General features: G+C 36.7%; 7 protein-coding genes across 7 annotated transcripts; 2 read left to right on the top strand and 5 right to left on the bottom strand.

Annotated features, from left to right (window-relative positions):
- Nucleotides 1-2,231: 2,231 nt before the first annotated feature.
- On the bottom strand, nt 2,232-23,263 carry LOC140861721 (rust resistance kinase Lr10-like). Its single transcript, XM_073264738.1, has 5 exons — nt 23,236-23,263; nt 23,049-23,078; nt 22,754-22,966; nt 7,639-8,508; nt 2,232-2,347 (listed from the first exon to the last, which is right to left on the bottom strand). Exons 1-5 carry the CDS (start codon nt 23,261-23,263, stop codon nt 2,232-2,234), a joined length of 1,257 nt encoding a protein of 418 aa, XP_073120839.1.
- A 23,729-nt stretch (nt 23,264-46,992) lies between these two features.
- LOC140867240 (rust resistance kinase Lr10-like) lies at nt 46,993-48,097 on the top strand. The gene has a single exon (XM_073272313.1). The coding sequence runs from the start codon at nt 47,041-47,043 to the stop codon at nt 47,896-47,898; it is 858 nt and encodes a 285-aa protein (XP_073128414.1). The 5' UTR covers nt 46,993-47,040; the 3' UTR covers nt 47,899-48,097.
- A 398-nt stretch (nt 48,098-48,495) lies between these two features.
- Nucleotides 48,496-51,008, bottom strand: LOC140864286 (heat shock cognate 70 kDa protein-like). Its single transcript, XM_073268371.1, has 2 exons — nt 50,607-51,008; nt 48,496-50,310 (listed from the first exon to the last, which is right to left on the bottom strand). Exons 1-2 carry the CDS (start codon nt 50,821-50,823, stop codon nt 48,626-48,628), a joined length of 1,902 nt encoding a protein of 633 aa, XP_073124472.1. The 5' UTR covers nt 50,824-51,008; the 3' UTR covers nt 48,496-48,625.
- A 974-nt stretch (nt 51,009-51,982) lies between these two features.
- On the bottom strand, nt 51,983-56,252 carry LOC140864913 (RGS1-HXK1-interacting protein 1). Its single transcript, XM_073269325.1, has 8 exons — nt 55,924-56,252; nt 54,739-54,805; nt 54,551-54,628; nt 54,355-54,407; nt 54,011-54,094; nt 53,627-53,744; nt 53,413-53,471; nt 51,983-52,395 (listed from the first exon to the last, which is right to left on the bottom strand). Exons 1-8 carry the CDS (start codon nt 56,161-56,163, stop codon nt 52,306-52,308), a joined length of 789 nt encoding a protein of 262 aa, XP_073125426.1. The 5' UTR covers nt 56,164-56,252; the 3' UTR covers nt 51,983-52,305.
- A 403-nt stretch (nt 56,253-56,655) lies between these two features.
- LOC140864835 (rust resistance kinase Lr10-like) lies at nt 56,656-59,392 on the bottom strand. Its single transcript, XM_073269218.1, has 4 exons — nt 59,292-59,392; nt 58,202-58,932; nt 58,087-58,113; nt 56,656-57,998 (listed from the first exon to the last, which is right to left on the bottom strand). The coding sequence occupies exons 2-4, from the start codon at nt 58,896-58,898 to the stop codon at nt 56,890-56,892; spliced, it is 1,833 nt and encodes a 610-aa protein (XP_073125319.1). The 5' UTR covers nt 58,899-58,932; nt 59,292-59,392; the 3' UTR covers nt 56,656-56,889.
- LOC140864834 (LEAF RUST 10 DISEASE-RESISTANCE LOCUS RECEPTOR-LIKE PROTEIN KINASE-like 2.3) lies at nt 58,926-62,295 on the top strand. The gene is made up of 5 exons (XM_073269217.1): nt 58,926-60,136; nt 60,234-60,308; nt 60,720-60,752; nt 60,878-60,907; nt 60,996-62,295. Exons 1-5 carry the CDS (start codon nt 59,332-59,334, stop codon nt 62,123-62,125), a joined length of 2,073 nt encoding a protein of 690 aa, XP_073125318.1. The 5' UTR covers nt 58,926-59,331; the 3' UTR covers nt 62,126-62,295.
- A 203-nt stretch (nt 62,296-62,498) lies between these two features.
- On the bottom strand, nt 62,499-63,086 carry LOC140861720 (uncharacterized). Its single transcript, XM_073264737.1, has one exon. It carries the CDS (start codon nt 63,084-63,086, stop codon nt 62,499-62,501), a length of 588 nt encoding a protein of 195 aa, XP_073120838.1.
- Nucleotides 63,087-71,904: the final 8,818 nt, after the last annotated feature.

The raw sequence follows: 71,904 nt of genomic DNA, 5'->3' as shown, positions 1-71,904 counted from the left end.
CAGAATTTGAACCAATCTCCTAGACAGCAGGCGAGAGTTTATGCTCTGAATGAGGATCAGGCTCAGGCTGCACCTGATGATGTGATTGCATGTAATTGTTCGATATTTGATTATCCTGCTAATATTTTGATAGATACAGGTGCTTCTCACTCTTTCATATCTGAGAAATTTGTGTTGATGCATGCCTTGCCTTTTGAGTCATTACCTACTGTAGTTTCTATTACTTCGCCTTTGGGTGGAGGAATTGTTGCGAGGAATTTTGTTAGAAATTGGGGATTGAGTTTTGAAGGAAATTTGATCGAGATCGACTGTATTGTACTTGGTTTGTCTGACTTTGACTGCATAGTTGGCATAGATGTTTTGACTAAGTACAGAGCTACAATAGATTATTTTCAGAAGATAGTCCGTTTCAGACCAGAGATGTCAGACGAGTGGAGATTCTTTGGTAAGGGTTCTCGTTCTAGAATTTCTTTGATTTCTGTATTGTCTATGACTAGATTGTTGCAGAAAGGAGCCGAGGGATTTTTGATTTATGCGGTCGATATTTTGAAGTCTAGCCCTGAGTTGAATGACATACCAGTGGTTAGAGAGTTTCCTGATGTGTTCTCGGATGAGATTCCGGGATTACCGCCTATTCGTGAGATTGAATTTAGCATCGAATTGACGTTAGGTACTCAGCCGATGTCTAAAGCTCCGTATAGAATGGCTCCGATTGAATTGAAGGAATTGAAGGAGCAGTTGGAAGAATTAATTGCCAAGGGATACATTCGACCTAGTGTATCACCTTGGGGTGCTCCTGTTTTGTTTGTTAGAAAGAAAGATGGCTCTATGTGTCTCTGCATTGACTACCGCCAACTGAACCAGGCGACGGTTAAGAATAGGTATCCTTTACCTCATATAGATGATCTTTTTGATCAATTGCAGGGTTCGTGTATTTATTCGAAGATAGATTTGAGGTCTGGGTATCATCAACTGAGATTTCGTGAAGAGGATGTTCCTAAGACTGCGTTTCGAACGAGGTATGACCACTTTGAATTTCTTTTCATGCCGTTCAGTTTTACTAAAGCCCCAGCAGTCTTTATGGGGTTGATGAACCGAATCTTTCAGCGTTTTCTAGATGGGTTTGTTATTATTTTCATTGACGATATCCTGATCTATTCGAAGAACCGTGCTGATCATGCAGAGCATATGAGGATTGTTTTGCAGATTTTGAGAACCGAACAGTTGTTTGCCAAACTGTCGAAGTGCGAGTTTTGGTTAGACCGAGTCGTTTTTCTTGGTCACATTATCTCGGGAGATGGGATTTCTGTCGACCCCAGCAAGATCGAGGCAGTTATGAACTGGCGTAGGCCGACTTCTGTGCCTGAGATTCGAAGTTTTATGGGTTTAGCTGGTTACTATCACAGATTTATCCAGGGTTTTCTCTTCTATTGCGAAGCCGATTACCCAGCTGACTCAGAAAAATGCGCATTTTGTTTGGACTGAAGAGTGTGAGACCAGTTTCATTGAGTTGAAGAAGAGATTGACTAGTGCTCCGATACTTTCTATTCCATCAGGTTCTGGAGGTTTTACGGTGTATTGCTATGCTTCTCATTTTGGTCTGGGATGTATTCTTATGCAGAGGAAGCACGTGATAGCATATGCGTCGAGGCAGTTGAAACCGCACGAGACTCGCTATCCAGTTCATGATCTTGAACTCGCTGCTATTGTTTTTGGCCTGAAGATCTGGCGTCACTATTTGTACGGCGAGTCTTTTGAGATCTTTTCGGATCATAAGAGTCTTAATTACTTATTTTCATAGTCTGAGTTGAATATGAGATAGAGAAGATGGCTAGATTTATTGAAGGACTTCGACTGTGAGATTAAGTATTACCCGAGGAAGTCGAATGCAGCTGCCGATGCTTTGAGTCGCAAGCTTTGTTCTTTATCTCTTTCGACCATCGGTGTGTCTCGTTTAATTAACTACTCTTGCAATTCTGGATTGTAGTTTGAATAAAAAAAGAGTCCTATCAGAGTTTGTGCTATCCAGGCCGAGCCAGAGTTGTTTGTGTCTATCAGAGAAGCACAGAAATCCGATGAGAGTATTCAGAATTCGATAGACAAAGTGAGATCTGGACACCAGTCTGAGTTTCAGTTCAGGGATGATGTTTTATTTGTGAATAATTGTATTGTCATGCCTGATATTTTTGAGATAAGACAGAGTATTCTGCGAGAGGTACATTGCAGTCGGTTCAGTGTTCATCCAGGAGGCCGGAAGATGTACAACGACCTGAAGAGTCAGTTTTGGTGGAAGAAGATGAAAAGTGATGTTGCGAGGTTTGTGAAACGTTGTTTGAACTGCCAGCAGGTGAAAGCCGAGAGAAAGAGGCCGGGAGGTCTTCTGCATAGTTTATCTATTCCAGAATGGAAGTGGGATCATATCTCGATGGATTTCGTCACGAAACTACCCCGATCTGTTCGAGGAGGTGATGCTATTTGGGTAGTGATTGATAGGTTGACGAAGTCTGCTTGTTTCATTCCGTATCGGATGACATACCATCACGATCAGATGGCAGAGTTGTATGTCAGAGAGATTGTCAGATTGCACGGTGTGCCGAGATCCATTGTTTCTGACCGAGATCCTCGATTTACTTCTCACTTCTGGCACAGCCTACAAGAGGCTCTTGGTACTAGGTTGCATCTGAGTACAGCTTATCATCCTCAGACGGACGGGCAGTCTGAGAGGACGATTCAGACTCTGGAGGATATGCTACGAGAAGTAGTGCTTGATTTTGGCACTAGTTGACAGGATTCGTTGCCTCTTGTGGAGTTTTTGTACAACAATAGCTTTCAGACGAGTATAGGGATGGCACCATTCGAAGCATTGTACGGAAGGAAGTGCAGATCTCCTCTGTACTGGGATGAGATGTCTGAGTCCCCAGACTTGGGACCAGATATGATTCGTGATATGGCTGAGTAGGTAAAGATTATTAGATTGAGAATGAAGACTGCTCTTTTTATTGAGTATTCGTTAAGTCAGGAACCTCTTTTATTGCTTGGATCAGGGAGACCGTGTATTCTTGAAGATTTTTCCGTTTAGAGGTACTGTTAGATTTGGGAAGAGAGGGAAGTTGTCACCGAGATTCATCGGTCCGTATGAAATTTTATAGAAGATAGGAGATCTAGCCTACAAATTAGCACTTCCTCCTTCTTTATCTGGAATTCACGACGTATTTCACGTCTCGATGTTGAGGAAATATCACCCCGATCCTTCACATTTTCTTCAGCCTGACGAAGCTGAACTTGATGAAACTCTGAGTTATTTCGAGAGACCGATTCAGATCCTTGACAGAAAGGAGAAACAACTCAGAACCAAATCGATTCCTTTGGTGAAAGTTCGGTGGAGTTGTCACAGGGTCGAGGAAGCGACTTGGGAGACAGAATCCGACATGAGACAGAGATTCCCTGATTTATTCATCTGATGTGAGTTCTTAATTCTGTTCTGAATTCTTAATTATCTTCTTATGAGTTGATATTGATGATTTCGAGGACGAAATCTTATTTAAGAGGGGGAGAATTGTAACGCCCCGTTTTTATCTTAATTGAACTTATTTGAGATATTCAGTGATTTCAAAATTAGAGAGCCGAACTTTTACTTATCAGAGACTATTTTGCAATTTTTGGATTTTTAGGGACTAAATTGTAAATTATGAGATTGTTATATTGTGTGAGTTGACTAAGTCTTCTCATTATCCTTCTCATCCCCTCCAAGACGCCATGCTCCATTGAAGGCGGTTCCAAAGCTTCCCAAGCTTTCAGATTTCAGACTGAGCTCAATCTGTCCGATAGAATCGATTTGTGACTTGATATCTACGATCACAGCTTCGAGTGCTCCGTTTGGATGTAAGTTTATCTTAATTCTGAGAGGTTTGAATTTTTGGATGTTGTTAGAATTAATTTATATTCGGAGAGGATGATTATTAGATAGCTGTGACAGTATATCTAAGACGGTTCGAAGATCTAAGGACGATCAGATTTGATATGAATTTTCTTATTATTTTCGAAAATCTGAATTTTGAGATGTGTTGGTTTTGTTTTGGATATGATGTTTGAGGATTGGAATGAGTATATTGAATTGATATCCCGCTGTCTGCATTTTCGGTTTGATCAGTTTATAGCCGTTATGCCGTCAGTTTGAAGTTTGAACGTCGTTTTGATGCTTTGAGTTTTACCGAGTTTGATATGAGTTTTGATGTCGATTTTGATCTCTGTGACTTCTTCAGATAGATTGAGTTGAAGTCCTTGAAGATTGTGAACCCGACAGTCTTGATCAGTGTAGAAGATTTGAGCCGATTGAAGTTTTTGGAACGACAAAGAAGAGGTATAAGACGACTTTGGAATGAAATAGGACGATTAACTCGAATCCGGAGTTGATTCGAGTGTCCTAGAAGAAATCACATATTGCATGTTTATATGCTTATTTGAATTATATGATTGAATTTATATTGAATGCATGAGATGACATATGCATTCATATTGAGCCGAAGATTATTTATTTTGAATTAGACGATCTAGGGATTGTAGTCGAGTGTCTTGGTAGGCGATTTACTACCTCGTCGATTAACTCACTATGATGCTCTAGAGTCTAGAGGATTAAAACATGCCACGTCCATCTCGAGAGAGGAGTCGGTGTGATCGTTGGATGTTTTAATCTCAGGATCCTAAACCGAAGAGAGAAAGAATAGAGGAATTCCATTTGATTATCTGAGTCTGATAATATAGAAGTTTTAAAGACATGCATATCATTTTAATTCAGTACTTGATTGTATTAATTGATTATATGGTGAATAGAATCATATCGTGACTTGATATGTTTATTTGATTGCATGTCAATCTCTTTTACTGGGAATATCAACTCTCACCGGATTATCCGGCTGTTGTCTTTATTTGTATGTGTACTTGGCAACAGGTGGGGCAGGATCAAGCCAGAGACATCATGGATAGGTGGATGAGAGAGTAGAAGTGAGGCCCTTGGTTTTAGGAGTTGAATTGAATTCAAACTCAATATGTATTTTGGTATTGTAAACCTAGAACTGAAGCATGTTCTATTAGTTTGGATGAATGTATAACTCTAGAACTACTTTGTATGGATTATGCATGTTGAATAAGTTTATGAATATTGTTGGTTTGTGTTTTGATTGAGTTGGGATTTAAAATTTTGAAAGAAAACCAGAATTATTTTTCTGGTATAGAGCATCTCGCTCGATCGGTTGAATTTTACCAATCGAGCGAGCACCCCTGTACCGAGGCAGAGAGTTGGGCATTTCTTGTCCGCTCGATCGGTAAGATTTTACCGATCGAGCGGAGGCCTTTTATTTTTTCGGCAGAGTCTTGGAAATTTTTGGCCGCTCGATCGGTAAGATTTTATCGATCAAGCGAGCACCCCTTTTTAATATTTTTTTTATTTCTTAATCCTTATTGTTTAATTGAGTTGATTAATTGGATTACGATTAATTAGATGATTAGAATCGAGGCCTCACAATATTCACTTTATTTGTACTTGGACTATAGACTCTTTTACTCCTAGATCAGTTGTGAGATGTACGCAAGTACTGACTAAGTTATCCAACTGAGTAAGCATATTTATATGTTACATTCATCTTCCATGATACATATATTTTATTTTTATTGATCATATGCTGCATGTGCATACATCACGTTGAGTCTCTATCTATTTTGATATAGTCATTTTAGTAAGGTCACCCAGCCCTATAGTTTCGGTATATGATCAGACACCGGGAGATACTGTGATGGCGAGGACTGATACTACATTGTCCAAGATACTTGTTATCCATGATCTTGACGAGTGTGTGAGCTACCCAAAGGATATGACCTCAAATGGTACTACTCACTCATGACGTCTAGTTTGAAAATGACGTTCCTTGTTAACTAGATATCCAGTACACGTCAAATGCATGTACATATAGGTTTGCATACTCATACATTACGTATTTAGCGAGTGTCGCTCACGTTCTTGTTGTTATCTCAAACACCCATTCGATGAGTCAGTTTGCATGGTACTTAGGATTTGGATCAGTGATCAGTCGGTGAACATGATTTGCATTATTTCACTATATTTATTTTCCAGTTGTATTTTTGTTTTAATATTTATTAGTTTTTCTTTGTTTAAACTAATTTGCTTTATTAAATTAATTGTATGCTTAAATTCTTATTAGTAAGTGATCCGAAACGGGTCGCTAAATACCATGGATCATGCTTGACGATAAAATTACACATTTATTTTGAGTTCGAATATCCAAAGATTTCCAAATTTCAGATATGTGATACGTGAACCGAGCAAACTTCGAATTATGACAGGAAGATTTAATTGGATTGAGTTTTTACACATAATGTGGCTCATACCAATTTATTTTAATATGTTTGAAAATGTAGATGAGTGAGATGACTTTGTTGGGTTCTTTATTAGATAGTACGTCCATGTAGAATTTAATTAACGGTTAATTATAATTCAGTCCCCAAACCTAAACAAAAATTAATAATCAGCCCCTGTCAGAAAAAAACTTTGTTTAAACTCCCTGGGCCCACATGTTTTGTTTCGGATAAAATTCGGTACTAAACATGAAAAATATGGTACAAATACATGATATTTGAGTATCAAATGTGTTAGATCTAGTATAAATATATGATTTTCTAGAACTAAAAAATATTGATATTAATAACACATTTATCTTATTTAGAGGAAAATCGGTACAAAACATTGAAAATATGGTACCCATATGTGATTTTTGAGTACCCAATGTGTTAGATCTGGTACAAATATATGATTTTTGAGTACTCAAACACATGTTGCAAGTTCACATTAATAAAGATGTTTAGATTTTATACTCAAAATTGTATTTTTGTACTCGATCTTGAACAATTAGTGCTCAAATATCTTGTATTTGTACCATATTTTCAATATTTTGTACTTAATTTTATCCGAGTAAAATAATGTGGGCCCAGGGAGTGCAAATAAATTTTTTCTGACAAGGGACTGATTCTTAATTTGCTTTTGGATTTAGGGACTAAACACCAATTCACCCTTTAATTAACTATGTGATCCCAACAAAATATTTCCAACACGATATCCTAACTTATTTACATCAGATGATTACTTTTTTTTACAGTATATATATATATGCACTGTAAAATATGATATATAACATAGTTAATTATTAAATCAATCCTATAACTCTTGAGAATATATATACATATGAACATGTAATAATAACTTAAATACATTGTATTTATGGCCAATTAACTTAGAAAAAAAAAAGGTCAAAAAGTGGGAATTTCCCACAACGTACTTTACCACATTTGTTTACCAGTCATAATATATTTATTTAAGAACGGATTTACTCTAATTTTGATATAGGTCCCGTTTGCATTTGATAGACATTTTTTAAAAAAAGCACTTTTTTAAGCTATAATTTTTGGCTTTTGAAAAAGCTCTAATTTTGAGCACTTTTTTAGTCAACCAAACACTTTATTAAATGAAAAGCACTTAAAAAAGTGTTTTTTTGGCCTAGCTTTTGAAACCAAACGGACCCATAATCTCCAACTGTGCCCGATTATGTCTTGCAGGTATTCTTGCAACATTCGAAGCTGCTGAAAAAGGATTGGGTGGCATGGCGAGACTCTGTCCATCTCCTTCCAACATTTGCACCAATGTTTTCATAGATGGACGATCTGTTGGATACCACTGAATACACCAGAGCCCGATCATTGTAAGCTTTCTTGCTATCTTACATTCGCCATCTTCGTCGTCCTGATGATCATCGATTTGAACCCCCCATGTCTCTTCTTCATTTAATCGATTATAAATCCATTCAGGAAAGTACACTTGACTCTTGTTCGCCGCCGATTGATCGACGTTCTTCCTCCCCCCAACCATTTCCAGCAACAGCATTCCAAAGCTATAAACATCCGACTTGAAAGACACTCTACCGAATGTCCTCGACAGCATCTCAGGCGCTATGTAGCCCATCGTCCCCCTAGCAACAGTCATAGAAACGGCACTCTGTTCCTTGGAACAGAGTTTAGCCAGACCAAAATCGCATATCTTGGGGTTGAATTTGTGGTCTAGCAAGATGTTGTTGGGCTTGATATCGAAATGAAGGATTTGGTGGTCACAACCTTGGTGAAGATATTCGATCCCTTTGGCTACTCCCAGAGCAATATCTTGGATCTTTTCCCGACTAAGCGAGCTTCTCTTAGGCCCATCGAAGAAGATGAACTTTTCGAGCGAATCATTGGAGAGGAATTCGTAAACAAGTGCTCTTCTGAATCCATCAGCACAGTAACCAAGTAGACGTACCACATTGACATGGTGGATTCTACCGATTGTGCTAACTTCATTCACAAACTCCTCGCCGTTCCCTTGGGAATTGTCGAGGACCTTTACTGCAACATGAATCTCACTAGACAGTTTTCCTTTGTAAACGGTCCTGTTAGGTATTTGCCAACCACCTCTTATGATCCGCCATCTTCATCGATCAATCTGTTCCTACAAAAACAACAAAGGAAAAGAGCAGAGAACAGAAACACAAAGAAACCAAGAAAACCCAGAAGCAATAACGTGAGCAATATCAAGATTCCGGGGCTCAGACGCTACTATCTCCTTTCACCAAGAACCACGACGAAGACCGCAAAAGCTTCCCCATTCCCAACCTCACGCCCACACCTCACGCTCAGCTCCTACATACAGTAGGAATCCCAACCAAGGCCGAACGAGAAAGAAGGAGCAGATAAGCACCAAGCAATAGGGAAAGATGAAGACACGAAGAATGAAGCACACAAGCTTCTATCACTATCTTCCCCACAATCTCACGGTATCTTCTCTCTTCGGCAGCCTCACATAGAGGCAGAAAGATGGGATGGAACGTTGTATAGAAAGGAGGCGCTCAGTTTCTTTAGGGCTGAGGAATAAAATATATAAGGGACAAGCAAATGGGCTATAGGGAAAATAAGAATATTAGTTGGGCCAAAGCCCAACAATCTCCACCTTTTGGCCCAACGTCGGTTCACTAGTTCGGAGAGTCACCTATAGCATCATCATCGCCCCACAACAAACCACAAAGTTAGTCCTTAAACCAAAACATGTAACAAATACAAAGTAAGCTACAAGCTACGACACAAAGTTCACAAATTTTCAGACAAAATCTGAAATTATCATAAGAACACACAATTCTCATGCAAGAATGGAATTTTCCAAAATAAATCATAATTTTTGCAACAACGTCAAGAAGGTACTGAAATCTAACATCAAAATATTTCATCTCCCAATCAAACTGAAGCAAAAACGCATGCATAATACTCATAATAGTAAACATTATGATGGGAGAAAATATTTCAGCTTGTTGTGGTTGCCTAACATTCCTTCTATCTCTATCTCTCGCTAATTGACAATCATTCAAATCACAAAGATCATTTTTGGCACATTTTCAGCAATGTCCTCATGCACATCAGCATTAACTTGATCATCAATAGCATTTTTAGACAGATTAGCATGCAATTCATCAACAACAGGCACATTCTGCATATTTTCAGAATTAAAACTTAAACCAGGTAAGTGCTCCACCTTGTTTGGAGCAGTGGCAGGTTTGAAAATAGGGGAATTAGGAGACTTAACTCTAGATTGCCTACCATGAACACGAAAAACAAATTCAGCATGGCAAACATATAAGTTTCTCCTTTTGGAGGCTTTGAAAATCACTAAACAACATTTCAAAATTTTCATCACTCCACTACCCCATTTACCCTGCAAACCCTCTTCTTCTAAAGAAGAACAAGACATCAAATTATGACATAAATCTAGCACATGTCTCACATTTTTCAAAGTCAATACATAACCAGAATCAAATTTCAGTTTTACATCTCCAACACCAACAATTTGACACAATTTCTGGTTAGCCATAGAAACAGACTCATGCACTACTTCTTTATAACTAGAAAACATGTTTTTAAATGGGGACATATGGAAAGTGCTAGCAGAATCTACAAGCCATTCATTTTCACACAAAGCACTTGAATGCACAGAATTCACAGAATTCACAGAAGGCACATCACATGTTTCAGTCACCATAAAAACATCACCAATGTTTTCACTAGAAGAAGCCATGTTAGCATGCTCATCATGCTGATTTTTCAAATCATGGTTATGGGTTTGCTTAGGCCAAGTACAATCTCGAATGAAATGACCTATTTCACCACAATTATAACATTTTCTATTATTAGACCTGGACTGGTATCTTGACTTACTCTTACCTCGATTTTCAACAAAAAAGTTGTTTGAAGATCTTTGAAAGCGATTTCTGAATCTTCCTCTCACATGCATAACCTCGCCAGAATTATTGTTACCCTTATTAGTGTTTAAATCTATCTCTTTACTTTTCAAACCATTCACAACAGTTTCTAATGAAATCTTATCTCTACCATACTTAATGGCAGATTTCACATCACTGTAAGAATCGGGAATAGCATTTAAAAGCACAATAGGGGGTGTAATCATCAATATGCTCATCTCCAGTTAGCTTAATATCTTGAACAAGTTTGGTAAACACATCCAGATTTTCATCTATATCTTTATTCAAATCAAGTTTGAACCGGAAAATTTTTTCAAGCAGAAACAATTTACTAGGCAGTGAAGTCTCGGTATAAAGTTCTTCTAATTTTTTCCAAAGTTCCTTAGCAGATTTTAGTTTACCAACTTTTCTTAACACAAAGTCTGACACGTTCAAGATAATAGAAGAATAAGCAAACTCATCTATTTCAGCTTTTTTCTCAGGAGTATCAGTGGCAGAATATGAAAGATTTATCGCTTTGAAAAACTTTTTGTTGAATCAAAATCCCTTTCATTTTCTGCTGCCATATTGAAAAATCTGTTTTACCATTAAAAGGTACGAGGTTATATCCAGTCAAAGACATTTTTTTTTCACACAAAAAAAATAAGGGCAAAACCACCAAATTTTCACACAGAAAAATAGTAAACCACACAAATCAGATTTTCACAAAGAAATCTGATACAGCAAGATCAGCAGGCAGTAAACACAACCAGCAGGCACAACGGAAGCAACTTAAACACAACAGAGAAAACACAACCAATGCAAGTAAGCATGCAAGTCCTAGGATTCTACCAGCACATAAACCCAGTACCTAAACCGCGGCCAGCGGCTACTAATGCGATAAGAAAAAGTTCAAGGTCAAGCCAATATACCAGCGTGAAACTCCCTTACTTAGAGTTTCAATTCCACGAACCAGAGCGACTGTGGAAAGTAGGCTGTCGTGGTGGTGCGGCTGCTGCTGAACCTGCAGAAAACCAAAAAACAAAGAAACACAAAGAAAGGCAGCTGGTGCGAGTCGGACAACAAACAGCGTCACGGCGAGCAGCAAGCGTGATGGTCAAACTCTGCACGACTGATGTCCTAGAGGCGGCAGCGGCTCGTCAAACTAGTGGCACGTCGAACAGCAAGCGACGAGCAGCGAGCAGGGGCAACGACGAGCAGAGGCGGGCGGCATCCAATGGCTCTGATACCACTGTTAGGTATTTTCCAACCACCTCTTATGATCCGCCATCTTCATCGATCAATCTGTTCCTACAAAAACAGCAAAGGAAAATATTAGAGAACAGAAACACAAAGAAACCAAGAAAAGACAGAAGCAATAACGTGAGCAATATCAAGATTTCGGGGCTCAGACGCTACTATCTCCTTTCACCAAGAACCACGATGAAGACCGCAAAAGCTTCCCCATTCTGATATGAATCTAGAAGGCGCTCAAAGATTCATATTGTTCCACGACTTGCTTCAAGATTTACATTCAAGAGTTGAAGGGTTTGGAATTCATGGCAATCAAGTTGGAGTACTTGAAGATCAATTTGGAGGATGTTACAATACTATTTAAGTCCAAAGTAGTTCAGAAAGTGGAGGAAATATCAAAGAAAACACAAAAATAAGTGTTATGGTCAGAGACATATGCGCGCCCGCGCCTCCCTAACGGGCGCCCGTGCCTCCCTGACGTGCGCCCGTGCCTGACGGACAGAACTTCATGCGCGCCCGCGCCTCCCTGACGTGCGCCCGCGCCTGACTGACAGAACTTCATGCGCGCCCGCGTTGGCTCACGCGCGCCCGCACCTTCGAATTTTACACAATGTTCGGCGTGTTGTGTGTGCGAGATTTTTTTGATATTTTGGCATTATTTTCTATATTTTGAGTCTTTTAATTATACTAGGAAACTTTCTAGATGATATCTTTGATATCTTTAGGCTATATTTTGCGTTATCTTTTATTTTTGATTGTAAACTATAAATACTTTTGTTTTATTTCATTAATAAGAATTCAGATTCAGTATATACAAAAATTATTGAAAATTCTCTCAAGAATTTTATTCAAAGCTTTGCTTTGTTCTTCAAATCAAACTTTCTCAGTTAATTACTTGGAAACGTTTGTCGATTGTTTCTCACTGAAGATTGTCAGATACAAGTTTATCTGAAGGTTTTCTTTGGTTTCAATTGTTGTGGTTTCTGTTGTTAATCGTACCGTCGATTAAAGGTGGAAATCCAAAATCCTATCAATTATACTTGTTTCAAAGATTGGGCAAAACTTTGAGTCTATTGTTTATTGGTTAGAGGGTGCGATTCAAATTGTAATCGTGTTTGCTAATCTTACACAACAAGATTCATATCATTTGGTATCAAAGCCACGGTTTTGAATCAAGTAAGTACCTATCTTTATCTATCTCTGTTCTTCGTGTTCTTCGTGTTCTTCGTTCTTCATCTAAGTCTCTCATCTCAAATTTCTATATCATTCTTTCAAAATTGTTATCCAAGTCCCGTGTCTTGTGCTACAAGTTATAAATTCAAAAAAAAAAGTGAAAAATCAAAAAAAAAAGTTAAAAAAAAAGAGATTTGAAATCGGTCAAAAAAAAAATAGAGACCGAAAAAGCTTAAAAAAAAAGGGAGAAGCAAAATAACTTGTGGCAAAGTCTTGTGTCTTGTGAGTATTTGGGTAAAAAAAAAATTTATTTCAATCTTCATAAGTCTCTTGACTTGTTTTTGTGCAATCTACGTGAGTCGATTGGCAAGTGTTTACAAGTTTTGAACTTTAGAGTTTGATATTTAAAATCACAAAGCATAAGCTATTCTTTATTTGAGTGAAAAAAAGAGTGTTTGAGCGATTTCTTTGGAGTGACTTGTGAGATTTTGGGTGAGGAATATTGTAATTACTAACCTTCTTCTTGCAGGTACGATGTCTTATAGAAATTATTTTGTTGGAGGAGATGATGAGTACATGGAGAGTAAAAGGAGATTTTATGGGTGTGGTAGTAATGGAAGTAATAAAAGTAAAATTCCATCGTTTCATGGAGATGAGGATCCGGAATTATATCTGAAGTGGGAGAAAAGGGTAGAGAGTGTATTAGATGATCGTGATATTTCTGAATCTAGGAAGGTAAAACTTGTCATAAAAGTGTTTACCGACTATGCTTGCACTTGGTGGGATAGGTTAGATGAGAATCGGGAGAGGCGTGGAATGAGTCCTATATCTACGTGGGATGAGTTGAAAAGGGTGTTGAGGAAACGCTTTGCTCCTAATCACTATGAGAGGAGAAGTGTATTTTCCAAACGTGAGCATCAAGGTACATCTAAAATTACAAATTATAGTACCTTTGATATTGCATGCTTATGGTGTCATAGAAAAGATAAGCATGATGTGAGCCAATGTTTTAATGAGGCTATAATGAAATTGGAGGATTCTCGTGTAGAGATTGAATCTAATGGTGTCGTAGAGGTTGAATCAAAAGTTGAAGTTGAGTCGATAATTGAGGATGAAACTTTATTGATTGATGATGTGAGTGTCAAAATTTGTGCGGTGGAAGGAGAGTGGGTTGATGAAAAACCTTCTATTGTACATGGTGTGGTTGATAGTGTTGGCAAATGTGAAGTAGTAGGTGAGTTTGTAGTTGTTGAAGATTCATCTTATATTTTTGTGGTAGATGAGAGTCCTATGGATGTTCATAGTGGGACTAGTAATTTGTTGTTGGATGAGTCTTGTAATCTTGCTATTCTATTGAGTCCAAAATAATTTCTTGAGGATCAATTGGAATTCGAAAATTTGAGTGATATGGCTAAAAAAATGAGTGATGAAAAAAGTAAGAGAGCCATTGAAAAGGAAAAAGAAAAAGAAGAGGCCGAAAAAATGAGTGTTCAAAAAAGTAAGATGGCCTTTGAGAGAAAAAAAAGAGAGGAAAAAAAAGAGAGGAAAGAGACCAATAAACAAAGAAAATATTATGGTCCGAAATTGTGAGGATGAAAATTTTGTGCAATTGAATAATATCCTTAAAGTACTTATGTATAAAGAGGTTTTATCTCATTGTGATAATATAGCCGGTTCAATCCCAAGCATCGTTTGTTCTTCTTTGCAGGATTTTGGAGATGTGTTGTTGAAGAAGCAAAGAAGATACAAAACTAAAAGGCTTAACATGTTGGATCCATGTCAAGGTGAGATTGAATGTTTGAAAGTTGTTCCCTTTGAGAGGTACGATATAAATGCAATTCGAAGGCACAATTTCAATTCAAACTTCCAAATGTATGAACTTAATTCTATGTTGCATGAATTTAATTACTTTGTTGAAGGATTTGAGAAAATGTTAGCTATGAATTATGCTTTGATTTCAAATCTTGATATTAATTCTCTTAAGTTTGTGCATACTAAAAGATTTGATGAGTTAGTTTGTGTCGATGTGAGTCAATTGTGCATGAGTAGCATATGTGGTAAGTCCTATTTTCTTGATTGGTTAGTGATGACTTTTGGGCTAAATAATGTGCGTAGTACTTTCATGAGATTGATGGCATATATTTTGCATGCATCTAGAGGTAAATTTATTTTGTTATACTTTGATTATATCTTAGTATATATCAAAATTTTGAATGGGCGTGTCGAATATTTTATACTTGTGGTGTCGACACAAAGAGATGAGAGTTTGTGTGAAAGTTTGAATGATAATGTGTTGTGTACAAGAAAATTTGCTTTACTTGTGGATGGTGAGAATTTTCAAGAACTCAGGGTTGTTGGTAAAGAGTTGATTAAGTACCAACGAGGTAAGGAAAATGTGGTAGTTACTACACTATCACAAAGGTACGAGTTCTTATCTCTTTTGGTTACATGGTTCTTATGGTTTGAAAAATACTTGTGCAATGTTCATGATAAATTTTATGTGAGAAAGAAAGTATTTGTTTAAAGAAAATAAGTTTTTTTTTTTTTTTTTATATATTCTTCATTGCATGCTTTGTTTGACGAAAGGATATGTGCTTTCAGTTTGAAGTGTAATTTTGAGAAATCCAAATTAAAGAGTATGTTGGATGAATATTTGTTATGGTTACACATGAAAAGATATTTTGAGTGGAGTTGTAAGCGGCATATTGCATGTGCATTAATTCTTATTCCTAGAGCACAATGGTTGTATTTATCTATAAATTTTGTGTTGGGGTTAACTAGGTCTAAGAAGGAGAGGAATTTGCTCTATGTTTTGCTTAATGGCATTTTAATCATGTTTATACGTGCTAGTGGTTATAAGGTGTTTAGTTTGAGTATGAGAAATTTCGTGTGTCTTGATATAGTTTTGAGTGTGCAAAGTACATTGTTGCTTGTGAAAAATATTTTTAAATTTTCTAATCTTTGCTTGGTTTTTGTAGATAAAGGGCCAGATTTGAGGACAAATATTTTTGAAGAAGGGGAGTCTGATATGAATCTAGAAGGTGCTAAAAGATTCATATTGTTCCAAGACTTGTTTCAAGATTTACATTCGAGAGTTGAAGGGTTTGGAATTCATGGCAATCAAGTTGGAGTACTTGAAGATCAATTTGGAGGATGTTACAATACTATTGAAGTCGAAAGTAGTTCAAAAAGTGGAGGAAATATAAAAGAAAACACAAAAATAAGTGTTATGGTCAGAGACGTATGCGCGCCTGCGCCTCCCTGACGTGCGCCCGCGCCTGACGGACAGAACTTCATGCGCGCCCACGCCTCCCTGACGTGCGCCCGCGCCTGACGGACAGAACTTCATGCGCGCCCGCGCCTTCAAATTTTACACATAGTTTGGCGTGTTGTGTGTGTGCGAGATTTTTTTGATATTTTGGCATTATTTTCTATATTTTGATTCTTTTAATTATACTAGAAAACTTTCTAGATGATATCTTTGATATCTTTAGGCTATATTTTGCGTTATCTTTTATTTTTGATTGTAAACTATAAATACTTTTGTTTTATTTCATTAATAAGAATTCAGATTCAGTATATACAAAAATTATTGAAAATTCTCTCAAAAATTTTATTCAAAGCTTTGCTTTGTTCTTCAAATCAAACTTTCTCAGTTAATTACTTGGAAACATTTGTCGATTGTTTCTCACTGAAGATTGTCAGATACAAGTTTATCTAAAGGTTTTCTTTGGTTTTAATTGTTGTGGTTTCTGTTGTTAATCGTACCGTCGATTAAAGGTGGAAATCCAAAACCCTATCAATTTTACTTGTTTCAAAGATTGGGCAAAACTTTGAGTCTTTTGTTTATTGGTTAGAGGGTGCGATTCAAATTATAATCGTGTTTGATAATCTTACACAACAAGATTCATATCATTTGGTATCAAAGCTAAGGTTTTGAATCAAGTAAGTACCTATCTTTATCTATCTCTGTTCTTCGTGTTCTTCGTTCTTCATCTAAGTCTCTCATCTTAAATTTCTGTGTCATTCTTTTAAACTTGTTATCTAAGTCTCGTGTCTTGTGCTATAAGTTATAAATTCAAAAAAAAAAAGTGAAAAATCGAAAAAAAAAGTTCAAAAAAAAAAGAGATTTGAAATCGGTCAAAAAAAAAAGGGTAGAGACCGAAAAAGCTTTTAAAAAAAGGGAGAAGCAAAATAACTTGTGGCAAAGTCTTGTGTCTTATGAGTATTTGGGTAAAAAAAAAATTATTTCAATCTTCATAAGTCTCTTGACTTGTTTTTGTGCAATCTACGTGAGTCGATTGGCAAGTGTTTACAAGTTTTGAACTTTAGAGTTTGATATTTAAAACCACAAAGCATAAGCTATTCTTTATTTGAGTGAAAAAAAAGAGTGTTTGAGCGATTTCTTTGGAATGACTTGTGAGATTTTGGGTGAGGAATATTGTAATTACTAACCTTCTTCTTGCAGGTACGATGTCCTATAGAAATTATTTTGTTGGAGGAGATGATGAGTACATGGAGAGTAAAAGGAGATTTTATGGGTGTGGTAGTAATGGAAGTAATAAAAGTAAAATTCCATCGTTCCATGGAGATGAGGATCCGAAATTGTATCTGAAGTAGGAGAAAAGGGTAGAGAGTGTATTAGATGATCGTGATATTTCTGAATCTAGGAAGGTAAAACTTGTCATAAAAGTGTTTACCGACTATGCTTGCACTTGGTGGGATAGGTTAGATGAGAATCGGGAGAGGCGTGGAATGAGTCCTATATCTACGTGGGATGAGTTGAAAAGGGTGTTGAGGAAACGCTTTGCTCCTAATCACTATGAGAGGAGAAGTGTTGTTTCCAAACGTGAGCATCAAGGTACATCTAAAATTACAAATTCTAGTACCTTTGATATTGCATGCTTATGGTGTCATAGAAAAGATAAGAATGACGTGAGCCAATGTTTTAATGAGGCTATAATGAAATTGGAGGATTCTCGTGTAGAGATTGAATCTAATGGTGTCGTAGAGGTTGAATCAAAAGTTGAAGTTGAGTCGATAATTGAGGATGAAACTTTATTGATTGATGATGTGAGTGTCAAAATTTGTGCGGTGGAAGGAGAGTGGATTGATGAAAAACCTTCTATTGTACATGGTGTGGTTGATAGTGTTGGCAAATGTGAAGTAGTAGGTGAGTTTGTAGTTGTTAAAAAGTCATCTAATATTTTTGTTGTAGATGAGAGTCCTATGGATGTTCATAGGGGGACTAGTAATTTGTTGTTGGATGAGTCTTGTAATCTTGCTATTCTATTGAGTCCAAAAGAATTTCTTGAGGATCAATTGGAATTTGAAAATTTGAGTGATATGGCTAAAAAAATGAGTGATGAAAAAAGTAAGATAGCCATTGAAAAGGAAAAAGAAAAGAAGAGGCCGAAAAAATGAGTGTTCAAAAAAGTGAGATGGCCTTTGAGAGAAAAAAAAAAAGGAAAAAAAAGAGAGGAAAGAGACCAATAAACAAAGAAAATATTATGGTCCGAAATTATGAGGATGAAAATTTTGTGCAATTGAATAAGATCCTTAAAGTACTTATGTACAAAGAGGTTTTATCTCATTGTGATAATATAGCCGGTTCAATCCCGAGCATCGTTTGTTCTTCTTTGCAGGATTTTGAAGATGTGTTGTTGAAGAATTAAAGGAGATACAAAACTAAAAGGCTTAACATATTGGATCCATGTCAAGGTGAGATTGAATGTTTAAAAGTTGTTCCCTTTGAGAGATACGATGTAGATACAATTCGAAGGTACAATTTCAATTCAAACTTCCAAAGGTATGAACTTAATTCTATGTTGCATGAATTTACTTACTTTGTTGAAGGATTTGAGTAAATGTTAGCTATGAATTATGCTTTGATTTCAAATCTTGATATTAATTCTCTTAAGTTTGTGCATACTAAAAGATTTGATGAGTTAGTTTGTGTCGATGTGAGTCAATTGTGCATGAGTAGCATATGTGGTAAGTCCTATTTTCTTGATTGGTTAGTGATGACTTTTGGGCTAAATAATGTGCGTAGTACTTTCATGAGATTGATGGCATATATTTTGCATGCATCTAGAGGTAAATTTATTTTGTTATACTTTGATTATATCTTAGTATATATCAAAATTTTGAATGGGCGTGTCGAATATTTTATACTTGTGGTGTCGACACAAAGAGATGAGAGTTTGTGTGAAAGTTTGAATGATAATGTGTTGTGTACAAGAAAATTTGCCTTACTTGTGGATGGTGAGAATTTTCAAGAACTCAGGGTTGTTGGTGAAGAGTTGATTAAGTACCAACGAGGTAAGAAAAATGTGGTAGTTACTACACTATCACAAAGGTATGAGTTCTTATCTCTTTTGGTTACATGGTTCTTATGGTTTGAAAAATACTTGTGCAATGTTCATGATAAATTTTATGTGAGAAAGTATTTGTTTAAAGAAAATAAGTTTTTCTTTATATATTCTTCATTGCATGCTTTGTTTGACGAAAGGATATGTGCTTTCAGTTTGAAGTATAATTTTGAGAAATCCAAATTAAAGAGTATGTTGGATGAATATTTGTTATGGTTACACATGAAAAGATATGTTGAGTGGAGTTGTAAGCGGCATATTGCATGTGCATTAATTCTTATTCCTAGAGCACAATGGTTGTATTTATCTATGAATTTTGTGTTGGGGTTAACTAGATCTAAGAAGGAGAGGAATTTGCTCTATGTTTTGCTTAATGACATTTTAATCATGTTTATACGTGCTAGTGGTTATAAGGTGTTTAGTTTGAGTATGAAAAACTTCGTGTGTCTTGATATAGTTTTGAGTATGCAAAGTACATTGTTGCTTGTGAAAAATATTTTTAAATTTTCTAATCTTTGCTTGGTTTTTGTAGATAAAGGGCAAGATTTGAGGACAAATCTTTTTGAAGAAGGGGAGTCTGATATGAATCTAGAAGGCGCTCAAAGATTCATATTGTTCCAAGACTTTCTTCAAGATTTACATTCGAGAGTTGAAGGGTTTGGAATTCATGGCAATCAAGTTGGAGTACTTGAAGATCAATTTGGAGGATGTTACAATACTATTGAAGTCCAAAGTAGTTCAGAAAGTGGAGGAAATATCAAAGAAAACACAAAAATAAGTGTTATGGTCAGAGACGTATGCGCGCCCGTGCCTCCCTGACGTGCGCCCGCGCCTGACGGACAGAACTTCACGCGCACCAGCGCCGGCTCACGCGCGCCTGCGCCTTCGAATTTTACACACAGTTCGGCGTGTTGTGTGTGCGCGAGATTTTTTTGATATTTTGCCATTATTTTCTATATTTTGAGTCTTTTAATTATACTAGGAAACTTTCTAGATGATATCTTTGATATCTTTAGGCTATATTTTGCGTTATCTTTTATTTTTGATTGTAAACTATAAATATTTTTGTTTTATTTCATTAATAAGAATTAAGATTCAGCATATACAAAAATTATTGAAAATTCTCTCAAGAATTTTATTAAAAGCTTTGCTTTGTTCTTCAAATCAAACTTTCTCAGTTAATTACTTGGAAACGTTTGTCGATTGTTTCTTACTGAAGATTGTCAGATACAAGTTTATCTGAAGGTTTTCTTTGGTTTTAATTGTTGTGGTTTCTGTTGTTAATCGTACCGTCGATTAAAGGTGGAAATCCAAAACCCTATCAATTTTACTTGTTTCAAAGATTGGGAAAAACTTTGAGTCTTTTGTTTATTGGTTAGAGGGTGTGATTCAAATTGTAATCGTGTTTGCTAATCTTACACAACAAGATTCATATCATATTCCCAACCTCACGCCCACACCTCATGCCTACGCCTCACGCTCAGCTCCTACATACAGTAGGAATCCCAACCAAGGCCGAACGAGAAAGAAGGAGCAGATAAGCACCAAGCTGTTGTAGAACGCGGCGATCAGATCAATTAGGATTGATACCTGGTGCAGCGGAAGTTTAAAATTTTTGTATGAAACGATTCCATAATAGGTATCAACCTTACGATTAAATTGTGTGCGTAAAAATTAAATAACAATTATAAAATTTTTACCTTTAATCTCGAATCGAGATTTTGGACACCAATAGATTTCTCTGCTCTTGTTGTATATCCCTGGAACTGATGGACGAACTGTTCTTCAATCAGGTCCACGAACGGATATTCAATCCCTCTGATAGATTGCACTAGAAAATCTATCAGAAGTTTCTACGAAGAGATTAACGAATTTGATCCGTTAAACCAGACTGTAATTCAAAATCACAGGCTGGATTTTTCTCAAGCAGAGGGAGAGGGGGCGGCGGCCACAATCAATAAAATTAGGGTTTTCGAAAATTATTTTATGACCTGTTGTATCTAATTTCTGTACTGCAATAACTTATTTATAATGTAGGCCACTAACAGCTTAGGGCCCATTAGTCATAAGTTCAAGCCCGACAAGCAAAGCCCGCATGTTCAGAAATTAATATAAAATTCATCGTGACTCCGATTGATAAACCGATTTCACCAATGTGCACAGAAACCATTTCTGCACCTTTTAAAGTCAAGATAAATTTTTCTGAATCCGAATTCAGTGATTTCCAAAAATGGCCATCTCTATGTCATTTTAGGAAATCTTACTCCTCTACTCTTAAATAAGAAGTCCAACTTCTTCGTTCATTAAATTTAACTCTTTAAATTTAACTATCTCAACGGGGATTAAAAATCCATTACACTGTGTGACCCTCAATGGTTCAGGGATACAGCTAGCCGTGGGCTCACAACTCCTTGTGACTCGGAACAACAATTTCCGACTTGCCCATCGAATCATGGTATGAGCGCCTAGCAACATCGCCCCATGATTCCCTAGGTATCACTGATAGTGCCTACAAGAACCAATAGATTTTGGTTAGCATACAGTACGGTCCCTTCATCCAAATATCCCGATCGAATCAACAACCATTGGTATATCGAGAGTCACTCGAGATTCGATAACTATGCAATGCATCTTAAAGATCAAATAGTGACATCGCATGTGCTACTAAGAAACCATTTCTTAAATCACATCATGTACTCTGGCCAGAGATTCGTCACACTAATATCTCCTCAGATCGCATAGGATATCCACACTCGCAAGTATGTGGTGAATCCTTGACAACAAAGCATCGACTCCTATATGTGTTGTAACTGTACCCAATCCCGACACCTGATGACTCCAATAGAGTCGGTAAACGAGTCAAAGCACAGTACTAGCATATAGAGTCTCAATGATGTTTCAAGTAGTAAGGACTAATGGTGTACAACCAAAACCGCGGACTATATCCACTCGATAAGTGATAACCACTTGGAAAGTCCGGATAGGGTAGTTCGATCATTCATCATATGAATATCCATTTGCATGCTTCGAACATCTCTATGTTCCTTACCAATGAAACGTGGTACTCCGCATCGCAAATGCTAGTCTCAAACTCGAGCGATCCTTATCCTTATTATCGAACGGCTCAATCGACTAGGAACAGTTTAGAATATACAGTGACTATAAGATGTGTTTCATGATAGACATCCCCATGTTCTACCACATCTTACATACACTATAGTATATTCAAGGTCTTTATCAAAACAACAATAGTATATCACAATATAACAATATGAAGAAAGATAAAGTCATTGCCATTAATAAATGTGTAAATTATATTAAACAAAAGATTGTTTATACAAAGAGTCATCAAAGCCCTTAGCCACAAGTTGGCTCACCGGGCACCCACTCTTTCACAAGCAATAGGGAAAGATGAAGACACGAAGAATGAAGCACACAAGCTTCTATCACTATCTTCCCCACAATCTCACGGTATCTTCTCTCTTCGGCAGCCTCACATAGAGGCAGAAAGATGGGATGGAACGCTGTACAGAAAGGAGGCGCTCAGTTTCTTTAGGGCTGAGGAATAAAATATATAAGGGCCAAGAAAATGGGCTGGGGAAAATAAGAATATTAGTTGGGCCAAAGCCCAACAGGTCCCATAACCACCTTCTCCCAATTTTTCACTAAACTCATTTGTGATCCTCCGCACATTAGAGTAAGAGAATCTCGTCGGCTTAAGAGCCTTGTAATCTTCCAAAAAACTTTCGATCTTCATCTGGAGCTCTTTATTCGCTGTAATCGAGCCATAAAGACGGTAGAGATATGCCAGTGTGACCACAAAGAGAATAGAACCCAAGATTCCACCTGCAGAAATTAACATCAGTAGATATTTCAAATCCAGTACAACATATAATCAATATCGGAAATAAAGATTTGGTTCGTTCACCTGAAATCCATAATCTCTTAGATAAGTTGCCTGTTGCAAGCAAGCACAAGTGAAAATGGATGACTAATTTAAGGTATAAATAATTAATCCAGTACGACATCACACACAATATCGAAATAATTGATAAATAATCTACTATAATCTAAATAAGCCAGTTTGAATTATGAATTTCCTTGTATACCCTTACCTATCAGGTTTAAACTTGGTTTCTCCATGTCCTCGGTTGTGATTTCATGCTTTGTACCATGTAATTAATATATGGGCTCAGCGCCTCAACCGCTCATTTATTTGCTTCGGCCGTTTCTTCCCTTCTCATTTGTGCATTCCATTACCATGGTAATAATGGCTGCTTAGTTAACTCATACACGTTGTGGTACAATCTCCATATCGCTTGATTTTTTTTCCCTCAGACCTTTTATTATCTGTTGCCTCAGTTTTCCTCCTTCTGCCTCCCATGACGTGGGGTAGAGGTAGAGTAGACGGCCGGCTGCCATCTCGGACTTTCCCTCATGGCATGTGTTTTGCTCTTTTTTTTTTCTCCTGTTAATTTGCTTTGTTGCAGCCTCTTTTCATCTCCCGATGTCTGTTCTTCTCATTATTTTTTGATGGTTTTCAAGTAGTCGTTTTAATTTGGCAGCGGAGTTTGACACTCTTCGCGTGTTGATGTTTTTGCGCTCTGGCACGGCTTTTCGTGTTCCAGTCGTCGATGTCTCAGTTGTCGATCTCACTGCAAGGCTCGAGAAGGCAGCTTCATATGATGAAATCAAAGCAGCGATCAAGTAAAATACCATTTTCTTGTTTCTTTTAGACCACAAAAATCCCCCCTCAAATTCAGACTCATTTTGCCGAATGGGGTCTAACTTGTTTGCTATTTCATATGGAGGAATCTGAGGGTAAGTTGAAGGGTATCCTAGGATACACAAAAGATGATGTGGTGTCTACCGACTTTATTGGTGACTGTAGATGATCGTCTTCTCCGGCTGTTTTCCACTCTTTTTCGACCTACCGTTTTCCTTTGTTTGTTATTTTGATCTATAAATCCACTAGAAATTAACGTTTGAGCCATGGAACTTACTACCTTTATCCATGGCATCAATGTAGGTCAAGTATCTTCGACGCCAGGGCCGAAATTGCTCTAAATGGCAACTTCATCAAGTTTCTCTCTTGGTACGACAATGAATGGGGTTACAGGTAACTCACATGTACATTAAAGTGGTATTTTCATTGCTAACTTTGGGATCAGTAAGTGCATTCATTGCTGATGTAAATCTTACTTGCATTGCATGTGACATCAACCGTGTGATCGACCTGATTCGTTACATGGCGACGTCTGCTTGAGCTGTACGTTTGAAGGAGATCAAGTTTCATTTCATTCATCTCGATTCCATTTTTGTTATTTTAGAATAATTAGCCGAGCCATTGGCTTCCCGAGGATTTTTTAAGTTTTTCTAGCTGAGAATATTATTAGCTCCTAAGTACACGTCAAACAGAGTTCATTGATTCGCACTTCTATTTGAATTTTTGCACTTTATGTATGAGTGGTTTCGCAAGTTGCTTAATCTTTGCAATGAAATTAGTTAAATGAAAATTTGAGATTCATATAAATTATTATCATCATTAAAATCTCCAATAAGAAACAGCGCAATTATTACAAATTTTAGGACCATGCACTTGCTGCTTTATCAAAAGCTATAGCTGGTGGTAATTGTGTCACTCAAATCTTTTAAACCGTAAATCAAATCTTTTAAACCATACAACATCCACGTCATAGTTCGATCGCTCTACCAGCAGGAACAATTATTGCACCTCAACAATCTCACTCCCAATAACTGTACTCTTTACAATCAATAAGAATCAAATTCATGACATTGGCTCTGATACAATTGTAGGACTGATTGCTTGCCCTTTTACCAAAAGTTATTATGGGTGGTAATGGTACAACTCAAATCTTTTAAACCATACAACATCTCAAGAAACATGGTTCGATCGCTCTACCAGCAGGGACGATTATTGCACCTCAACAGAGTTTTCCATTGTTTTGTTGATTAATCTTGAGTAATTATGACATGTTTCATACCATGAATTCGTCTTATTTTCTATCTCATATATGTATATCTTGAATAATGTGATTTATTATTTATTTGTTAATAAATGAAATACATTAATCGAATTACATTAAATATTGATTTTGTAGTTTTCTATCTTATATGTTAGATCATTTATTTTGTAACTATTGATCTATGGAATAAAATTGATATAGCTAATGCATTCTAAACCTTAATTTAAATTATTGCGTGAAATATTTTTTTCTTTATATTTTGATATTTTCTCTCTTTCATGATTTTTTTTCGTACCATGCGATTTTTATTCTCTATGAGAATCAATATTATCATCATATTTAATAGAAATTATTGTGCTGTATTTTATTTTATTATTTTGTTAGAAGGTCTCTTTTTTATTGTAAAAAATTTTACTTGCAAGAATAACAATAATTTTATTATTCTCAATTGCATTCCGGTATTTTGTCGTCTTCTATTACTTGTATGTCAACATCATTAACGATCAATGTATTTGTTGAAAATTTCCTATCTCGTGTTGTATAAATGTCATTTATAAAATATTAATTTGCTCCAATCCAATGATGAAATATTCAAAATTTTGCTCTTGAAATGATAAACATAAATTGAAATAATAAATAATATTGTGCCTTTTGTAGTAGGAATAAATAGTGAGTAATGTTAATAACTAATTTTTGTAAAGATTTGTTTACAAAAATATACTTTCAAAACATGTATTTTTATGTTACAAAAATTAGTTATTAATTACAAAAATTTACCTTCAAAACATGTATTTTTAAGTTACAAAAATCCATAACTGGTTTATCCATCTCATCTTTTGTAAAAATATTCATTCGTTAATTGCAAGATCATCCCATAAATATATTGTTATAGTTTTTAGTCTTTATAATGGGAAAAATAGTTAAGTTTTTAAATTTCAATGTTTACATATATGGTATGCGTGTATTGGTGTGTTCGAACAATGTAACTGTTGCAGTTTCAGTGTCATCATTTATGATCATCACTTTTCTACATTTACATTAACATTTTAAGATAAAGCATTTCAATAGCTCATGTGAGCGTATAAATATAATGTTTCTCATAACTATAATTATCGTATCATTTTCTTTTGTCATATTCTTATTGTAATGATTTTTTTACCATGTTTTATTAAAGCTATTTATAAATATAAATCACAAGAAAGCATTGGTTGACAAAAATGATTAAAAATTAAAATATTAGAAACACTAAAAAATCATATCAAAACGATATTTTATTGTGTTTTATTTAACTAATTTATAAATAAAAATCATAACAAAATGTTTGTTGCAAAAAATTTTAATAAGTTAAAATAGCCATGAGATTCTCATGCGGCAATCATGCCTAACTGCAACAGAGTTTCTTGAGTTATTCAGTATATATTTGAGTGTTTCTAGCCATGACCCATTATCATCGAGGGCTAGCAAGGAGCAGTGTGCTATTGAGGTTGTAACAAAACTATGCTCAGTTGCGGGGCTCTCGACTTCTACGGACTAACGATTGATGAAAGTACAGTCCTGAATACTTAATAGTTATTGGGAGTATCTATTGGAATAATAGAGACTGTTAGATAAAAAAATAGTGATATGATGTTCACTTATCTTTAGGCTATGACTTTATAGACTTTATAATTTGTGCTGCTAACAAGTTTTTTTTAGAGATATGTAAGTAATGACTGATATATCCAGCTGAGGATGCATCGATCTTAATTTATATATTGTAGTATTATCTGTCATATGATGCATTAGTATCCTGTAATGTATGTATATATGAACATGTGCTAATCACGTTGAGCCTGATATCCCTTGAGATAGTCAATTGAGTAGGGTTGTTGATCAGCTCTTATTTCTTGTAACCGTGTGACACCCACTAGATCCATAGAAAAATGTGTGCGGTTATCCAGGACAATGTATGTCCAAGATCACGGTCAGTATTTGTGGCATCCAATGGATTTTTGGAACATCGAGCTCATATTGGGGTGCCTACACTCTTAGCATGAGTTTCAAATTTTATTCAATCCAGGTTTACCAAAGTAGTCTTGTTTTATGCATTGCATATAAACTTGTGTACTCATACATTGAGTACTTGGCAATTTCACTAATGTCCTTGCTTCTATCATGAACACCACATTCGATGATGCAACTTGCAAGTTGTTCACAAGGTGAATCAATGTTAAGTCAATTACCAGGATCTAGAAGCAGATGACACCATTGGTTTTAATTTAAGGATATTTCTATTTGTTTTGTAATTCGATTGGGTTGTATAATTAACTCATAAGTTTCTGTTATATTCAGCTATTTATATGTTAATATTTTAAGGAAAAATTGCTTTTTTGGTCATGTACGTTTGTCACTTTGCGATTTCAGTCCTCTATATTTTTAGATTTCAATTTTAGTTCGCTATCTTTATTTTTTTGGCAATTTTAGTCCTTTTTCCGATGTGGCACTGATGTGACACCAATGTAGTGCTGATGTGAAGCTGACGTGTATAGTGCCACATAAGCATTTTCGAATAAAAGGACTGAAATTGTCAAAAATCAAAACATGTAGGACTAAAACTGAAATATGAAAACATAGAGGACCAAAATCGCAAAGTGACAAACATATATGACCGAAATTGCAGTTTTCCATATTTTAATTAAGTTAATTACATGTTTATTGAGTGATTAGTAGTGGATCCCAGACGTGACGAACATACGTCGGAGTAATTAGAATTCAAAAAAAATTAAATGAACTCATGTAAGACGATCTCACAAGTCAATTTTATGAGATATATTTCTTATTTAGGCCAAACAAGAAAAATTATTAAATTTTTTTGTCAAAAGTATTATTTTTATTTGTAAATATGAACAGGGTTGACTCATCTTAAGGATAAAAATCGATGAGATTGTCTCACATAATATCTACTCAAAAATTAATTAACTCAACAGAAGATAATGAAAATAGTATTAAATTTCAAAATGTCATGTTAATTACTCATATGTGAGTAATTTGAAAAACAAAAATTTTTTTAAAAAAATTAAAATATTTGAATACTCAATTTTTTCTCATAAATGATTTTATCGTATCATTTTATTTTGTCATCCATGTTTAGTGAAAAATCGAAACGTGGCGCTTGAGTTGTACAATTTAAAATATTTGAGTTGCACCGTTACCATCGGCTATATATAACTTCTGGTGAAACGGCATACACTCGGTCTTACATTATTTTTATTGTTTTTCTTTATGATTAGTATTTGGATGAAAAAATTTATCTTCTCCGATCGATTTGAAGAGAATTGTCATTATACCAAATTCACCAAAAAAAAAAAAAAAACAGATTGCAAGTGTCACAAATGGACATGTGAATATATATGAGTTATTGTCGTGCACGATTTTTTTCATGTATTATGTTTTGCTCTATTTAGATTGATAAATACTTCTAAACATACTTCTATTTAAACGAATTTAAACATATCTAAGGCAGTGTTTGCAATCTCTAAAAATAAGTGATTATGAAATTTTTTTTCACAAATTTTTGAAGACAAAATTAATAATCATTTATATTTAGAGATTGCAAACACTACCTAAATTTCATAATCATTTTTTCAATTGTTAGTCATCCACGTGCGTTTACTTTCCTAGTCAATGGAAATAAATAAGTTGCCTGTTGCAAACGCAAGTGAAAAAGGGATGAGTTTCGGTAGCCAAATCATGCAATAGTTGGGATAGTGCATAAATAAATATACCAGCTTGCTTCCCCATAAGTTCGTTGTCGCAGAATAATTGAGGGCCTTTTGTATAATTTTTCGAGGTGCATGTTATTCCTTTAGATTCACAGCAGCCACACGCTGGTTCAGACCAATTTAAAAGAGAGAGAGAGAATAAATCTGGAACAGATGAAAGTTTATATAGCTTGGTACAAGAGACGAACTCATAAGAATTCCATCCTTGGCCACCGCTGAAAATGCCATAGATTACATTGCTTGAGTTACTTTGACACAGATTGTAGGGATATTTGACAGAACAATTGAAGACGGCATAATCCAAAATCTGGAAGTCTCCATGGAAAGGGGAGTCAGACAAGTTCAAAAAAAGTTGGTAGTTTCGAGGGTAGCATCCTGTGGTAGTACTACGAATGCTGACTTGTTGATAAACATAGTCAATTTCTTGTACCATAAACTTCTCCGAGGAAGACAGGTGAAGTAGAGTCTCGTTGCGTTCATTGCAATATAAATTAAAACCTGGATTATACCCACAATCCCGTGGTTGCCGAGACTTTAGTCTGAAGGGAAATCGAACTTGGGGACCATATTGCGAGCACCTGCTCGGGCTACAATCATCTGCTCTGCATGTAAATAATAGCAACACAAGTGCAAAGGCACTGAATAATTTCGGGGCCATCTGTATTTCCTGCTCTGTTCTAAGACAAATGAAATTATATTATATGGGTAAGCAAGCTCTTTTTTTTTAAAAAAAAAAATAAATTAGATAATGCATTTTGATGTATGTTGAAGTGTGCTTTGTCAGATTGAATGAGAATAAAGAAAATATCAGATCAAAGAGTAGAGATCAGATGAGCTTAGTGATCGAATGAGTTCATGGCCAGATCAATGGGATCAGATCGAATGTGATGATCAGATGAGTTCTTCGGATGAGTTCAGGCAGATCGATTGCTCAAATACTGGGACTTGGATAGAAGTCAGATCAAGTGTCCGAGAAGCTGTAAGCTTGAAGGAAGATCAAAGCAGATCGAAGTAGGATAACAGATTTATAATTGGGCCGTAAGTTGCTATTGACCTAAAGCCCAAAGAAAGTCGGTGTAATTCTCTTTATAAGGAGATGGAAGCTGGCCGTATCCAACACAACAAAAAATCAAAATTTTCAAACTGTAGTGACCCGTATCCAGAATTAATGATTAATGAGTAATTACTCATGTGTGTAGGAACACGGTCGTTCTCCGGATCAAAAAGAAAGTGATATCCGGTGCAACGAAAGTTTTAAAATTTTATATGGAACGATTCCATATGGATATCAAATTCCTACGATAAAAATTGATAACATAAAATTTAAACAATATAAATTTTACCTTAAAATCTCGAAGCGAGATTATGGACACCAACAGATTAAACTGCTCTTGTTGTATATCCCAGGAACTGATGAACGAACGATTCTTCAATCAGGTCTACGAACAGAAGTTTAATCCCTCTGATAGATTGCACTAGAAAGTCTATTAGAAGTTTCTACGAAGAGATAGAACAGATATGATCTGTTAAATCAGTCTACAAATTCAAAAATTCACAGACTGGATTTTCGAACTCTGTGAGAGAGAGGAAGGGGTCGGCCGAATTTCAAGAGAGGAGGCTCTCTAGGTTTTCGAAATTATGACCTAGGTTGTGTAATTTCTGTACTGCAATAACTTATTTATAATGTGGGCGGCTAACAGCTTAGGGCCCATTAGTCATAAGTTCAAGCCTGACAAGCAAAGCCCGCATGTTCAAAAATTAATATAAAATTCATCGTGACTCAGATTGATAAACCAATTTCACCAATGTGCACAGAAACTATTTCTGCATCTTTTAAAGTCAAGATAAATTTTCTGAATCCGAATTCAGTGGTTTCCAAAAATGTCAATCACTATGTCATTTTAGAAAATCTTACTCCCTCTACTTTTAAATAAGAAGTCCCACTTCTTTATTCACTAAATTTAACTCTTTAAATTTAATTATCTCAACGAGGATTAGAAATCCATTACTTGTGTGACCCTCAATGGTTCAGGGATATAGCTAGTCGTGGGCTCACAATTCCTTGTGACTCGGAACAACAATTTCCGACTTGCCCATCGAATCATGGTAAGAACGCCTAGAAACATCGCCCCATGATACCCTAGGTATCACTGATAGTGCCTGCAAGAACCAATAGATTTTGGTTAGCGTACAGTACGGTCCTTTCATCCATATATCCCGATCGAATCAACAACCATTGGTAAATCGAGAGTCGTTCGAGATTCGATAACTATGCAATGCATCTTGAAGATCAAATAGTGACATCGCATGTGCTACTAGAAAACCAAGTAACCTAAAACACATCATGTACTCTGGCCAGAGATTCGTCACACTAATATATCCTCTGATTGCATAGGATATCCACACTCGCAAGTATGTGGTGAATCCTTGACAACAAAGCATCGACTCCTATATGTGTCGTAACTGTACCCAATCCCGAAACCTGATGACCCTAATAGAGTCGGTAAATGAGTCAAAGCACAGTACTAGCATATAGAGTCTCAATGATGTTTCAAGTAATAAGGACTAATGGTGTACAACCAAAACACACTCGATAAGTGATAACCACTTGGAAAGTCCGGATAGGGTAGTTCGATCATTCATCATATGAATATCCATTTGCATGCTTTGAACATCTCTATGTTCCATACCAATGAAACGTGGTACTCGACATCGCAAATGCTAGTCTCAATCTCGAGCGATCCTTATCCTTATTAACGGACGGCTCAATCGACTAGGAACTGTTTAAAATATACAGTGACTATAAGATGTGTTTAATGACAGCCATCCCCATGTGCTACCACATCTTACATACACTATAGTATATTCAAGGTCTTCATCTAAACATCTTATAGTATGTCACAACATAATAATATGATAAAAGATAAAGTAAATGTCATTATAAAAGTGTAAATTATATTAAACAAAAGATTGTTTATACATAGAGTCATAAAAGCCCTTAGCCACAAGTTGGCTCACCGGGCACCCACTCTTTCAATGTGATCATATTAAGATTAAGTAAAATATGATTAAGAAGATTCCAAATGGATTAACGGAGTTCGAAAATGGATCCAGGACACTCGAAAATGGTGGTATGGTTCGGGAGGTTCGGACGCTCCAAACTTAAGTTTGGAGGACCCAAACGTGACCGGAGCCAAGGATCGGAGGCCCGAGAAGTTCGGACGATCCGAAGACCGATCGGACGGCCCGAACAGTAGCCAGCCAGATGTCTTGAGATATTACGTCATTAGTGACGTCACTGATGGGACTTCGGAGGATCCGAAGTCAGGATCGGATGCTCCGATCGTGTTCGAAGGCTCCGAACCGGGTTCGGACGGCCCGAACCTTGCCTATAAATAGAGGGTCTGAGAGCTCATTTCCTTGCACCTTTCTCCTCTCTTCTCTCTCGATTCCTAGGCCTTATAACTCGATTCCTAGGCCTTAAATACCTGTGGCCTAGTTTTGAGGCAAGCGACAGCAAAGGTCTAACGACGGACGCAGGTATAGCTTTGGCTTCCTAAAAATATTTAGGAGTATAGAATAGTTTAGTTAAGGCTTTTAGAGCTTAATTATTGATGCATGGGTAATCCGTAATTGCATTGTAGTAGCAGTAGACTGGATTAGTAGGCTTGGATTCTAGACCAGCGGAGCTAGGCTTTGACCAGCAGTGTTAGAGGTACGTAAGTACTGACCGAGATAGCCGGCATGATATATTTGCATGTATATTGCATGAGTATGTGCTATATGTTTTATCATGTTTTAGCATGTTTTACCGCCTTAGCACATGAATGATTTTACGTATGACTGCATCTTGAGAGATGTGAGTCATTGACAGTCTCCATAGGGAACAGTGATCTCATTTTGGACTAGAGTCAGGTATGACAGTTTCCATATGGGACTTGTATCTTGTTTTGGATTCGGGTCAGGATGGGGTTGGCTCAGCCCCGATATATAATATACGAGTACCCCGCGGAGTCGCTCTCTAGCCGGTACTGTATATTCCTGGCGCTATGAGCAAATGTTTTACCTGGGATTTTAAATCATCTGTGTGCGCATATTTGTACATATATCATTGCTTATGTATTGAGCGTATTTGCTCACGCCCCTGTGTTTGGGTATTGTGGTGTACCTTTTGGCGGGGCAGATTTGAGGCTGCAAGGTCCAGGCGGCTCTCAACAGGATTGAGGATCCGAGAGCGTGAGGTTTTAGATGGTAGGGATTTTTTTACCCTGAACCTTTGATTTGGTTGTATAATAGTATTTATACACGTTTGTGTTATCGTCGGTTGTATTCTGCCGATCGGATTTGTTATATTTTAATTTTCCGCTCCTTACGCTTTTATTATAACTCTGATTAGATAGTGGATCCGCGTTGGATCACTACACAAACTCCAGAAAATATTTGATAGAGAAGAAAAGAGAGATTTCAAAGGAGAGAACTGGGGCGCAGATTGTGACGGAAAGAATTCAAGGTCTAAAGCTTGAATTAAGTTTGTATCTAGCGTTAAGATTTTTTTGGTCTGTCTCTGTGATAAGCTCGGTTTTTGAGCTTGGATTTATGTTGTTCGTGATTAATAAAGTGGTTGTGTTGCTCTCCCATGGACGTAGACAAATTTTTTGACGAACCACGTAAATATTTGTGTTATTTAATTTGCTTTGGCGTGTGTTGGTGATTGATCTGCATATGTTGGGTTTTATCTGTTTCTGAGATTGTATTCTTGTTGTGAGTGTTTGTCTATCAATGTTCTCGGAATATCAAACTCCTTTGGTTTATTCCTAACAAGTGGCGTCGTCTGTGAGAAACTAAGCAAAGATGGTGAGATCAATGAAGTTTGATATTGAGAAGTTTACGGGCAAGAATAATTTCTCGCTCTGGAGAATTAAGATGCGACCAATACTGACACAACAAGGATTGGTGGAAGCTCTTAAGAAGAAGGGGGAGATTTTCGATGATATAAAAAAAAGGATGAATTACTTGAGAAAGCACACAGTGAGATTATTCTCTGTCTGGGTGAAAGACCTCTTCGAGAGGTGGCGAGAAAAAATCTGTTGCGGCTGTGTGGCTTAAACTTGAGAATTTATACATGACAAAATCCCTGGATAACCATCTGTACATGAAACATAGGTTGTATTCCTTTGTAATCAAGGATGATAAGAACCTTGAAGACCAAATCGAAGAATTCACCAAGATATTGGATGACTTGGAGAATATTGAAGTAAAGCTTGAGGATGAAGATCGGACTTTGATACTTCTGAATGCACTCCCTAAAACCTATGAAAACTTTAGGGATGCATTGCTCTAGGTCAGAGAATAGACGATAATTTTGGAAGAAGTGATGCCTATTATTCAATCCAAGGAATTTCAGAGAAAGTCAAACACAAGCACAGAATCACGTAAAGAGATTCTTATGGTGAGCATTGTTCTAAAAAACGAGATTAAACGTGAAACGTGATGAAAACGCTAAGATTCAGGTAAAAACGAAAAAAAACGGTCAACTCTAAGTTGACCATATTAAACGTGATTAAACGTGTTTAATCGAGATTAAACGTGATTTTTGTAAAAAAAAAATATTTTTTTTATTTTTTAAATAAATTATATCAATTTAAAAATCTCAAAATAAAACCATTTTCTTCAAAATCAAATAAAAATCCGGTCATATATTTTTCAAAACCTTTTTTTTTCAAAATTCTTGTGTTATGGGTAATGTTTAAAATTTTTGATTCGGTCTAGCTATAGATATTGCTAAAAATTATAGTTTTGATATTTTTTTAAAATTTTTTTTTTAGAAAATGTGTGTTACTATTAAATTTATTATATATGTGTGTTATTTAGCCTATATATTGGTAATATATAATTAAAATTTTAATAAAAGCTTGAAACATTTTTCCACGTTTAAACTTGTATTAAACACGTTTAAACTTGTGAAAATTAAAACTTGATCTCGACGTTTCGCCGCGTTTCGCATTTTTTAGAACCTTGATGGTGAGGGGCAAAAACTCTGCATGTTTTTGTGAATGATCTGGCCAGTTATTTGCTTGCAAGTTAATTTATTCTAAGTCGATAGATGATGAATTGATTTTGATCACTCTAATTAACATGAGATAAATTGACTAGAAATAGTATTCGATTTCATCCTGCGGTTTTAGGTGCAAATTAAATTCTCATAGTTCCTAATGCATTTGAATTGATTAGAATTATGAAAATTAATCCGTCAATATTTAAATAAGTTTAATTGTTCTAGAAATAGACCTTTAAATAAGTTAGGAGAATTCACCGCAATTTAAGATTAAATCTAAGTCTTGAATCGGTTACATGTTACATGATTTGTTCGATACCTACGTGTGTCCTTGATCGAACTTTTCTCATATCTGAATTCAATATAAAATCCTTGCTACGTTTTATTTAATTTAATTTTATTTTCAAAGTTATTTCTTAGTTTAAAATCTGAAATCGCTTTTATTCGCTAGTCTAGATTAAGTAGAAATAATCATATTTTGGTAGTTACAAAATAACAGTTCATGTGGGTTCGACATCTGGACTTTTATCCACCATCTATTACTTGATCTAGTGCACTTGCTAATAAATATCGAATTAAGCGGTCAATAACCCATAAAAGAAAACCAATATGTAAGATAGAGAAAGACAAATTTGTAAATTCACAATTGAAACTCATATATTTATAGCAGTGTAATAATAATAATAATAATAATAATAATAATAATAATAATAATAATAATAATAATAATAATAATAATAATAATAAAATAATAATAATAGTAATAATAATAATAATAATAATAATAATAATAATAATAATAATAATAATAATAATAATAATAATAATAATAATAATAATAATAATAATAATAATAATAATAATAATAATAATAATAATAATAATAATAATAATAATAATAATAATAGATGGATAATAGATATAATCAATTAATCAATGAGAATATTAATAATTAGTATTAAGTCAAATTATTAATTTAATTAATTAATGAAGCATAAGGGCAAAAATAACCCATAAAATAAAACAAATATGAATGATACAGAAAAAAATTTGGTAAATTCGTAATTGGAACTCATATATTTATAGTAGTGTAAGTGTAGTAGTAATAAAAGATAATAGATAATATATATATATATATAATAAATAATATATAATAGATTTAATTCATTAATGAATTAAGCATGTGAAAGGGCAAAAATAACTCATAAAAGAAAACAAATATGCAAGATAGAGAAAGACAAATCGATAAATTCACAATTGAAACTCTTATATTTATAGGATAAATAATAGTAATAGTAACAGAATAAATTCAACATATATTTATAGTAGTAATAATAGAATAGATAGAATTTGGAAGCTTCTTATACCCCCAAGAGTCAAAATTCTTTAGTTGAAAAGTTGCAAGGAACTGCATCCCATGTCGCCAAAATCTACGCCATCGTGGGATTGATGTACCTTCCTGTTGCGTCCTTTGCTGTTCCATGAGTGAAAATACTTGGCATCTATTCATTGACTCCCCATATGTGCATAATTGTTGGAGGCTTGCAAAACTAATGAATATTGTGAGCAATTTCGCGAAGGAATCTGACTCATTTACTAATATGACTCATTTACTCAATGGCTATTTCGATTCTTAGAGCGGTGCTCCCATCAAGAAGCATCCTCATTAGTAATGATCTTATGGATCATATGAAAAACCCAGAATGAGAAACTCTAGAATGCAGTTGATGGATCGGCTGCAGTCAACATATCTCTAGCAGTAGATGTGCTCCAACAATGGCTTTCTCCTCGAAAAAGTCCAAAATTACAACATGCTTCGACAAATGCCACTGCAAATGAAATGAAATGGGAATGACCACCATCTGGATTTATGAAATGTGACGCCTAAAATTTTTTTAATTTGAGTTTCATGCTTAAATCTATTTTAAAATTTTATAACTTTAATTATTTTAATCTTTTTATGTTAGTCGCATTTAAATTTATTTTTCCCGCACACTAGAGCTTATTTTTAAATCCTTGCAAAAAAAAATTAGCATTTTTATTTCCTGAATTAGCAAAATCCAGTCTTATATTTTAAATTAGGATTTTTAACTTGTGTTTTATTTTGTGCAATTTAACTCATGGCCTTAAGTTGCTACTTTGAGAGTAACACTTTTCATTTATGGGTAGCACTTTTACACTTGGACTCAAAGTAAACCCTAGCCTCCAACACCTTACACACTCAACACATACTCAAACTCACGCGCGCGCGCACACACACGCAAGGATCACACGATTCTTTCCCATGTTCTCTCCCAAGAACTCCATCGACGCTTTCTTTTCTTCAAGCTTAATCACGCCGCCGCAGCTCCCCATTTCCTTTCTAATACGGTGAGGCTCCTCTTTGGCTATCTGGTCGAGCTTTTCCCTTCCTTGTGAGCTCGATTTTAAGCTCCTACCCAGCCCTTCAAACGGCCGCAGCTAACATTTTTGGGTCCATTCGAATTCTTTGTGGTAGCTTAGGCAAGGATATGGTTTCTTTTTCACCATGTAGATTAGTGTATCTCGTGTGTTGTATTTCATGAAATTATCAAAATGTATATATATAGATGCCCTGCTCAGTGTTCTTGCTAGAAGCCGAGATGCTTTTTTTTTCTCTCACAATTCATGATTTGGAAATATACTATTTGTTGATTTTGAATTGATCATTTGGCTTGGGATGTTGATGTTAGGTGCTTTCGAAATTTTCAGATTTGTGCATCCCATGTTTATTCAAATTTTCAGAAATTCATATGTAACATGTTTGGTTTGATTTTTTTTCTGCGTGTGATTGTTTGTGATGTTTGGATGGTGGATAGGGGCTACCATGGGTGAGAATGTAGCTCACATGGTAGTATTTAGGTTGGGAGAAGTTAATTTGTTGGATGGAGTGGGGATCATTCGAACTAGAGAAGGCTTGGTCTTGGTTTTTGGGTGCTGGAAGGGCTGTTTTTTTTTTTTTTTTTTTGTGTATGGTTGAACTGGTTTGGGATGTGTTTTATGGAGTTTTGGATGAGCCTAAACGTTGGTCTCGACCTTAGGATAATGGCTTGGAACATGGGAGACAAATAGATAATTTTTCGATCGAGAATAAAGGTAGGCATGAGCATAATTTTGGCTACGTTGGGGCTGTCCGGAAACTAGTTTTAAAACAGGGATTAAACTCGGGTTTTGGTTAAGGGCTCGGGTTTGGGAATGGTCTAGGATGCTAGGAATACGTCGTTTCAAGCGGGAACTAATTCGGTTAAGTATTTGTTGAGTTCTAGGCTATAGTTTGTATAGGTGCAGAATTTTGGTTTAAACGAGGTTGCTGTCCAGAATTAAATTTTTATAAAATGTTTGGATAGGAATAATACCCCGAGGATAATTTTCTTATTTAGTTCTAAGTGTGTGTGAGTCGTGGTTTCAAGCGGTACTCCTTTTGAATAAGAATTGGGCGAGTTATGGGTTTTACGGGCAAACCGCTCGATTTGTCTTAAGCGCTACATTTAAGGTTTAGATTCATACCCTTGGTTTGCTCCCTAAATCACCATTCAGGTCATCCATATGTGAGTCATTTGCATGAGTATCGATTAAATGCTTGCAAATACGATATATTTGCATATGCATGCTAAGTCCCATAACCAAGTATGAAAGAAAGTATTTCACGAACGAAGTGAGATGATTGTGACTACATTTATCACGTGTTTGGACGAGTTAAGAGACGTCTTAGCTTTCCTTAACAAAATATTCATGTGTTTGGACGAGTTAAGAGACGTCTTAGCTTCCTTTACCAAAATATTCAAGTGTTTGGACGAGTTAAGAGACGTCTTAGATTTCCTTACCACCCACAGGGCAAGATGAGTTGGAAGACATCCTGACTTCCTTGCGGCATAATGCACTGCATCCATGATCAAGATCGAAATAACACAGTCACAATTCAATGATCTAAGTTCACAGTTTCAGTTCATATCATTTATGTCCATGTTTCAGTACAGCTTATTCAGTTACATTGCTCATGTTCGACTTAGCCATGTATATGTTCCATTCACGTTCACTTCATTATTTTAGAAATCATTCGTTTAAGTAAATGACACAAAGTATTTTATTACAAGCTATTTTTAATCTGTGTGTGCTTGAATTTATGTAGTACTTGTTATTCCCCCCCCCCCCCCCCCCCCCACACACACACATACTCTTGCTGAGTCTTTTAGACTCACCGCACTTATTTGTTTTCAGGCGAGTATGAGTTCCTAGGTGCCGAGGAGCAGGATTCCTAGGGTGACGCGATTGGTGGTGCAGGCCCTTGACTGTCGCAGCTTTTAGTTCCGCAAACTCTGATGATTTGTAATAATGAATCTAAATATTTTAATTATTTTCAGTATCTCGCAGGATGGGTTTTCCTTGCTTTGAATATTTGGCATGTAAAACTTAATGATTTGTTTTTTTTCCACTACTGTGTGGGGCGAACATCCTTTCTAAACTCTATGTTATTGAGTTTGGATTTTATCTAAGTGTTTATTTTATCCGATTGAACTGCTGAGTGTGACAGGTTGGGTTTTAATAATTTAAATGGGTCATGGCAAAAAATTTTTGAAAAATCCCGCAATTTTTTTTATCAAATAATTATATTAGAGATATCTAATCGTTTCATGAAATGTAATGTGGATGCAGCAATATTCAAGGAGATGCAACTGATCAGTGGTGCAGCGGTCATCAGAGATTCAAATGGTGAATTTATTATGGGCTAGCTGAAAAACTACCAAGGGCTGTTTGAAGTTCGTGAATTCGAAGAAAAGGCATTTCTCGATGTGCTTAATTGGGTTGCCTCAATGGATTTACAATGTTTCATCACTTCTCGATGCGCTAAATCTAGTAGGCTAGGTGGACCGTAAAATAGGAACACCAGATCTTAACGGGTAATATTGTATCTGCTGGGGATACGTCCGACAGTATGGAAAGGATAAGATTGATCTCGAAAGAAATATGAAACAACACTAGTAGTAAGACATGTCGTTACGCTGTTTGATGTGGTAGGCTAGGTGGGCCGTAAAATAGGGATACCTGATCTTAACGGGTAATATTGTATCTGTTGGGAATAGGACCGACAGTATGAAAAAGATAAGACAGATCTCGAAAGAGATATAAGACAACACCAGTAGTAAGGCACGACCCTTCTAAGACTCATGAGCTTAATAACCCGAATCATTTGAGCTGCCACAAGTATAAGGAAATAAATTTGTGTCTTCGCTAATAACTATAGCTTTTGGCCTAGTGCTATGTGCTTGATCCTAACAAGTGAGTGTTGTTCATGCTCAGTTTCCTCTAATTCTTCTTTAGATGTAGCTTCAGTTGCCTACTTGTCAGCTATCTATGCTATAGTTACCTCTTTACTTGTAGAAACATCACCTTCTTTGGGCTCAGAGGCTTTCTTTGGAGAGATTTTCTTAGAACTCTTATGTAGAATAGGAGTGTAAAGCTCTTGATCATATTCCCAAAATTTTAGTTTCTCTGTAGTGTTCTTAGATCATTGTTCAGTTGTGAGAAAACTGCATGATCATCATAAGCAGTTGGAGAGGTTGAATCATAATTGTTATGTAGCTCTTGACATACTCTTGAAAGTATCAAAATCCTCATTAGGTCAAAGAATTATTCTCCACTTTCCATGGCCAGATTGACTTTGATGGATTTGATAGTTGTGAGAACCATTTGTTCCAAAGTTATGAACCTTTTCAGTTTTTCAGATCTTTTGAGTTTTCTTGCAAACACTTAGGTTCGGACGCTACACCTTTCATCAAAGTCTACTACTTTCTTTTACATATTCATTGAATTCGTGAAAAAGGTCAATTTGTATTCGTACTACTGATTTCTTCCTGAGTTTTGATTCAAACGATAGATCAATTCCAGAATAAGTGTACTCAACTAGATCTTTGAAGAACGGTCTAGTTGGGCAAGGAGCTGGCAATATGGTTGGGTGATTAACCACTTGAAAAGGTGCTTTGGAAGCCACTCTTCTTCATTTGCCCTTGTCCTTGAATTTGGGACTTGTTCCTTCAATTGATGGAAGTTGGACAGTTTTCTTAACCACTTCAGTTGACCATTCAGTAGTTGACTGATCTGCTATTACAAGCTTTTTTACTACAGGAATCAGTTTGGATGGTGAAGTGGTTGGCATGGTATTTGTTGTTCTAGCCCTCTTACGTACCCAATGGTTTGATATAGGATCTTCCACTTGTTCATCCTCACTCTCATTAACCACCATTCTTCTTTTGGTTCTTGGCTTGGGTTTTTCCGCAGGGCTAGACTTGGCTGCCTTATTTGAAGTTCCAACATATTTGTAAGTCTGCTCTTGTTGTTCTCTTATCTCCTTTTTCACTTCAACCAATTCTTCAATAGTGAGATTTAGTTGTCCCTTAGGCCGAAGGGAAACTATGTTGTGAGCAGTCAACCTCCTAAATTTGCTCAGAGGAACGGTTGCACATGTCAGTATTATAGCAGTTGAGAACATATGACTCAGTTGCAAAGCATATCCAAACGATTGCTTGCCATGTAGCATCATCGCTTGAGGATGTTGAATAGGGCATAGCTCAAGTTGACTTTGATTCCTTTCACTATGACAGTCATAGCCTGAAATTTTTCTGTTGTATTGCAAAAGACCCAGCCTTGGTTAAGGGTTCATCACATCTGCCTAAACTTGGTATTCCAACTTCAATGATTTCTTGGCATCAGACAGTTTAACAGCCTTGCTAGATGCAAAAAGCGTTGTCTTCATTTCTTCAATATCTTGAGATGGTACTTCAGAGAGACTGCTATATGTACCCTACATTGGTATGATTTTAAGATTAACTGTTTTCACAAATTGAAAAGTTATTTTAAATCAATATGGAACGCTATTGGTCGGGTCCAGTTAGTTATTGATAAGTGTTGTTGACTGGATGTTAGGTTTGGTCAGTTAAAATTGGAAAACACAAGAATTATATTTTAGTGGATTTAATCCTTATTATTTTAAGGTTAATGGCTTGAAATTAACTACATGAATGAATTATTTGTTAGCTAATGACCAGTAATATAATTGATATGAAAACCAATATATTGAATTAGAGTTTTTAAAATATTGAATTTCACACTTAATTAATTGTTCCTCTCAGTTATAAGAAAATAAATATATATTTCCTATAGATTCGACTCTGCTCAGTACCATTACACTCATTTTATCAGGAAGTTAAGAATTTTAAGTTTGGTGGTACTTGTTATTATCAGTTTGTAGAGTTGTGTATCGGATTCTCCTTACTCCAAGGTGCAACATACATTCTTTCTAGTTAGCTATTATCTATTACTACTATAAAATATGAATGATGGACAAATTTTTTGCATTGTATATTTATCACATTGCCCAAAAACTATGAATTATATGTATTAATTGCATGGTCATTGTGTGAAAAAATTGTGTAAAAATTAGGGTCAAATTTGACATATTCAATTTGTGAAGAATCAATGTGTTGCTTATTCATTAAATTGGTGCATTTATTTTTTGAATAATTCAATACAACATTTTAATTGATTTTATCATATTCTCATAAAACATGAGAAGAAAATTATAGATATAAAAATATTTCTATAAGCTATTATATATATATATATATATATATATATATATATATATATATAAATCATTTAATTTGTGCATTTATATTTTGACTTTTAATCATATTCCTAAAGTAATTCAAAACAAAATATGAGAAAAAATTATAGATATAAAATAATTATGTCATCTATTTTTTTATAAATCATTTAAGTTGTGTATTTATTTTTAGACTCATTAAATATTTTACCATTTTAATTGATTTTCATCATATTCCTAAAGTCATTCTAAAGAAAACATGATACGAAAATTATAGATATAAAATATTTCTACCATCTATTTTCTTATAAATTTTAATTTGTGTATTTATTTTTGGACTCATTAAATATTGCAGCATTTTAATTGATTTTAATCATATTTTTTACTCTATTACTACTATAAAAGTATGAATGGTGGACAAAGTTTTTGCATTGTGTATTTATCACATTGCCCCAAAAATATGAATTATAGGTATTAATTGCATGGGCATTGTGTGGAAAAAGATTGTAAAAATTAGGGTCAAATTTGGGATATTCAATTTGTGAAGAATCAATGTATTGCTTATTCATTAAATTGGTGCATTTATTTTTTGAATAATTCAATACAACATTTTAATTGATTTTATCATATTCTCGTAAAACATGAGAAGAAAATTATAAATATAAAATATTTCTATAATCTGTATATATATATATATATATATATGTGTGTGTGTGTGTGTGCATTTATATTTGACTCATTGAATACAAAATTTTAATTTATTTTAATCATATACCTAAATTTATTTAAAACAAATATATGAGAAGAAAATTATAGATATAAAATATTTTTTCCATCTATTTATTTATAAATCATTTAAGTTGCGTATTTATTTTGACTCATTAAATATTTCAAAATTTTAATTGATTTTCATCATATTCCTAAAGTCATTTTAAAAAAAACACGAGAATAGAATTATAGATATACAATATTTTTACCATTTATTTTCTTATAAATCATTTACGTTGTGTTTTTATTTTTTGACTCAATAAATATTTCAGTATTTTAATTGATTTTCATCATATTCCTAAAATCATTGTAAAGAAAACATGATACAAAATTATAGATATAAAATATTTCTACCATCTATTTTTTTATAAATCATTTAATTTGTGTATTTATTTTTTGACTCATTAAATATTGCAGAATTTTAATTGATTTTCATCATATTTAAGTCATTCTAAGGAAAACACGAGAATAAAATTACAATATAAAATATTTCTACACCTATATTTTAAAAAAATTATTGTTGAATTTTTTAAATGGCTCAGTCTTATTTTAATAGTTACTAGGTGATGTGCACACATAGTTTGCATGTGTGCAAGATAATAAATTAATATCATATAGTAATGACATTAAATTAGTTAGTTAGTTATCACAATATCGAATTTTCGATTAGAATATTTATTAGATTTCTAGCTAAAACTAAATAATTAAATTAAATTGAGCACAAAATTTTACGGCACCTACCATAAAAAATGATGTATTTAAGAAGAGGGTTGCGGTTAAACTAATGGATTGAAAACTACCTCGACTTGTGTGCAAGATAATAAATTAATATCATGTTCTAATGTCTTGAAATTATATTATAATTAATTAGTACTTTTCACAATGTCGACATATTTCCCGTAAAAAATATAGTATATATAAAGTATAGTATATATATAAAATATCACCACATGATTGCACGTGCTGTTTACTAAGTTATAAATAAACATACATAGCAGTCGATGGAAACAAGAAAAACAAAAGCATATATGCATGCCAGAATTAGGATCAATTGGCCAATAATGTTGAGCGTCGGAAATTATGTCCTAATTATTCTGATCCAATATTTCATTGAAACACCGAACTATGCACGATATCAATATCCCTCTTGCAAACCTTGTGTATGTGGGAACATCCAAAAGATCAGCTACCCTTTTCGATTGAAAGATGATCCAGAGTCGTGCGGTCATCCAGATCCCGGTTATGAAATATCATGTGAAAACAACACCACTGCTTCAGTATATGTACAGAATCACAAGTACCATGTGCGAGCCATCAATTACCATAACACCACCATCCGCCTAGCTGATCCTTCCATTAAAAATAACGACTCTTGCTCAATATTTGCCATGTATCCTCTGGATTGGACAGAACTCATTGAACCAAATGGTTATTCTTCTAATTCTGCGCGCGTACAGAGTTAGAGTCTAATTCTCATGAAAACTGGCGACCAGGATCCATTTGATCTCAGGGATATGTGTAGAATAGACGCCGTTTTGATGACGTCGTTACAAATATCCGATATTGAAAAAAATTCTCTCTCTTTTTCGGAAGTCCACCAGTCTTTGCTATATGGATTTGAACTTTCATGGTATCTTGCATTCTGTGAAAACTGCAATGAACAGCAATATTGTCGGTTTGATGGGAACACGGGCAAGGCTGCATGTTTTGCTTTCTCAGACCAGGACTCATGTAAACATAGCTATCTGCTGCAGATGCTGGCTGAAGGTGAGGATATCATTCATTCAACCCTGTTAGGTTTGGACAGTCTAAAATCACAAAAATACCAGAAAACTTTTTGAGTGAGTGTTATCTGTTAGTGTTGTCAACACTTCACGATAACACTGTGCAACAGATTATTTAATTAATAGCAAAAGTAAACAATAACACAGATAATTATGCACAAGTATCAAGTACTTGCGCGATGCCTCATGGCGAAATAATCACTAGAAAAATAAAATCAGTTTACAAAAACCAACTAGTGATTGTTTTATGAAAAACTATTTTTTTCAACAAATTGAGAAAATAAAAGACTTCCTAAAAACTAGTAAGAACTAGAATAAAAAATCAATAGGAAGTACTAAGCCGAAAAACGAAAACCAAAGAACCTTCTTTTGAGCGAATCTAAGATCATCGTAGTTGAAGTGTCGCTTAATAGAGCTGAACAACACTTCACTCGTGTGTTCTTCAGTGTTTCCAACACTACTCGGCAACACAGTGTAGTAGCGATGAACACTTCAGAAATTCTTCAACGATTGATCTTCAATACTTTAGAATTTCTGCAGTACTTTCTCTATGTATTTTGCTCTCTATATTTCACTCTCTTAATTGTCTTCTTTGATCGATTCTATGCACTCCTTTAAATAGAACTTCAAACTGTTTTCATAAATAAGAACCTACATATCAGGAAAACAAAATATCATTAGATATTGAATATTTCGTATCAGATTTAATCAATATTACCAACTTTAACACTTGTCCAAGAAAGGCAAAACTCCAAAGATAGAAATCGAATGTAATAAGAAAATAATTTAAAAGACATGTGCACAACATGATCTTTCAAACCCTTTTTCATTTGAGCAATACAACCAAATTTGTACATCAATTTGTACAACACAAAAAATTCAATACAAAAATTTCATTTAATAAAATCTCATGATAAATTGAATGTAAAATATCGCGATATAATAGCAAAATCTCACGATATATTTATTGTAAATATCGTTGTACACGATATATGTTGTACCTCTAACATTATTCTTTTCATTTTCGCCATCACTTAAAAAGTAAATTGAAGATAAACGTAACTCAATTTTGTATCTCTAATTTCTTTAATTTAATTCCTTGAATTGTTCCCAGATTTATTCAACAGGATTTCGGAAATCCCCTATTTTCTTTATCGCCGCTACAACATATATTGTAAGAATTCTCTCCCGGCCCGGCCCCCAGTTATTTTAAAATTTTATATATTATCATTTTCAAAACGTACGATTATTAAATATTATACACTTTCTTAACCGGCAAAATCAATCTTGTGTTCGAAATTTCTTAAACTTGTTCGTTCGCAGTTTTTTTATTCCACAGGATTTTCTCAAGGTACCCCTTGCGATATCCACACCGGTGTACGAATTCTCTCCCCGGTCATTTGATCACTTCTCATATTTCAATGCTAGCTGTTCGTTTTGTCTTTATTTATTTATTTTTCAATTGGTTTCTTCATACTGGCGAAATTAACGCAGGCATTATGGGAGGCCTCAAGCCGATGTATTATGGATATTTTGCTGGTAAGAATTAATTCTAAGATATATAATTAGCGCATCTTTGATTTGAGTGCAGTGCGCAAATAGAAAAATTAAAGCTAGAAAGATACATCCTCTAGCTTCTTGATTCTACATTAATTTCTACTACTATAATTAGGTATTAATTTATTAATTAAATAAAATATCAAAGGCTATTTTTGGTTTTAAAAAAACAATAAAAAAACTTAAACAATTGCTTAATCTTATTTTTAAAAATCAACCAAACACAATATTATTTCAACCGAAATTATCAATCTTTATTTATTATATTTTTTTATCTTTCATTTACTAATCATTCAATAATCTTATCTGTTGAACCAAACATTGGTGGCAGTAAAACTGTTGAGCGCGCCTAGCACAAATGGACAAGACTTCATTAACGAAGTTGCAACCATGGGAAGAATTCATCATATAAATGTGATTAAACTCGTCGGATATTGCGCAGAAAGATCAAAATGTGCTCTTGTATATGATTTAATGCCTAATGGTTCACTCGAGAAATATATCTACAATGAAAACAAAGAAAATAGTTCACTGAGTTGGGATAGGAAGTATGAGATTGCGGTTGGAGTGGCACGAGGGATCGAGTATTTGCACCGGGGTTGTGATATCCAAATCCTGCATTTTGACATCAAGCCTCATAACATACTTTTGGATGAAAATTTCAACCCCAAAATATCTGATTTCGGCCTTGCAAAATTTTACTCCACTGAAAAAAATTTCGTGACTCTAACAGCTGCTCGGGGCACCATAGGTTATGTGGCTCCTGAACTGATCAACAGAAGCATTGGTGGGGTCTCTTATAAAGCTGATGTATATAGCTTTGGGATGTTGCTGGTGGAAATAGTCGGCCTCAAAAAAAACTTGGCAGCAAACCATGATGACAATTCCAGTACTCAGTATTTTCCACATTGGATTTATGATTCCTTAAACAAAGGTAAAGAAATTGAAATTGCAAAAAGTATGGATGATATTGCTGATGACAATATGGGAAAAATGACAAGGAGGATGACGATAGTCGCGCTGTGGTGCATACAGATGACTCCAGATGATCGACCCTCGATGAGTAAAGTACTGGAAATGCTTGAAAGTGATGCTGAACTATTGGAAATCCCACCCCAGCCTTCTGAATCTGATGAGCATCTGGCACAATGTGAGGACCAAACATGGGAAACATATTCAACGGATTCCACGGCCTTGTTGTGCGATGTTTCTTCTCTTGGCCAAGGATGTATAAAGGTGAATTTATAAAGGTTATAGCTAGCAACTGATAACATTAAGCTATATTGGAATAATAATGCATGTATTGTGCACGTTTGATCATCCGACGTGCTAGCTAGCAGTAATTGGCTATTGCTACTAGAATGATTGTTGTATCCTAAATTGTGAAACGTCATCGAATTGTGATCTGTTTACATTAGCATCTTGTTGGACATTTGTGAAGATCTTTTGCAACAGTGGAAGTCCATATTAAGTTGGAAATATATCCTTTGTTCCTTGGTTCCAATATTATAATAGCTAACAGAAATTAAGTTGGTGGAACAGACCATGAAATGTGTCTAATTCTGCTCTATGTTTATGGATATGTCATTCTTCTATGATATTAATGTCAAATTGTCAATGGCTGCAGGGAGAGGGATGAATTTAAGTTGTGCGATGAGTGTCTAATATCCTATTTCAGATCCTCCCATACAATTATTCATCACTTTCAATAATACTAATTCTATCATTGTACGATATCTCCACTCCAATATAATGTTTTTCAAAATTTGAAGATACAACACATTGCTAAAAACTGAAGTAGTCGTCATATATTTTTGAATCGCATGGCATTTATTATAGATTAAGTATTCTCAACCAGAAAAATATATAAACAAACATAGAATACAGAGTTCAGTTCATCTGCTTGAAACAAATGTTCAAAAAACACAACAAACCAACCTTATAATATGTTACAATTGTATATAGAATAAGAAACTTAATCAACTTCATCAATCTTAGGACCACCACTGCCACCCGAATACATACTGGCAATTATGGGGTTGCAGATGTTCTCTAGTTCTTTCATTTTATTCTTAAACTGATCTTCTCCGGCGTCTTGATTGTTTTCCAGCCACTCGTGAGTGCGCTCAGTCGCATTTTCAAACTTTCTCTTGTCTGAGTATGTCAAGTTGAAAGCAAAATTGTTGTCATTTTTTATTTTATTTCTCATACTGTAGACATAATTCTCCAGAGCATTCTTGGCCTCAACTCTCCTTTTGTGCCCCTCATCTTCGGCCTTAAAGAAGTCGGCTTCTCGCAGCATCTTCTCAATCTCTTCTGTAGATAACCTGCCTTTGTCATTGATGATTGTGATATTTTTTTTATTTCCAGTTGTCTGATCTTCCGCGGAGACATTCAGAATCCCATTAGCGTCGACATCAAAGCAGATGGTTAGTTTAGGGATGCCTCTTGGAGCTGGTGGAATGCCAGTGAGCTCGAATTTGCCCAACAAATTGTTATCCATTGTTCTGGCCCTTTCTCCCTCGAACACTTGGATCAGCGCGACGCTTTGGTTGTCAGCACATGTCATGAATTGTTCCTCCTTCTTCGTAGGAATAGCAGTGTTTCTTGGTATTATTACACTCATTTCACCTCCTTCCACGTGTACGCCAAGTGACAAAGGCGTGACTTCGCATAATAGTATACCTTGAACATCTGCATTGCCCTGGCCAGCTAATAATGCTGCTTGAATCGCTGCACCAGAAGCGACAGCCTCATCAGGATGAATGCTCTTACACAACTCCTTGCCATTAAAAAATTCTTGCAGCATTTGTTGGACCTTTGGAATTCTAGTGGATCCGCCAACAAGCACCACGTCGTGGATGCTATTCTTGTCCATCTTGGCCTCGTTCAAACACTCCTCAACATGTACAATGCATTTCTTGAACAAATCCATGTTAAGTTCCTCGAATTTTGCACGAGTTACTTTGTAGTCAAAATCGACTCCATCAAACAAACAATCGATTCCGATGTTTGTCTCTGTTGCAGATGATAGATTCCTCTTTGCCCTCTCACAAGATGTCCTCAACCTTCTCAATGCTCGGGGATTGTCACCTATATCCTTCTTGTGCTTTCTCTTGAACTCTTGAACACAATGGTTAACCATTCTATCGTCGAAATCCTCTCCTCCAAGGTGGGTGTCACCAGCAATGGCCTTAACGTTAAACGTGCTATTCTCCATAGTGAGAAGAGACACATCAAAGGTGCCACCCCCGAGGTCGAAAATAAGCACATTACTCTTTCTACCAGAGCTATTAAACTTTTTGTCAAGACCATATGCAATGGCTGCAGCAGTTGGTTCGACGACAATACGCAAGACATTGAGCCCAGCAATGATTCCAGCATCCTTGGTCGCTTGCCTCTGGGAATCGTTGAAGTAGGCAGGTACTGTGATAACAGCCTTTTTCACCGTTAACCCAAGAAAAGCTTCCGCAGTTTCTTTCATCTTGATGAGGATCATCGATGAAATCTCTTCAGCCACAAATTTTTTCTGTTCACCTTTGTAAGTAACCATAATCATGGGTTTATCATCAGGGCCGGAAACGACCTTGAAAGGCCAGAGCTTCACATCCTTCTGGACCAAAGAGTCGCTGAATCTTCGACCGATCAACCTCTTAGCATCTGCAGAATCAATTAGGCAACCAAAAGGCAAAAAAAAAAAAAAAAAAAAGGTTCAACCCAAAATAGAGCTAGGAAATTTTGACTTTTGATCGAACAAAAACAAGCACAAGACTCAGTTTGATGCATCACATTAGAAACAAGATTTTATAGGCGAAACTGTTCAGTTATGGATGAAAAGAAATACATCAACATAATCAGAAACATGAGCAAGTCAACGGCCGGAACCCAAAGAACATACTAAACATTCAGATTGATCAAGAAATTAAACTGGGAATGCTAGTAGCAATATATCTAACCAAAAATGGTGTTGGCTGGGTTCATGGCGGCAAGATTCTTGGCGGCACCGCCGATGAGACGTTCGGCCGGGCTGAAAGCTACATAAGAAGGTGTGGTGCGGTCGCCCTGATCATTAGGTATGATCTCAGCACGATCATGCCGCCACACGGCTACGCATGAATAAGTCGTGCCCAAATCGATTCCGATCGCCGGAGCTTCCGTATTTTTTCCAGCCATTGCAGTCCACTTATGTATTTCGTTGATGAAAATGTGGGAACACCGAACACAGTTTTTGTACAAACTTGAGTGAAGAGGAGGAAATAGAAACACTAAGTCAACGTCAACGTCTGATATGGTAAATTTATCAAGAAACTTAACGAAGAGATAAAGTTATAGAAATGGTATGTGAAACAATGTTTATTCATTAAATCGGCAATCTGTTTCCAAGTTGGAACTGTGAAAGAGACCACTAAATACCAAGTCTAAGTCTGCCCTTAATTTTATGCACTGGAGGATGATGATGATGGTATCGATTACCAAGTTGACATAAAAAAATCGATGGATAAATTATAAATAATGACTTTGATTAATTTATAATATGTATAATTAGTTTCAACTTGGAACCATTTTTGTAATATATCGCGACATTTTTTCATCTCCAACACGATTCCGCTAGTTTAAAACCAATGACAACCTCTTTTCCCGGTTTATTGCTTCAAAATTTGTGTATGGTTGATCATGTTTCCATTTTATCAAGGCTATTGATTCTTTAATATGGTAAGTTAATAAAATGTTGGATGGAATGTTAGCATTTGTGTTGGTTGGAAGTTTGAGCTTAATTGTTTGCCTATTTTTAGGTAGCTTCATCTTACTTTAATTTTATATTTCTATGATCTTAGAAGCACATTTTTATCGAACATAATAATTTAAAGTATCCATGCGTCCTGATAAAAATAATAATAATAATAATAATTCCAATGAAGCAAATTTTATTGCAACAAATCTTGTAAAATTGCATCGACAACAAAAAAGGAAGGAGAATAGCCCTCACTTTATCACCAGATATAGAACAAACTATCCTAGAATATGAGCTGTTTGGTTCGTTGAGCGGTGAACAAAAGGGAAAAAAATCATTGTTTTAGAATTTTTATGGTCTTTGTAAGGTTAGAATCTTGATGCTTTTAACAGTTTGTAAATGACTTTTTACATGAAATTGTAAGAGTCAAGCTAATGTATGGGCATTAAATATGAGAATGATGTGTTTGAATTTTCTTGCCGTAAAAAGTCTTGTGAAACATACAATCAGTTTCTTGGTGGTACGTCAAGTCAATGACATCAAGTCATGCAAGAGGCGAGGAATCATCAATTCTAGGTAAAGTCTGCGAGTGAACATTCAGAACCAAGAACTCGGCCTTGATTGTTAACAAGTGATGTTCAGAAATATACACTGCACAGTGTAAGAAATAATACGACGATGGCATAAAAAGGCCACAAAACAGGAGTTGAAGCCATCCATAACTCATTTTTAGAAAACAGTACGCGGTAAAAGTTTCGTTGCTGGCTTTCAAATGTATACATGTTCACTGCCAAAAATTTGAAAAACATACTCCGCAACCACTTTTATTCAAAAAGAGAGGAACTAATGTTCCGGGCATCTAGGAGATTCAAGAAATGGTATTGGACCAATATCCATGGAAAGAGGATTAAGATAGGCAAGTTTCAAACTGAGATCCCATAATTGCTGATCTTCGTAACTTCTTTGGACAGAGTATTCCTTTCTCGTTTCGCCTCTTTAGCAAGGTTCGTAACCTAAGAGTAGAAAAGTAGTCACCATGAGTATTTGTTACAATGAAAATGCTATGTTTTGTTACACGCAGTAACAATTAATAACTTCGAGTTTCACCACATTTATCTAGTGTTCGGATCTTTTTTCCTGCTTGACTAAGTGAATAATGATGAAGTCTAACTCTTAAAGGTAAAAGTTAAAGACTAAAATAAATTATTTCACATTTTCAATAAACAGTGTGGCTGCAAGCCTGCAAAACTTGCCAAGAGCACAAATTTTTATTAAAGGAGTACAGAATAGATGACATACTATATGATGTCTTGAAGAGTTAAATGCTTGTTCTGTAGGCACATTTTTCAGTATGAACTTCGACGAGTAAACAAGGTACCAAAAGCAACATTTGCCTAAACTATGACCCAGAGGCTCAACCAGGCCATATTTATGCTGTTTGCGTATGTCTTCCGGTCAATCTCCTCTACTTTAAAAGGGAAGAATGATATATAAAGGCCACAAAATACAAATATGCTCTATTCCAAGAGACAAGAGTTAAAACTTTGTTGGCCATCGGCATAATTTAATCCTTCAGTTCTTCTCAATTAGGATGGGCCATCCAACAAACATTGAAGATGCCAATGATGACCGCTTTTACAGTTTACTTATTATGAAATACGAATTGCAAGTTTTTGCCGCAATATTTAACAATGATGATGAAAAATGCAGCTAAAGTCACTTGGCAATAGATTACAAGCTGATATATAATTCTATGACAATACTAAAAGGTTAATATTGTATAGATTTGAAATGTCTAAATTAAGACCAATGAAACATGACTACTATGCCAAGGTTTGCAAAAATGAAATTGTGAAAAAACCAACAGTTTTTTAAGATAAGAAACCTGAACCTTGCTCCATAAAACCTGCTACCAATGTAGTCAGCAGAAACTTATGAAACAAGATCTTTTGATCTTCAATCACAAACAGGAATATTACAAGCCACAAGATTTATATTTCCACTTCAGATAAATAGTCAAAGGGACTTACTTGTGTTCTAAACCGGGATGCTTCTCTGCTTGGAAGCTCTCTAAGAACATCCTTCAAGCCTGATACAACATAAATCATATCAGACAATCTGATCGAGAAAGAAAACAAAATTGTTATTGCTTGACATATCATTATCTCTGCCCCTACCCATGGACAGAGGCCAACATAGACAGATAAATATTTCATAAAGAAAGAGAGGAAACGGTTTACAAACCCCCTGCTTGTCTTTCTATCTTATAAGCAGAGTTGATGGCAGTATGAATTTGCTTTCCGGCCTGCCTGAGTTTTGTTCTCCCTCGTAACAAGTCATCTTCTGCTTGCACTGCCTTTTTCTAATGTATTAAGCGCACACGTCATTTCTAAGTCCAGGTGAGTAAAAAATCACAAGTATTTATTCACAATCCACCCATTAAAAATTTTCTCACTATCTGTTTGAAATCTCAAACCTTATCAACATTTATTTGATGTTTTTGAATGGAAGCCAAGGGAGAGGGGGTGGTAACAGGAAGATGTAAACCTTTCCAGAAAAGCAGTAAGTATGATCGAAGAATGCTTCAGGTGTTGTATCAAGCATACAAAGTTATCCAAAAAAGAATACCTCCAACTTTTCAGCTTCAGCCTTCAAAAGATCCATAGATTGCCGCAATTCCTTGACCTTCACATCCGCTCTAGAAAGTAATACCTGGCTCAGAAACATCATTTACAACATAATTTGTTCTCTATCCAAGAGTCTCAAACAATGAGATATTTAATATGATTAATAGATTTTCTTTGCTATCTAAGTGGAGCCAGCCAATTAAACCAAAACTTCACAGATTTTTCATCTATTTCACAATGTTACATTGCCAGGAAAAACTATTTTCACCTGCTTTTGAGTCTATATATGGTAAACTCTGTATTGATATATCATAAATACAAGAGAATCAATAATCGTCGTGATACCTCTTCGCTGACAAAGAGGCGCATTGAATTGTAGTACAGGAATTGTCTGGTCCCTGTTGACAATGATGACAAATTTTACATATAAAGAAAAAATTTTGAACACTCAATAATCAGAAAAAATAATGGGTAATTTAAGTCTTTGTTCCAACTACATTAGCAAATTCATTTGTAAACCCATCCACCATTTTCGACTTACTTTTCAGACCCAATAATCCTAAACCAAGAACAGCTCCTGTGGCCATCAACGGGTGTGAAGAAGCAATGAGAAAGCCCTCTGCAAAACATTAATGTCATAGAAAAATTTAAAAACCAAAAGGGACAAAAATAAATAAATTTCAAATGATCACAGGCACCAACATATCATGATTATTCAGCACAAGCAACCTTTTATCTTCCCAAAAACAATGTCCTCATAGGCGCTATAATCAGACTTGACACATTGCAAGGAATCCTGCACCAAGATTCTGTCAACTCAAACGAGTACATAAACCTCATCTGATAAATTGAGCATTTGCAGGAAAATAGTCGGAATCTATTATAATCAATTAATCAGGAACAACTAAAGCTCTAGATCAAATTTTTAAAGAATGTGTGCTTTGAGAACTAGCATGAGTATATGCCTGCCTGCAGTGCTGGTGAGGATTAAATAATGTGTTAGAAGCCTTGATACTAAAACCTTAGGCTTTCGTTCATCTTATTAGAATATAAACCTTGCGTTAAACTAACAATCTCCAGAAAAGGTCCAAGGTATACCTTATACGGTCACCAAGATAAAATCATAAAAGATATAGTTTCCCCAATGCTTAAGATAGATTTCCAGGCACACAACAAGTTCATTTTGGCACACAAAACATCAATGAAATCCTACCATGGATATTAGACTATACAAACTCTGGTTATTCATTTTTGTCCTAAAGTACCGGTACTGAAAATAATTTGAGAACCTGGCCAAAGTGATGAAACCTATACACAATTATATCTCTTGTTCGAGCTGAAATTTCTAACAATACGTGTCCCAACCCCTAGCCGTGCTAACACAACAAAAATGGAAGGCATGCCCACATATAGCCAAGGCATAGAGTGGTGTAAAATCGGGACAAAAGTATCCAGCATAAAATGGGAAAATTTTTGTCTAGACGTCAGTCAATGGAGTATTCATGCTGGAACATGGTATGAATCTGAAGCATAGATGGCGACAACATCCAGTAATGCCCAGTTGCTCAAAGAAAAATAATCGCAAATTTTAAAATGCAGAGAAATGATTCAAATAAATGAAAACAAGAAACATAGCAATGTATTCCTATTCGCCAACAGCAAACAAAAAAGACTTCCTTCATGATTTGCGCATCAAATAGGCGAACTGGCATTCATCACAAGAGATAAGAACAAGAGTATTTAGAGTCTCTGAGCAGAGTTTATGCTTATGTTGATACAAGCGGAAAAACTGCTTAGTTTCCGTATTCCTTTAATTTACCAGAAAATTAAAAAAAGGTTAAAACAAAACAACTGAAACACCTACAACCTAACATAAAAGCGAATGGCAAAAAGAGTGAAAAATTAGAACATTACAATGGTTTGGTTGAAATGAGCGGAGGATGTGGTGCTAATGCGATCGAATCTCGATTTGGTGATTTCGATTGCACTCTCTACGGACCTTTCGACCGTCTTCTGTGCAATTTGTGCCTGCTGAACAGCGTAATCCATCCATGGGATATTCTCCTCGATAAATTCTGAGACCTTATGACTCGCCACCTCCGCAGGAACTCCGTCTAGCTCCCCTTCCGATGATTCGCCGGCGATTGCTGCCATTCTGTACCAAGCTTCGAGTTTCGCGGGGCGCGGCGCTGTGTCAGATTTCGTCTTGTTGAGGATGGAAATCTGATACTGGGCTGGGCTGGGCTACGGGGATTTCAAATTTGGGTCTGAACCGGCGTGGAGATCCAATATAGTGATTAATTGCAATTTCACCCATGTACTTTTAGGAATTTGAAAGTGCCTCTCGGTGCAATGCATAATTGCATATATTTTTTTTGTAATAGAGCATATAAAAATGTTCTGAGTTCTGTGATACATTAAAATGTTTATGTCAACGGTTGTGTCAAATGTATAGAGATTACATTAAAATTGAACATTTAAAAAACATTATTTTTAATATGTTAGAGATGATACGATTATTTAATTTAAAAATTCAAAAATATAAATAAATTATAAATTATTAAAATAAGTTTTTAGATATTTTTAATGAAATGAAGATGACATGGTTTTTTTGCATGTACTATGACACAATGTGTGTAATGGATATTGCGTAAATTTATATCATAATGTAGAGCAGAGTTTTCAAATATTAGTTACATTTGTATATATACGAAACATTAGCAAGATCTTCGTTCATAAATAAGGTTCTAGTTTAACACGAAACCAAGAAGGCAATTCATAGAGAAGGTAGAAGGATTTGTGATACTTCCTCGATTCACGGGATATATAAAGGATCCATAGGTAGGATTAGAAATTATTTGAAATGTTTTCTTTTTCCTATCATTCTTTTATAATATCCAACTCTGTGTGATGATGTCTTCCATGTATTCTAACACCTGAATTTGGAGCATTAGTAGCTGGGAATGGACTCGGTGGCATGGTGAGGCTGTCTCCATCTCCTTCCAGCATTTGCACCACGGTTTTCATAGACGGCCGATCAGCGGGATACCACTGAATACACCAGAGTCCTACCATTGTAAGCTGCCTTGCTATCTTACATTCGTCGTCTTTCACTTCAATGAGCGACGACGTATCTTCTCCTCGACTCAATCCATTATAAATCCATTGAGGAAAGTATACTTGACTAGTATTCGCGGAATGATCTGTGTTCTTCCTCCCCCCAACCATTTCAAGCAATAGCATTCCAAAGCTGTAAACATCTGATTTATACGACACTCTACCAAATGTCCTCGACACCACCTCAGGAGCCATGTAGCCCATCGTCCCTCTGGCAGCAGTCATAGACACGGCGCTTTGCTCCTTGGAACACAATTTCGCCAGACCAAAATCGCAGATCTTCGGGTTGAATTTATGGTCCAGCAGGATGTTATTTGGCTTGATGTCGAAATGAAGGATTTGTTGATCACACCCCTCGTGAAGATACTCGATCCCTTTGGCTATGCCTAGAGCAATATCATGCATCTTTTCCATACCGAGCGAACTTCTCTTAGGCCCCTCGAGGAAAATGAGCTTTTCTAGAGAATCATTTGGTAGGAACTCGTACACAAGAGCTCGGCTCAACCCATCCGCGCAATAGCCGACCAAGCGGACCACATTGACATGGTGGATTCTCCCTATGGTGCCTACTTCATTGATGAACTCCTCGCCATTCCCCAAGGAATTGCTGAGGACCTTCACCGCGACGTATATCTCACCCGACAGTTTTCCTTTGTAAACAATTCCATAGGCTCCTTCTCCCAATCTTTCACTAAACTCATTGGTCATCTTCCTTATATCAGCATAAGTGAACCTAGTAGGCTTAAGAGCTCTGTAGTCTTTCAAAAACATTTCAACCTTGAGCTTATGCTCCTCGTCTGCTCTAATCGAGACGTAAAGACCGTAGAGAGATACTAGTGTCACCAAAAAAAGAAAAGGACCCAAGACTTCACCTGCAGGAAATCAGAATCAGTAGAAACAACATATGGGTAAGAATTCATCACATCATTGAACAACAATACAGGCATATATATTCCTCACCGGCGAGTAATAGTCTCTGTGACACACCTGTAGAGAAACCCAGAAATGTGATGAGTATTTTGTGACCAAATTAAAAAATGGATGGAATGAATAAGCTCAGCTCTGTATACCTTACCTTGCTTTTTCATGGGTTTGTCGTCACACAGTAGCTGGTGGTCTCTTGTATTACGATTCATGCTGCATCTTTTTCCTTGAGACTCACAGCGCCCACATGCTGCTGGTTCAAACCATTTCAAGTAGAGATAATTATCACCGCCTCTTAGCCATGGAGCTGAGGGAACTTTATAAAGCTTGGTGCATGAAACAAGTTGTTCCGAATCCATGTCAGAGGACGATGGAATGATATAGATCCCATAGCCTGATTTATTTAGGCATCGGACTGAGTAGAACTGCAAAAATTCATTTGAGGTCGAACAATTAAAAATGTTCAAGTCGCGTAAGTAGTACGGATAGTCCTCATAGATGATAAACTGGAAGGTGGATGCAGATGCATTTAAAAAATGCAGTTTTTCAGTAAAGCAACCCCTCTCATCATAAAGTTCAACTCTTTGAGAAACATAGTCAATTTGCTTCACTATAAACTCCACCGAGACAGGAAGCACGAGCACGGTTTCATTTCTTTCGTTGCAATATAAATCAAAACCCGGATCATAGCCGCAGTGCTGAGGCTGCCGATATTTAAGCCTGAAGGGAAATCGAATTATGGGGCCATCGTTTCCGCAACTCGTCGGCACACAAATATCATTTGCCATAACACCAAGCACCGGAAAGAAACATAAGAAGAATATAAGGGCTTTGAATTCAGGAGCCATCTTGGCGTATTATCTATGGTTCTTGTGTCTGTGCCTGTTTTAAGACGATTTTGTAAATGCAAGATTGTGAGTCAATTGTCAAGCTAATCTTTTTCACTATTCTCAAATGGATGGCTTTTGAATTTAATTTCTTTGATAAAAGTCAGCGGTTTAGAATAAATGCATTTCTTTGTTGGGGAGGTCCAGATTTATGATGCAACGTAACTTTCCTGGAATCTTCCAAGTGTTTGTGATTGGCTGGCAATGTTAGTCATGTCTTCCAAGTCATTCATGTGTGACAGGTAAAATGTAAAAGTCATTATAATATATAGACCAAATAAAGTGCTGGTCATTCCATGGAAAATTTGCATTAGCAGTTGTTATATTCTTAATCAAGAACTGTTTACCAAATACCTCCACAATCCAGATACCTCATCACCACCCAAAAGTAATCATGCAAGCTTATGATCTCCTAATTCTTTCCTTTTTCATCATAATCAAAGCTTCATGTGCAGATCAGAATTCTTCCTGCAACCCTTCATCCTGTGGCGATATTCGTAATATCAGCTACCCTTTTCGGCTCAAAGATGATCCACAAGACTGTGGTGATTCTAACTATGAAATATCATGTGAAAACAATATTACTGCTGCTTCGATATATGTATATTCTCGAAAGTATCATGTTCAAGCCATCAATTACCAAAACTACACCATCCGCCTTGCCGATCCTAACATAAAGAACAATGACACTTGCTCTTTTCCTTCCTATTTTCCAAATTGGTACAATCTCAGTAGATATAATGGTTTCCCATACAGCATCTTTAGCCAAGACTTGACGACAGACGGGAGGGCGATCCAGATAGCACGGCCAATTACTTTTTTGAGCTGCCCGTTTCCCCTAAACGAAACTCCCTTCATTCCAACAGATACATGTAGGCCTTCTTCCTCTAATACATCAGTTACACCTCACACGTATATAAAATTTGGCTACTTGTATGCACGAGATGTTAGGGATTTGTGCAGAATAGACCTTGTTACGATGGCATCGTCGCCATTGATTTATAGTGACCAAGAAAATGATCCCTCTCTGTCTGAAATCCACGACTCCTTGCAATATGGATTTGAAGTTTCTTGGTCTAGTGTTTATTGTGCTAATAAGAACTGCAGCAAGAACGAAGTTTGCGTGTTTGATGGTAAAAAAGCCGTGTGTCTAAGGGATTACTGTTATAAACAATTTCAGATGCTGACTTTCGAGATAGGTAAGAATCTTGAATATCGGCATGGGCTTATTAGCCACATTATTAACTGGTAACTTTAGGCTTTATTAATGTTTCCAAATACTTGAACCCGTTGCAGAACTAGTTGTTAAAAATGTTTCGAGGTACCCGTTTGATAAAGGAAGCCCCTGGGGACAGGACACCGTAGTTTCATGTAAGAATGTTGATTTGTTTGATGCTTACATGTTATATCTTTAAAATTAATTAATTTACGTTGCCAAGTTGACGTCTGTCATTATAATTCAAACAATAATTTGCATCAAATATTTATGTTTTTTCACGAGACTAAAAGACTTCCTGCTAAAGATTTTAACCAAGCCAATTTCATTTCTTTACCTCAAGATCATTGTGAGATAAATATGGTTCAACATATATATATGTGACAGAGACAAAAAGATTTCAATTTTAATCACTGCCTTTCAAATATATGGTTCCAACATATATGTGAAAATGGTTTTAAACATCTAAAATTTTTTGTAGTTTCCGTTTCAAAATCCAATCCTACATTTCTTATTTGTTGAGGTTCTTCATGCTAATGGTTCTTAATTTATACCGGAGAATGCAGGCCCCACACCGTGGTACTATGTTGCTATTACGAGTAAGCATTTCTTTCACCGTTGTATTTCCCACTCCAAATTTCATGTAAATTACATTTACAAGATTCTGATAGTTGTAGTTCAATTTCTCTCGTTGATTTATCATGTTTATGTGGTGTACTTGCAGATATGCTCTTGCTTTCTGAAATTTGTGCCGGTAAGCATTTAACTTGGATTTTTTAGCACTGAACTGTTCATCAAATAGCAGATTACAACTTATTGTCCGGTTTTGAATTATGTTTCAGTTATCCTCATTGTCCAAAGGATCCTTATTGGATTGCCATTCCTGATTGGGATTCTGATACACAAATTCAGGACAAGGCATTTTTCAATGTTTGGCATGATAGAAGCCTTCTTGCAGAGTCAAAACATGAATCTCATGCCAATTAGATACTCGTACGCAGACATAAAGAAAATGACCAGGGGTTTTAGAGAAAAACTGGGCAAAGGAGGTTATGGTTCTGTTTACAAGGGAAAGCTTCGAAGTGGGACTACGGTCGCCGTAAAGGTATTGAACAATCCTAGTGGAAATGGACAAGACTTCATCAACGAGGTCGCGACGATTGGAAGGATACATCATGTAAATGTGGTTGAACTTGTTGGATATTGTGCGGAAAGATCAAAGTTTGCCCTTGTGTATGACTTCATGTCTAATGGTTCACTCGAGAAGTACATCTTTAATCGAGAAAGCGATAGCGGTTCATTAAGCTGGGACACAAAGTATAAGATCGCGGTTGGAGTGGCACGAGGGATCGAGTATCTGCATCGTGGTTGTAACATTCAAATATTGCATTTTGACATCAAGCCTCACAACATACTGTTAGCTGAAGATTTCACCCCAAAGATATCTGATTTCGGGCTCGCGAAATCTTACTCAACGGAGAAGAATATCGTTACCCTCACTATGGCTCGGGGAACTATAGGTTATGTGGCTCCTGAATTGATCAACAGAAGCATCGGAGGGGTCTCGTTTAAGGCAGACGTCTATAGCTTTGGAATGCTTCTAATGGAAATGGTCGGCCTAAAACGAAACTTGGCAGCGAACGATCCCAATTCCAGCCAATATTTTCCAGATTGGATTTATGATCGTGTCAACGAAGACGGAGATTTTGAATTCGAAGAAGCTGATCAAACAGATGATGAATGTAGGGGGAAAATAAAGAGGATGACAATAGTCGCGTTGTGGTGCATACAAATGAGTCCAGATGATCGACCTTCGATGAGTAAAGTATTGGAAATGCTTGAAAGTGACACTGAACCATTGCAAATCCCACCTCCGCCTTCGGAGTTATCACAAGAAGTTGCAGAAAATAAGTGGGAGACATACTCTGATTCCGTAACCTTGTTGGTTCATGATACTTCAAGATCTGTGTAAACATAGGTCTGCTTATTCTCTTGTTCAGCATTCATGTATTCTTGCAAATCGAAATTGGCCGCAATGTCTTGTCTGAAGATTTCAGGTTATGCTAGCCTGATTACATTCTTTTATGTACTGAAAAATTGAGGTTGTAATTTAACAGGGTACTTGGAATTTTACCTTCTCTACTATCCGTGCAAAACGACATTGTGTAGCCTTTAGTGAGTAAATAACTTTTTTTTTTTTTAAAATGAAATAAATTTTCATTAAAAGGGTAAAAGGATATATACAACTACACCGGGCATCCCCGGGCAATTACAACCATTCATACGCCATTAATGAAGCCACAAAGGCAAGTCATCGCTTTTACATTACAAGAAAAATCCAATAACTAACAGAATCCTATAGGTATAGAGTCATGCTTCGAATACATATTTCGTAAAACTAAAATCTTGATACGACGGACCATATCATCAACATCCGAATCTTCATTATCAAAATAGGCTCTATTACGAGCATTCCAAACTTGGTAGACACATGCCGCCAGCCCCATGGCTCTCATGTTGGGCAGTTTACCCGCACCCCGATAGACACCCCGGAATGCCTTCAAAATCGCACTAGGAGATTTCATAAGCTTCTTCATGTTCAACCAATCTCGAATACAATCCCAAACACCACAAACAACTCTGCATTGAAAGAACATGTGTCCAATAGATTCATCACAATCCTTGCAAAGCCCACATTTCTTATCTTCCACAAATCCAAGGCGATCCCGAGTAAGCAACTTGCCATGTGCTAGGAGCCATAGGATAACTCTATGCTTTGGAATAATACAAGATTTCCAAACTAAAGGTTTCCAAGGCCAAATACCCCGAGTTTGTAAGAAAAAATCATAAGCCTTACTTAATCCGCCATTACCTTCAAACCACCTCTCCAAGCCTCTGCTAGCTTGTAGCACCGAGCCCATACGATTCACCATGTCATCCCTAAGCATCAACAAGTTTTTGATCAGAGTAAACGCCTCTTTATTCCCCCTCCAACTCCACACGTCATCAAATCTCCGGTATTTATGATGTATCCATTTAATCCACAATGATTCTGATGATGTCGGAATTTTACCTCGGGTTCGGTCTGATAGAATGGATCCTCCAAATCCTTTATGAAACAGGTCGGGTCGGGCACCACTAAAATCTGCGCAAGTAACAGCTAGGTCAAGGGGCGCCGAAAGTGTTTTCGGTGTGACCCCTCCGATGCCTAAGTCAGTGTCTTGAAGGCAGATGGTATGATTAATACGAAAACGAGAGAATATAAGTGCGTGAAGATAAAAGTGAGAGTGAATAATGAATGGTGATTAATGAATGAATACCACCATAAAAGTACCTGTATTTATAGTAAAAATAGAGTAAGTTACCTAGTCGAATTATGACATGTCATGGAGTAGGACTCTTCACTCATTGGTCCCTTTGTAAGCTTATCTCTATCTCATAAATATTTGAAAAGATCTAAGCTTATCTCGTATATATCAGAATCCCAATTGAATTGTAAAATGATTGTACGCGGCCCATTAAAATCTAACCCAGCTCATTGGACCCTAGCTCGGGTCGGCCCATTAACATCAGCCCAGGTCCTGAGACCTAACAGGTAGAAAACTGGGCTGGACCTTATATAATAATAATAATTTCCTAATTGGGCCAACCCTCGTAAACCCATAATGAACGGGTTCGGGTTAAAATAATTTCACGAGGTATCAATAGTACCTCCCTAACTGGTCTAAAAGAAGAATGAATTTAGACCAATAATGCATACCTGACCCCGAACTACTCATGCTTCCTTCGGACAACCCAGAATTGAATACACAGGATGTATTTCCTTTGAAAGGTTCAGATCAGGATCCGCGTGATGTGTTTTATTTTGAACGACCCAGATGCTTTCCGACGATTCATCTCCCGAAGCTAAATGGCCCTGACTTGTCCCGTCCCGAGCCGTAGATCGAAGTAACAATCAACGGTCTAGATCAATTCACCACCTCTATAAATAGGTCAGTAAAAATTTCATTTTTTACCTTTCACTCTTGTGTTGTTACGCTATCGAAATTTCGAGAGCTCGCCCGACCCAGACTGCCTGTTCCCGTCCTGCTTGTATTGTTCCCGAGCTACACCTATTGCAGTACTTCCATTTGTAAGTTTTACCTCTTCATTAGGTTAGTTAATATGTCATCCCCGGATGAAACTTCCCTTCGAGAAATAGTAGAATTTGTTGAAGCACCCAACTCTCCCCCTGATCACCCCGAGCCCTCCAACTCTGATAGCTCAGATTCAGATCTAGATTTATCTGAGACTCGCGAGGAAAAATTGAGACGGCTTCATAAACTTAGATCGGATGAAGCCCGATTATCCGCTAGGGGTAGGCAATGGTATAAGGTCTTAGCATCCCATTTAAGCCCTGACATGGGACCTATCATTAAGGAGAGATCAGGGATGCCCGAGGGTTATGACCTCCTCATCCCAGGTCGGAAGGACCGATCTCACAAACCACCCCCCGACTTTTTGAGTTTTAGCTTAGACCAAGTAAAGATGGGTTTAAGATTTCCCATCCCGAGCTGCGTGTCATACTTATGTCAATATTTCTGCGTATGTCCCAGCCAATTATCCCCGAACTCTTTTAGTTCAATTTTATCGTTAGGTGTCCTTTTTTGTTTTTTCCAAATTCCTTTGGACTTAGGAAATCTCATCCATTTCCTGCAAATTAAGAAAATGGACCCGGGCCATTTTTACATTTCTATGCGACCCGAATATCCTTTTTTGAAGGGTAAGCCCAGCTCACACAAGGGCTGGACGAACAGGTATTTTTTTGTTAAACCCAACCAGCCCTGTGAATGTCGGTCCAATTGGGCTATGAACTTTACAACTCCTGATCCCCCAGCTCTGCCCACTCATGACTTTACAAACTTTATCAACACAATGTCTGCTCAAACTTTTGATGTTGAGTCCCTAAGATGACCTGCTCTGTCATTTCGGCTTCAGTGTGAAGGGGGTAGAGATCCAAGGGGCTGTAGGTAGTACCCCTGTTCCCTTGCTACCTTTATTTACCATTTTTTCCTTTTATTTAATTATCATATTTTTATTTGTTCAGACGACAAAATCCGATCTACATCCATGCCTGCCAATTTCAGAGCTGCTTTGAATAATCTGAAGAGGAAGAAGACAGAAAGTGAGGCTGATGCTCATCCCGAGCCTCCTCCCGCCGAGCCCTCTAAGAAGAAGACCTCCAATGGCAAGGACCAACGCAGTACTAGTCTTCCTGATCTTAAGCAGCCGCCAACCAGCCCTGTGAATGTCGGTCCAATTGGGCTATGAACTTTACAACTCCTGATCCCCCAGCTCTGCCCACTCATGACTTTACAAACTTTATCAACACAATGTCTGCTCAAACTTTTGATGTTGAGTCCCTAAGATGACCTGCTCTGTCATTTCGGCTTCAGTGTGAAGGGGGTAGAGATCCAAGGGGCTGTAGGTAGTACCCCTGTTCCCTTGCTACCTTTATTTACCATTTTTTCCTTTTATTTAATTATCATATTTTTATTTGTTCAGACGACAAAATCCGATCTACATCCATGACTGCCAATTTCAGAGCTGCTTTGAATAATCTGAAGAGGAAGAAGACAGAAAGTGAGGCTGATGCTCATCCCGAGCCTCCTCCCGCCGAGCCCTCTAAGAAGAAGACCTCCAATGGCAAGGACCAACGCAGTACTAGTCTTCCTGATCTTAAGCAGCCGCCAAGTTTTTCTTCATCCTGAGCTCACGGCAAGGACCTAGCAGTGGAGTTCGAATCCCTACCTGATGATGAGCTTCCAGGAATGTCCGATCAGCCCGGGGTTCCCGATATGTCTTTTTTCTCAAAGCCCGATCCCCGAGGAAGCTTGGGGATAATGCAAAACTTGATCTCCCGCTCAGATTTAAGAATTTTGCGAGCGGTGCCAGACCTGGAGGCAGAGCAAAATTTTGCCTTGTCGTTTATGCAGGTATGTTTTTGCCTTAAATTATCACAAAAACTTGATGATCCCGTGCCTTAATTCCTTTACTTCTTTCCTCTGTTGCACAGACTCTTGCTTGGGAAGGGGAGATTACCACCCGTTCTCTGAAAACCCGGGAAGATCATGCTGCCAATCAAGAGGCTTTTGTGACACGCATTACCGAGCTAACCCGTAAGACTCGTGAGATGAAGAATGAGCATGACGAGGAGGTGACTGAGATGAGGGTGGAGATTGAGTCCGGGCGAGATGCTCTTGAGGCTGCCCACAAGAAGACTGCCGAGCTGGAGGTGGATAAGATTGAACTGGAGAACCGGGTACGGGCCCTGACCAAAGAACTTGAGGGTGCCAAAGAGGTCGGGAAGAAGGAGTTCCTGAATTCCGCGGACTTTGCTAACTCAGTAGCGGAGAGGGCAGCTACCTTCTTTGATGAGGGTTTCAAGGGGTGCCTAGCCCAGTTCAGGGCTAATGGGTACTCAAAGACCGAGCACCCCTCCATTTTCCTGGACTGCTCTAAGGCTCTAGATGATATGCCCGACGAGGACTCGGAGGAGGTCGAGCCGGAGAAAATCAGCAATCCCGACAAAAGTTCAAGGCCCCAAGATGCCTCCGCCCTTTAATTATTTCTTGCTTCTGTTGTGAATTTTGTTTTACAAAACATGATCCAAATGATAGACCCTGTGCGGTCATTGATTTTTTTCTATTTCCCAGTTCGGGCTTATACATTGCTTGTCATTTCTTTTTATGAATGAACGTTTTTGCCTATTCTGATTTTTACAAGGATCCTTTTATATTCTAACTTTGAGTAAAATGTGAGTATAAGTTGAGCACATAAATTATATTCTAAATTTTTAAGGACCCGACCTACCTGTATCTGTACTGGTTGAATAACAGCAGCCAATTTATTGTGTAAATTTAGAAGGTCCCGTGTGAGGCCTCGATTCTAATCATCTAATCTCAGAATAAACAATAATTACGCATACAAGATCTAAGATTAAAAGCAAAGTTTTTTTTTTTTTTTACACAGGGTAACGCGCGGGCGCGCCACCCGAGGCGCGGGCGCGCATACAGCCCTGCCCGGGCCTCCGCGAAAGGGAGCAGAACGCGCGGGCGCTCCTCACCAGGCGCGGGCGCGCATGGCCTGCTGTTTTAGCTCAAAATAAGGCTCCAAAAGTGCAATCCAACACCCGGAAAGGCTCCGACATGATCCAACTAACACTTTTTCAACAACGAAGTATTCAATTACAAGAAAGAGTAGAACATGCATCAATTCTAAGTTTCAAAATCCAAAATACAAATCGAGTTCGAATACAAAACATATCAAGTTCGAGTTCTAACATGCTCCAATCTTAAACTAGATAAACATGCTAATTCGACTTCTAAACCGAGTCTCACTTCTACTACTTGCCCTCGAAGCTAACCATGCCTCTTCTGACTTGTTCCTGCCCCACCTGTTGCCAAGTACACATACAAAACAAAGCAACAGCCGGATAACCGGTGAGAATGACATTCCTAGTAAAAGCAACATAACAAGTAATACAAGTAACAAACATGCTTTCAATACAATAACGAAATCAATAACATCGTAATGAATGCATGTCTTTAAACAGGGATATTAAATCTGATAACGAGGGATTGCAGCTGTGCCTTTGGGATCCCGAGGGTAAGATCACGTAACAACTCACCGACTCTCCCAATCGAGGTGGTGCCACGTATCTCACTCCTCTAGACTTTGAGCAACTATAATGAGTATGCTAGCACCAGACGAAACGACTACGACCTGGGCCACTCAATCATAGTTCCCAAACGTCTAAACAAAAAGGGCGGTTCTGCCCGCTGAAAACAAGATTGGCTCAAGATGAATGCATAACAGAAACATAAAACATAAGCCAAAACAATCAAACAAAACACAAGTTCCTCATGCTAGAACAAGTGTAGATGCAAGTACGTGATTTCAAAAGGGAAAACTCGAGAACCACAGTCCCGAGTATGCTATCCCGCTGCGATGACTGCTTTTACCTTTCAATGCAGTAGCTCCAACTCTGGATAAGCTACAAAAGAGATTGTATAAACAACTACACAATCTAACAACAACAAGGCAACGGTTCAAGGAAAACTCTTTATACCGTTCTTCGTCCAACTCTCGACGAACAATGCTGCTAACATAGGGCTCGACAAACTCCAACGAATCTGTAAGAATTCAAGAGTTGATCAACAACCACGATCACTCACACGCCAAGACTTCAATCAATACAAAAACGATTCGAAAACCCAAAACTCAAACCGACGGCATAACGACTATAAACTGAACAAACCGGAAATGCAGACAGCAGTTCAATACCGATATCAACTCATATCAATGCCCAAAACAACAATAACAAAGCAAACCCATCAATCTAAAAATCCACATTTTCGAAAATGGCTTCCAAAAATCATAACAAATCCGAACGTCGCTCTAATTCAAAACCGACAGATAATAAACGATCAGAACTCTGTCTAGAACAACATACTCGAATCTCGAACGATTCTAACAACATCCAAAAACTAGAATGTATCCGATCGTAGAAGAACTTACAATATAACAGAGCTCTCACTGCAGTGATCGATAATCTGCCTTCAGAAATAAATTCCAACGGCCGGATCGAGCTCGGGATGAAATCTGGAAGCTTGAAGAATCGATTTCTTCAACAATGGAGGAGGGAGGCGTGAAGAGGAAGGTGATGGAGAAGAGAATGTTGGATAACTGGCGGTCAGATCAATCACGATTGATACCCGGTGCAGCGGAAGTTTAAAATTTTATCATGAAACAATTCCATGGTGTGGGTATCAACCATTCAACGATTAAATTATTGTGTGTGTAAAATTCAAATAACAATTAATTAAATTTTACCTTCAATCTCGAAGCGAGATTAATGGACACCACACAGATTTCTCTGCGCTTCTTGTATCTCCCAGGAACTGATGAACTCCTTCAATCAGGTCCACGAATGGGGTTTAAATCCCTCTGATAGATTGCACTAGAAAATCTATCAGAAGTTTTTCTGCGAAGAGATTAAACGAATCTGATTCGTTATTCCTGACTGCGATTCAAAATCACAGACCGAAATTTCTCGGGCAGAGGTAGGGAGGGGTCGGCCGATTGATTTTTGAGAGAGAGGAGGGTTCGAAATTTCTGTCTCAAAAATAATGAGCTGTTGTGTCTAATTTCTGTACTGCAATAACTTATTTATAATGCAGGCCACTAACACCTTAGGGCCCATTAGTCATAAGCTAGGGCCCGACAAGCAAAGCCCGCACGTTCAGAAATTAATATAAAATTCATCGTGACTCCGATTGATGAACCGATTTCACCAATGTGCACAGAAACCATTTTTGCACATTTTAAAGTCAAAATAAATTTTCCTGAATCCGAATTCAGTGGTTTCCAAAAATGTCCATCCCTATGTCATTTTAGGAAATCCTACTCCCTTACTCTTATTTAAGAAGTCCAACTCCTTAGTTCATTAAATTTAACTCTTTAAATTTAACTATCTCAACGGGGATTAAAACTCCATTACACTGTGTGACCCTCAATGGTTCAGGGATACAGCTAGCCGTGGGCTCACAACTCCTTGTGACTCGGAAAAACACTTTCCGACTTGCCCAACGAATCAAGGTAAAGCGCCTAGCAACATCGCCCCATGATTCCCTAGGTATCACTGATAGTGCCTACAAGAACCAGTAGATTTTGGTTAGCGTACAGTACGGTCCCTTCATCCAAATATCCCGATCGAATCAACAACCATTGGTATATCGAGAGTCGCTCAAGATTCGATAACTATGCAATACATCTTGAAGATCAAATTAGTGACATCGCATGTGCTACTAAGAAACCATTTCTTAAATCACATCAAGTACTCTGGCCAGAGATTTGTCACACTAATATCTCCTCAGATCGCATAGGATATCCACACTCGCAAGTATGTGGTGAATCCTTGACAACAATGCATTGACTCCTATATGTGTCGTAACTGTACCCAATCTCGACACCTGATGACCCCCATAGAGTCGGTAAACGAGTCAAAGCACAGCACTAGCATATAGAGTCTCCATGATGTTTCAAGTCGTAAGGACTAATGGTGTACAACCAAAACCGCGGACTTTATCCACTCGATAAGTGATAACCACTTGGAAAGTCCGGATAGGGTAGTTCGATTATTCATCCTATGAATATCCATTTGCATGCTTCGAACATCTCCATGTTCCCTACCAATGAAACGTGGTACTCCGCATCGCAAATGCTAGTCTCAAACTCGAGCGATCCTTATCCTTATTATCGGACGGCTCAATCGACTAGGAACGGTTTTAGAATATACAGTGACTATAAGATGTATTTCATGATAGACATCCCCATGTTCTACCACATCTTACATACACTATAGTATATTCAAGGTCTTTATCAAAACAACAATAGTATATCACAATATAACAATATGAAGTAATATAAAGTCATTGCCATTAATAAAAGTGTAAATAATATTAAACAAAAGATTGTTTATACAAAGAGTCATCAAAGCCCATAGCCACACAGTTGGCTCACTGGGCACCCACTCTTACAATCTCCCACTTGCCCTATAGCCAACTAGTCATACTACGTAGACCCATTGCTTCGCGATGTTTGTCAAACAATGGTCCTGGCAAGGGCTTAGTAAGCGGATCAGCGATATTGTCTGCAGAGGCCACTCGTTCGACAATGATGTCTCCTCTTTCCACAATCTCCCGGATTATGTGGTATTTCCTCAGTACGTGTTTGGATCTTTGATGAGACCTTGGTTCCTTTGCTTGAGCAACGGCACCCGTGTTGTCACAGTACACCGGGACTGGACCAACAAATTCAGGAATGACGCCCAACTCTTGGACGAACTTCCTCATCCAAACGGCCTCTTTAGCAGCAGCTGATGCTGCAATGTATTCAGCCTCAGTGGTGGAATCCGCTGTGGTGTCCTGCTTGGAACTCTTCCAAGAGACAGCACCGCCATTGAGCATGAACACAAATCCAGAGGTTGACTTCGAGTCATCCACATCACTTTGGAAGCTAGAGTCGGTATAGCCTTCCAATTTGAGATATCGTCCTCCATACACCATGAACATATTCTTAGTCCTTCGCAAGTACTTAAGAATGTCCTTCACGGCTTTCCAATGCATTTGACCAGGATTAGACTGATATCTGCTCGTGACACTCAGAGCAAATGCTACATCCGGTCTGGTAGATATCATCCCATACATGATACTACCTATAGCTGACGCATATGGTACATGTGTCATATTCTCTATCTCTGCATCAGTCTTGGGACACATAGACTTGGATAGAGAAACTCCATGACACATGGGTAGATGTCCTCTTTTGGACCCATCCATTGAAAACCGTTTCAATATGGTATCGATGTAGGTTGATTGAGTGAGTCCTATCATTCTCTTAGACCTATCTCTATAGATCTGTATCCCAAGAATGTAGGATGCCTCTCCCAAATCCTTCATCGAAAATCTACCTGATAACCATATCTTTGTTGAGTGCAACATCCCTACATCATTCCCAATGAGTAGGATGTCATCAACATAAAGTACTAAGAATGTCACCGCATCCTTAACTACTTTCTTGTACACGCAAGGTTCCTCCGGGTTCTTGATGAAACCAAAATCTTTTATTGTTTCATCAAATTTCTGGTTCCAACTTCTTGATGCTTGTTTTAGACCATAAATTGATCTCTGAAGCTTGCATACCTTATGC

The sequence above is a fragment of the Henckelia pumila genome, chromosome 4 (genome assembly GCF_033568475.1).
Source record: "Henckelia pumila isolate YLH828 chromosome 4, ASM3356847v2, whole genome shotgun sequence".
Lineage (NCBI taxonomy): Eukaryota > Viridiplantae > Streptophyta > Magnoliopsida > Lamiales > Gesneriaceae > Henckelia > Henckelia pumila.
The sequence above is the reverse complement of the archived record's forward strand: the minus strand, read 5'-3'. Positions and strand labels throughout refer to the sequence as shown.

Bases quoted from the DNA above. Each gene is read 5' to 3' on its own strand.
- LOC140861721 (XM_073264738.1), bottom strand. From the start codon at position 23,263: ATGGAGAAACCAAGTTTAAACCTGATAG. The intron at 23,079-23,235 runs GTAAGGGTATAC...TGCTTGCAACAG, and splicing joins ACCAAGTTTAAACCTGATAG to GCAACTTATCTAAGAGATTA. The intron at 8,509-22,753 runs GTTGGGCTTTGG...GGATCATAAGAG, and splicing joins AGAAGGTGGTTATGGGACCT to GTGGTTGGCAAATACCTAAC.
- LOC140867240 (XM_073272313.1), top strand. From the start codon at position 47,041: ATGGGAAGAATTCATCATATAAATGTGATTAAACTCGTCGGATATTGC.
- LOC140864286 (XM_073268371.1), bottom strand. From the start codon at position 50,823: ATGGCTGGAAAAAATACGGAAGCTCCGGCGATCGGAATCGATTTGGGC. The intron at 50,311-50,606 runs GTTAGATATATT...TTGATTCTGCAG, and splicing joins CCCAGCCAACACCATTTTTG to ATGCTAAGAGGTTGATCGGT.
- LOC140864913 (XM_073269325.1), bottom strand. From the start codon at position 56,163: ATGGCAGCAATCGCCGGCGAATCATCGGAAGGGGAGCTAGACGGAGTT. The intron at 54,408-54,550 runs GTAAGTCGAAAA...CATTGTCAACAG, and splicing joins AGGATTATTGGGTCTGAAAA to GGACCAGACAATTCCTGTAC. The intron at 53,745-54,010 runs GTATTCTTTTTT...TTAATACATTAG, and splicing joins CTGAAGCTGAAAAGTTGGAG to AAAAAGGCAGTGCAAGCAGA.
- LOC140864835 (XM_073269218.1), bottom strand. From the start codon at position 58,898: ATGGCTCCTGAATTCAAAGCCCTTATATTCTTCTTATGTTTCTTTCCG. The intron at 58,114-58,201 runs GTAAGGTATACA...GTTTCTCTACAG, and splicing joins CAAACCCATGAAAAAGCAAG to GTGTGTCACAGAGACTATTA. The intron at 57,999-58,086 runs GTGAGGAATATA...GATTTCCTGCAG, and splicing joins ACAGAGACTATTACTCGCCG to GTGAAGTCTTGGGTCCTTTT.
- LOC140864834 (XM_073269217.1), top strand. From the start codon at position 59,332: ATGCAAGCTTATGATCTCCTAATTCTTTCCTTTTTCATCATAATCAAA. The intron at 60,753-60,877 runs GTAAGCATTTCT...GTGTACTTGCAG, and splicing joins GTACTATGTTGCTATTACGA to ATATGCTCTTGCTTTCTGAA. The intron at 60,908-60,995 runs GTAAGCATTTAA...ATTATGTTTCAG, and splicing joins GCTTTCTGAAATTTGTGCCG to TTATCCTCATTGTCCAAAGG.
- LOC140861720 (XM_073264737.1), bottom strand. From the start codon at position 63,086: ATGGTGAATCGTATGGGCTCGGTGCTACAAGCTAGCAGAGGCTTGGAG.